Raw genomic sequence first — 72,089 nt, forward strand, 5'->3', positions numbered from 1 at the left:
GAACTAAACAAAGCTTGAGATGGGTATAGCCAGAATAGAACAAGAACTCCATGATTTTTAAACACCCCCCAAGCTTGAAAAAAAGCATTTGAACTAAGGAACAAGGACCCCAGGAAAGTCATTATCAAACAACCAGGATTGTCAGCTAATAAAGAAATCTTAGTTAATCCTATACACTGTCTACTTAGAAACAAGCCCTGCTGAATTCAATGGGTCTTACTTCCAGGTAATTATGTTTAGGATTGCAGCTTTAGGCTGCAATCCAATGCACATTTACCTAGGAGTAGGTCGCACTGAACCCAATGGAGCTGACTTCTGTCTAGACATGTATTGGATTACAGCCTTAGTTGTTTAACTATGTGATCAATCTTACACTTGCTAAATCTTCATGAATTTGTATGTGCAAAAAGCAATGGTTGTAAAGCAGGACTTGCTAACCCTTCTGGCTGTTGGCCAACCCTCTGAGAGGCCACATACCAGTGGTGGGTATGGCCAACCACCTCTCTCTCTCTCTCTCTCTCTCTCTCTCTCACACACACACACACTCTCTCTCTCTCTCTCTCACTCACTCACTCTCTCAAGCACAAGAAGAACCCTGCTGGATCAGATCAAAGGCTTATCTAGTCCAGCATCCTGTTTCCCATAGTCAATCAGATGCCCAGAGGAAGCCCACAAAGAGAGGGTGAGTGCAATACTCCTCTCACTGCTGTTCTGCAGTGGTTAATATTGTTGCGCGCCTCCCCCAATCTCCGAGCGGTGAGATTTCAGGGGGTCCCTGCGCCCATCCAGGGTTTGGTTTCCTTTGGGAAGAAGGCCAGCGGAGACTGCGGTGTCTTTATGAAATATGGTTTATTTATGTACACACATTCCAACCTGAGCTTAGGATGGAGGGGTTCAAGGCATCAGCAGTCTAATATCCAGCTTTTCCATCTAAGTGCAGGGGCATCCTATCGCCACGATGCAGGGAGCCAGCCTCTGCACATGCCTGCAGCCCTAGTTCTCTAGAACACACACTGCCAACTCCAAACACACTTCTCCCTGCCCAGGAGTGGGGGGGAGACTCTGCTCCAGTAGAGTTTAAAATGACAAAAGGATCTTCCCAGCCCCTTTCACCAGTTGCCGGGGCAATTAACAGGCCCATTAACTACCTGGCCACTCTATTTGATTAACAAAGGAGATTCATCTGGCTAGCAGAGCCAGCCTCCCAGGCATAGGATTCCAAATCAGAGGCTGGAAAGGTGACCCACAGAAATCATCCATTCCAGCCCCCCCATGCTCATAACACTACACCTTTCTCTGAAAGAGGTCTGTCCCAGACCTGCAAAAAAAACACAGAATAACAACTTTTCCTACAAAGAAATAACAGATGACGGTTAGCAAGACATTGCAATATACGTCATTAAAAGCATAGTCATATTACAGTCTCATTTCCATACAAGTACAAAAACAGTCCATTCCCTTACAGCACCCTTTCCCATTAATTGCTCTCTCTTTGGGCTTCCTCTTCTTTCTTGGAGCTCCCTGTCACAGTTCTACATCCAACAGCTTACCCAGTCCTCATAACTGGGCAGTTGCCTGAGTTCCTGACATGTTTAAGGATGCCCTCAACCACATGTACATTTACTCCTTGCTCTCCCAAACAGTTGTACATACACCCACAATCCAAGTCACAGAATAACAAATCCTAAACATTAAAATCTTATTACACACAAAAAAAACCTATCAGCATGATTCCTAAAAAACCCCATTAAACAGCTCATATCCCCACCAGCATACAGAAAGGCACAAATCAACAGCATTACACAGTCCCATAAGCACAACCCCCACCCCGAAGCCATGCGGTTGCCAACATGGCCCTTTGTCTTGGGGCTTCATGGCATTCCCAGTCCAAGCTGATCCCTGCTGCTGCCTGCAGGGGGTTGGGACTCCTTTCCAGGAACAGATTTGTTTCCTCCCCAGCACATGCCAGGCTGTAGCCATGTTCTTGCCACTCTCTGCTCTGGGAAAAGTCTTCAAGCCAGTCCACTTGGTCTCCTGCCCCAAACGCCAAATCAAAGTTCTGCCACAAGTCTTTATCCGGGGGGATCTTCTTAAAGATTAGCTGGCCTAGTCCACCTAGGCTGGCAGAAAGAAATCTTCTCTGTCCTCCCTCACAATCTCCAGTATGAAACATGGGCCCAAACAGAGGCAGGAAACCCTCCCAGTGTCTCTTACCCTCCAAACTCACTGGGTACTGGGTGCCTCTCACTGCTGGAATTCGCCCAATGACTGCACCCATCATAGGAGCTGCATCCCACCCCACAAGACCATTATGGGGCACCCAAGGGACAAAGTCACTTGGGGATTTTATCTCACCCATCTCTCCAGGCGCTGGGAGCTTCTCTTGGACTTGAACTCCCTTCTCAGGTTTCTCCTGCTGCACCTTTTCTTGCACAGCCATTTCTCCAGGCGCTGGCAGCTCCTCTCCAGCCTCTAGTTCACCTTTGTTTGAAGCTTTTTCTTCCTCCTGCACTTTCTCTTCCACAGCTGGCACACAGGGAGCAGAGAAATCTATCAGCAGCATCTCTTCTCCAGCCTGTATTTTACTTTCTTCAAAGGCATCTTCCTCTTCTTTTTCCAGCCTGTCCTCCTTCAAATCTTGGGGCTTCACTTCCAGCTCTCTGCTGTTTCCCCCCCTGGCAGGCTCCTGGACAATCAAAACTTCTTCCTCCACTACTGACTGCAACTCCTTACAGCCCACTCCCTCCAGCTGCCCATCCACTTTCTGGATCTCTTTAGCCACCTCCATCTGGGTGCTCTGCAGCTGGACTCCTGGGTCACCCTCGACCCCTTGTAGTGGCTGATCAGGCAGGGCTCTTACCTCCTCACATAGGATCTCCTTTTTCTCTCCAAAGATGCTTTCATATATCTCTCCCATTCGTTTCCAATGCTCCTGCCGCTCCTGTTGCCTTTGCTGCTGGTCCTCCTGGCGTTCTTTCTGCCTTTGCTGCTGGTCCAGCTGGAACATCAATTTCATCTGTTCCAGGAGAAATGCTGTTCTCCCCTCCATCTTGACTCAGGCACACCTTGCTCCCAAGGCTTCTTCTAGGAAACTCAATCCCACTTCTAACACCAGTGTTGCGCGCCTCCCCCAATTTCCAAGCGGTGAGATTTCAGGGGGTCCCTGCGCCCATCCAGGGTTTGGTTTCCTTTGGGAAGAAGGCCAGCGGAGACTGCGGTGTCTTTATGAAATATGGTTTATTTATGTACACACATTCCAACCTGAGCTTAGGATGGAGGGGTTCAAGGCATCAGCAGTCTAATATCCAGCTTTTCCATCTAGGTGCAGGGGCATCCTATCGCCACGATGCAGGGAGCCAGCCTCTGCGCATGCCTGCAGCCCTAGTTCTCTAGAACACACACTGCCAACTCCAAACACACTTCTCCCTGCCCAGGAGTGGGGGGGAGACTCTCCTCCAGTAGAGTTTAAAATGACAAAAGGATCTTCCCAGCCCCTTTCACCAGTTGCCGGGGCAATTAACAGGCCCATTAACTACCTGGCCACTCTATTTGATTAACAAAGGAGATTCATCTGGCTAGCAGAGCCAGCCTCCCAGGCATAGGATTCCAAATCAGAGGCTGGAAAGGTGACCCACAGAAATCATCCATTCCAGCCCCCCCCATGCTCATAACAGTATTAAGAGACATCATGACTATTGCAGATATTTGAGAGGCAACCAAAATTATTAAATGTAAGTTTTCCAGTGTGAAGTGATGCACATTGGCTCAATTCCCCTCTCCCTCCAATTTCACATGTACTCTTACGGGGTTCTGAACTGGTGGTGACTGACCAGGGAAGAGATCTTGGAGCAAAAATTAGCTTGATGAAAATGCCAACCTAGTGTGTGACAGCTGTGAAAAAGGCAAATTCTGTGTTAGAAATAATTAAGAAAGAGATTAAAAATAAAACTGACATTATCATAATGCCATCATATAAATCTATGGTGCGCTTGCGCTTGGAATACTGTGTAGCATTCTGGTCGCCACACTTCAAAAAAGGTATTGTCCATCTGGAAAAGGTTCAGAAAAGGGCAACCAAAATTATCATGGGGCTGGAACAACTCCCTGATGAGGAAAGGTGACAAACTTTGGGGCATTTCAGTGTATAAAACTGAAGTGTATAAAATTATGCATAGCGTGGGAAAAGTGGATAGAAAGCTTTTCTCCCTTTCCTAATGCTTGAACCCAGGCTCATCCAATGAAGGTGAGTGATGGAAGATGAAGGGCAGACTAAAGGAGGCACCTCTCTATGTAGCACATAGTCGAATAGTGCAATTCACTACTACAAAATGCAGTGATGGCCACCAAAGTGGATGTCTCAATGGTGGTTGTATTTTTAAAGTGAGCTGACGTGTTTTCTCCCTTTTTCCTGTTTTCCTTCCCCCCCCTTCTTTTCTTTTGTTAATCTAGTGATAAAAATCAATCTAAAAAAGGGTGATTAGATAAATTCACAAAGGATAAGGCTATTAATGGCCTACTAGTCATGATGGCTGGTATATAATTATATACGACTTTCATATCAGAAGTGGCCTATCTCTGAAGACCAGTTGCTGGGGAGCACAAGTGGGGAGAGTGCTGTTGGTCTCGTGTTCTGCTTGTGGGCTTCCCAGAGGCATTTGGTTGGCCACTGTGAGATGCTGGACTACATGGGCCTCAGTCTGATCCAGCAGAGCTCTTCTTATGTACTGATAAAGAAAGAATAACTTATAAAAAGCAAACCCTGACAGATAAATAATGTCATTTAAAATACTTTCCTAATAAAATCATTATCCTGGAGATGATTGGCCTGATATTTTGATCACGTATCCTTGGGTGTGTGACTTTCCTGACCTTCCACACCATAAATACTGCATCAGCATAAAGCACGTAGTGTGTTGCTAACTATAGTCATTTCTTTGTAAAGCTCTCTTGCACCCTATCTCTCACCTGTGCATTTTTGACTCAAAATTCTCAAGAGCTGTGACCAGCAAATCAATACTGAAAGATTAATCTTTCCTTATTTTAATAGCTGAAACTTCAATAGCAGTGCAATAACTCCTGTTTTCTGTTTAGGAACTCACAGAACTGAAATACCTTATCATTGCAATCCAGTGCATGGCTTTGCAGAAGCCACTCCCACTGAGTTTGGGAGAGCTTATTCATCCGGAAGTACGCATAGGAAGCTTGTTGGATGGGAAGCAGCAGCTGGAACCACTCAGCTGGGCAGGAGAGCTGTTTACCCAGCCCTCCCTCATTGCCTGATAACATCTGTCTTTACACCAAGGGGGAGAAAATATACGCCCGCTGCTTTTAATACTGGGAGATCCAATCACAGTGCAATCTTCCTATGTTTAATTTGCCCCCTAATAAGGCTACTTCCAGGTGTCAGTCTTCCTAGGCGAAATGAAGGACAAGAAGTAGTAGTCAGAGTGGCTGCTGCTCCCTGCTGACAGACATAAGATACATCAATCCTTAGGATGTGAATATACTCTTTTGTTACATGGGACTGCATTGTCTCTGCACCTGTATTCAGTGCCCTCTATGAACATTTTTTCTTCACTATAAACTTGTACTTGCTTTGATGTCTGTTTTCTTTTCTTTCTGTTGCTTGTGTCAAACTTGGTAAGACATTTTATGTCCTCGTATGTCACACCCAGGAACTGACAGCTTATCATCATGTTATCAAGAGAGCTCCCAAGTGGGCTGTAGGGGTTTGGAGGTGTTATTAGCTTTTTGCAGTGTATGCGTGCTCAATGCATGTGCACTTGTGTGCAAATGCACTTCTACTGTGCACTGTGTTCCCTCCTTCCCTCTGCTTATGACATGCTCTAGTTTAGAGAGTGTATAAATATGTTTTCTTATTTGGTTTGTAATGGCTGTTAGTCAAATACAATAAAATGATGACTGAGATGAGATGAGATACCTTATCCCAGTCTGCATCTGTAGTGGAATTGTTTTAAATATGTTTTTAAGATGTTTTAAAGTTGTTTTTAGTTCTCTGTCATCTGTTTGCCTCCCTAGGCTCACTTTGGGAGGAAGGGCAGGATATACGTCATCATCATCTTCATTTTATTCTCAAAATAACCGCATAACGTTGGTTAATCTGAGAGTGACTTGCCCAAACGCGAACTTCACACCTGTGTGGATATTTAAATGTAGGCTTCCCCCACCTCTGTCTCCAAAATCTCTAGACCATGACCACACAACATAAAGCCCAGTGGCCAGTTGCAACCTTCTAATTTGATTCTGCCAAGGTTAAAAATGTGACAAAAATGTTTTCCTGCAATAAAAAAATAAATCCAGCTCCCCCCTATTCATTTTTATTCTGTGTGTGTGTGTGTGTGTGTGTGTGTGTGTGTGTGTGAGAGAGAGAGAGAGAGAGAGAGAGAGAGAGAGAGAGAGAGAGAGAGAGACCTCATAGAAATAGTGTCTGGATCTTGTTTTGGCCCAGCCCCAGGCAGCTCTTGCATGAGCCTATCCCTTGAATTTCACTTTGTGGGAAAATCCTTTCAACTCCCTTATATCCAGCACATCAAGGATTCCCACTGTCTTGGCAAAACAACTTCATCAAGGTCCATAATTTATAACTGTCTCATGTGGTGAGATTTGTAACTGGCTCCCCCTACTGGTACCAGTGAGGGTCTAATCTGCCAGCCAGTGGGAGCAATATTCTCCTGGGTATCCTTACAAGGAGGTAGATGAGAGTAGCAATTTTGACTTCATATTCAATAGAAATAAACTGTCTGCTTCTAATTTGTTGTCCCTCCATAGTGGATAAACAATCCTATAGGAGTGTCTTGGTCACTTCTGACATGGCTCTATTTATTCAAAACACCTGTCCATCTCTCTATGAATGAATCTATAATTGTGAATAGAACTCTGGAATCCTAGTTACAGCCACCAACCCTACCCATAAAATCCCACTCTTTACCTAGTCAGGAATAGAAGTTATAGGATGCAAAGCAAATAAGCTTTTTACATGTGCATAAGACAACCCATACATGCTCCTGGAATTTTATTGGCACCTGCCACAGCTGACAAAGTAACTTGCCTTGTCAGTGGTAGCCCCATGGCATCAGGTTTCCCTTGTCAATGGTAGGACTTCTAGTAGTGAGAACAAAGGAAACTCATTTATCACATTGTTGTTAGGATGAGACCCAAACCAAATGTTCCAAAACTATTTCAATAATTCCAGATCAGTGACTCTGTGTTTGGGAAGTTTAGGGAACTTACTACATTTGACCCCCTTTAGGATGCACACCTTAATGTGGTGAGGGGGGTTGAGAGTGCTGAAGAAGCTGAGAGCAATGCCGTCAGGGGTCTAGACCAAGAGGCTAGACTCCTAGCAGGGGCACCCAAGGCGGAATGGTCAAAGCTGAGACACCAGACTAAGATGCATCCAAACTCAGAGGAAGGCAATGGTAAACCACCTCTGAATATCTCTTACCACGAAAACCCTATGAACAGAGTATCCAAAATGCAACACGAGATAGTGCTGGAAGATGAGACCCCCAGGTCAGAAGATACTCACCGAGCTACTGGGGAAGAACAAAGGACAAGTACGAGTAGCGCTGTGACTAATGACGCAGCTGGGTCAAAGTCGAAAGGAGGCCCAGAGGCTGATGCGCACAGATGCGAAAGGAGAGTCCGGAGTTGTACGACGCGCACAATAGGAACATGGAATGTGAGAAGCATGAACCAGGGAAAGTTAGAAATTAACAAGCAAGAAATGGAATGTAACAACATTACAATACTTGGGGTGATTGAATTAAAATGGATGGAGATGGGACATTTTCAATCAGGCAACTACAAAATATTTTATGCAGGAAATGAGAAATCAAGAAGAATAGTGAGAAGTGATGTAGCAAAAGCAATTAGGAGCTACAACGCAAGGTCTGAGCGAGCGATATCAATGAGATTAAACGGGAAACCTATCAACATAATCATCATCCAAGTCTATGCTCCAACGGTAAATGCAGAAGAAGAGGAATTGGAGTGGTTTTATGCAGAAGTACAGGAAGAAATTGATCACACACCAAAACAAGATGTGCTGATAATCATGGGGGACTGGAATGCAAAAGTAGGGAACAGAGAAGAACTAGGAATTGTGGGGAAATGGGGCCTAGGAGACAGAAACGAAGCAGGAGAAAGACTTATTGGATTCTGTGAAGCCAATAATTTGTTTCTTGTGAACACATTTTTTGAGCAACCTAAAAGATGACTGTACATGTGGACATCACTAGATGGTCAATATAGGAATCAAATTGATTATATAATTGGTAAGAGAAGATGGAGAAGTTCCATATTTTCTGCAAAAACAACACCAGGAGCAGACTGAGGTACAGATCATGAACTGGTCGTATCAAAAATCAGAGTAAAGCTAAAGAAGACCAACAAAGCAATCATAATGCCAAAATAAAATTTAAATAACATCCCAGAAGCATATAAAGATCAAATAAGGAACAGATTTGAGGCTTTAAACTTAGTTGACAGAGAACCAGAAGAACTATATGGAGTGATGTCAGAGACATGATCAGGGAAGAATGCAGAAAGACAATACCTCTAGTTAAAAAGAGAGAAAGACCTCAATGGATGACTGAAGAAACTCTTAAAATGGTTAAAGAGAGAAGGAAAGCAAAAGCAAAAGGAGACAGAAACACAGTCAGAACCCTAAATGCAACAACACAGCGACTAGTACGCAGGGACAAAGAGAACTATAGTTATTGTATAGAAACAGAAGAGCACAACAAATAAGGAAGAACAAGAGCCCTATTCCAAAAGATTAGAGAAATGAAAGGGAGATTTAAACCATGAGTAGGGATGATGAATAATCAACAGGGGAACACACTGACTGACTGAGATGAAATAAAAGGAATAAATAATAATAATAATAAAATTTTATTTGTGAGTCGCCTATCTGGCCGACTGAATGGCCACTCTAGGCGACGTACATTGCCAGAATAAAATACAATATAAAACCCAAAATACAATAAATTAAAATTAAACAACATTAAACTAAACAACATTAAAAACTGACCCACCCCCGGAGACCCCATAGGCCTGCCTGAATAGCCAGGTCTTCAAGGCCCGGCAGAAACCTGTCAGGGAGGGGGTATGGTGAAGGTCGAAAGGAAGGGAATTCCAGAGGGTGGGGGCCACAATAGAAAATGCCCTCTCTCTGGTCCGCACCAGCCTAGCTGTTTTAGCTGATGGGACCGAGAGAAGGTCTTGTGTGGCTGATCTTGTCAGGCGGCATAATTGGTGATGCTGGAGGTGCTCCTTCAGATAAACTGGGCCGGAACTGTAAAGGGCTTTAAACACCAACACCTTGAATTGGGCCCGGTAGACAACTGGTAACCAGTGTAGATCTACTAACACCGGGGTGATATGATCACGGCGACGGCTGTTCTTAATCAAGCGCGCCGCCGCATTTTGTATCAGCTGTAATTTCCGGACCGTCTTCAAGGGTAACCCCATGTAGAGCGCATTACAGTAGTCTAAGCGAGAGGAGACCAGGGCATGTATCACCCGTGGGAGCAGATGAACAGGAAGGTAGGGTTGCAGCCTCCGTATCAGATGTAATTGATACCAAGCCGCCCGGCTCACTGCCGAGACCTGAGCCTCCATGGACAGCTGGGAGTCAAGAATGACCCCAAGGCTGCGGACCTGGTTTTTCAGGGGTAATCTTACCCCATTAAACACCAGGTCTATGTCTCCCAACCTTCTCTTATCTCCCACGAGCAACACCTTGGTCTTGTCGGGGTTCAGTTTCAGCCTATTCCTTTCCATCCATTCACTTACGGAATCCAGGCACTTGGACATGGTATCCACAGCCAACTCTGGTGAGGACTTGAACGAGAGATAGAGCTGAGTGTCATCCGCATATTGGTGACACTGCAGCCCAAATCTCCTGATGATGGCTCCCAGTGGCTTTACATAGATGTTGAATAGCATGGGGGAGAGGATAGATCCCTGTGGCACTCCACAATTGAGAGGCCAAGGGTCTGAAACCTCGTCCCCCAATGCCACCCGTTGATGTCTGTCTGAGAGACAGGAACGGAGCCATCGTAAAACAGTGCCCCCAATTCCCAATCCCCCCAGACGATCTAAAAGGATACCGGAAGCAATACACTGAAGAACTCTATAAAAGAGATGCCAGGATGACAGATACATTCACGGAGGAACCATATGATGAAGAACCAGAAATTTTAGAATATGAGGTAAAAGCTGCTCTTAAAATACTTGGATGAAACAAATCACCAGGAACAGATGGCATACCAATAGAGTTGCTACAAGCTACTGAGACTGAATCTGTCCAAATTTTGTCAAAAATCTGTCAAGAAATATGGAAAACTAAACAATGGCCCACAGACTGGAAGCGTTCAATATACATCCCAATTCCAAAGAAAGGGGATCCCAGGGAATGCAGTAATTATCGAACTATTGCCTTAATAACCCATACAAGTAAAGTAATGCTCAAGATTCTACAACAAAGGCTCTTGCCATATATGGAGCGAGAAATGCCAGACGTCCAAGCTGGATTTAGAAAGGGAAGAGGCATCACAGATCATATTGCAAATATACACTGGATAATGGAACGGGGAAGGAATTTCAGAAAAACATCACCCTGTTCTTTATAGATTACACCAAAGCCTTTGACTGTATAGATCATGAAAAACTATGGAATGCTTTAAAAGAAATGGGGGTGCCACAGCATCTGATTGTCCTGATGCGCAACCTATACTCTGGACAAGAGGCTACTGTAAGGACAGAATATGGAGAAACCAATTGGTTCCCAATAGGAAAGGGTGTGAGACAGGGGTATATTTTATCACCCTGTTTGTTTACTCTGTACGCAGAACATATCATACGGAAAGCGGGACTGGACCAAGATGAAGGAGGTGTGAAAACTGGAGGGAGAAATATCAATACTTTTAAGATATGCTGACGATACCATACTACTAGCAGAAACCAGTAATGATTTGAAACAAATGCTGATGAAAGTTACAGAGGAAAGCACAAAAGCAGGTGAACGTCAAAAAGACTAAAGTAATGTCAACAGAGGACTTATGTAACTTTAAAGTGTGGTGTAGTGGTTAAGGTGTTAGACTATGACCTGGGAGACCAGGGTTTGAATCCCCACACAGCCATGAAGCTCACTGGGTGACCTTGGGCCAGTCACTGCCTCATAGCCTCAGAGGGAGGAAATGGTAAACCCCCTCTGAATACCGCTTACCATGAAAACCCATGACAATGAGGACATTGAACTTGTCAAGGATTATCAATACCTCCGCACAGTCATTAACCAAAATGGAGACAATAGTCAAGAAATCAGAAGAAGGCTAGGACTGGGGAGGGCAGCTGTGAGAGAACTAGAAAAGGTCCTCAGATGCAAAGATGAATCACTGAACACTAAAGTCAGGATTATTCAGACCATGGTATTCCCGATCTCTATGTATGGATGTGAAAGCTGGACAGTGAAAAAAGTGGATAAGAAAAAAATCAACTCATCTGAAATGTGCTGTTGGAGGAGAGCTTCGCGCATACCATGGACTGCAAAAAAGACAAATAATTGGGTGTTAAAACAAATTAAACCAGAACTGTCACTAGAAGCTAAGGTTATCATATCTTGGACACATAATGAGAAGACATGATTCACTAGAAAAGACAATAATGCTGTGAAAAACAGAAGGGAGTAGAAAAAGAGGAAGGCCAAACAAGAGATGGATTGATTCCATAAAGGAAGCTATAGACCTGAACGTACAAGATCTGAACAGGGTGGCTCATGACAGATGCTCTTGGAGGTTGCGGATTCATAGGGTCGCCATATGTCGTAATAGATTTGAAGGCACATAACAACAACAACACTACATTTGAGGTTCTTCTACATCATATGACTAGCAGAGGATTAGTAGGAAAATGTCTAAGATACCATCTAAGATGGTAGGGATGCCAACAGAAGAGTGGAAATGGATTTGGACCAATGTACCCAAAATACTAATTTAAATTAATCTGAAGGATTATCAGTGGTTTCTTACAGTTCGGTGCAAGACTTTTTTTCTCTGGCATTTCTTTAGACTGCAGCTCTGATCCCCATAAGGCCTTGTCTAATCACTGAACGTTACTATCTTCTGATGCAGTAGGTGGTTGAGTATTTTGGAAGAAAGGGCTGATTGTTCCAGAAAGATTTATAGTGGAGTAAATGTCCTATTGATTAGCCAATCGAGGTTAAGGTTTGTTCCTCAAGTGGTGTATTCAACTGTTCAAAATCTCACTAAGATGTCAAGGTTAAGGTGTATGAAACAGATAAAAGACTGTCATCTTGTGAAAAATCAGAACCTCTGAAATGGTTTTCAAGAATTATTGAACTGCTTGTGGGGTGGGTGGGTGTGGATTATATAAAATAGATCCAGAATAATGCTTGCTAACACCCTGATGTAGTCTTGTGAGGATTAACAAAACTGCAGTGGGGTGCACCATGATTTTTAGATACCTTTGGACACTTTGCTATCTTTGATAACGTGTTTGTTTTGTGTTGAAAAAAAGAATTATACAGTGGTTATTCCTCTATTAAATGAATTAACCAGCTATTTGTTTTAGGGCGGGGGCAGTTTCAGAAGTTAAGACATGAGATTTCCTTTTGTCCTCTGTTGCTTTTATATTAAGAGGGTCTGAATCAGCCTGCCTAATTAATGTAATGAGATCAGGTTGTATCTGGCAGCCCCAGCTGGCATGGTATGGTCCTTGTGCCATGAAAAATGAATGTCACATAACAACAGCCATTGGACTGGCAGAAGCAACACCCAAGGTGGCTGTTTCCCTTGCAGGACGCTTTCAGGGGGTGAGCTGCTATGGAGCTATTATGTATTTGCAATTAGGTGAGGCAAAGCTTTTATTAATTAGGCCTTCTCTTTCCCAAGACTCATTTAATTATCATCCCGACCATCACAGATGCTCCCCTCGGCTTGGGGCTGAGAACTGGATTTGTACATGACTCACAATGTCCCAGTTACCACATGTGTGTTCAAGTGACACTGTAGGCTGAAGTACTCATTGTAACAGAGATGATAACAAAGCAATGGAACAGATGTGTGAAGAAGACTTCAGTGGCAAAAAATGGGAGGGGGGGAGAGAGAGTAGTAAACAGGCGGCTAGGGAGTTCAAAGGTGGCTGCGGTGATGTATATGGCATGAAACTTCCAACATATCTTATTGTTTCATATTTATGTGGTTATGTGAGAAAGGGGTGCATTATGACTGCAATAGTTCAAAAGCTATGGCTAAATTATAAACAAATGATTTTTTTAAAGTCACATGGCTTTCAAGCCCATCGTGTGACTGGGAGGAACTGTCTTGACAGGTGATTTTTAAAGAGATGTTTGCTTGGTGCTCCAACCTGTCAATAAATATGACAGGTTATGGACATCCTATGCTGTGCTGTATTCGTTTATTGCATTACAGCCATAGGCCATTGCAATGGCATGCAGATAAAAAGTAAGACTTAAAACTAAACATAAAAGAGTACATAGTACACAAAATTTAGGGAGATACATGATGCACAAAATTTGGTATATTACACAAGAGGCCGCAAGGCAAGCAGAAAGACTCTTTCCTGCTTTATCTCGGAACAGTTTTTGCGTATGCGGCTCTCAGTTTCTTAGCCGCAAAGGCAAAGTTAGCTACGGCCAGTGTAATGTAGCTAGTTGTGTCACCCAGAAGGATGTTAACTAATTCCCCGGGGTGCCCGCCCCCGTGAGAGTTTATAATTGAAGCTAAGAATTTTCTTCTGGGGTCATCATATAAAGGGCAGTGCAGCATATAATGAATGATGTCCTCAACTGCCCCACAGCCTAAAATACAAAGCCGCTGAGAGTGGGGTATCTTCTGGTATCGCCCTTCCAGGAAAGCTGAGGGCATTGTTTGGAACCGAAGTTCCGTAAAAGCTTTCCGGAGGGGGGCGCGCGTGATTGTCTCAAAATATTGACAGAGAACATAGTTTGGCTTAAAGTCTGGGTACCATGGAAAGAAGGGGGAGGTAGCGATCGTGGCCCTGTCTTGGTTTGCATCCAGATCAAAACCTCGATTCCGGAGTGCAATGGGAGAGTTAGTAAATCCTCCCCGTTGAGTTCATATGCGGCCAAAAGGGCTTAGCGTTGGCTCTCCAGTTTGAGCTGCTCCTGCCAGCAGAGCCTGGCTATGGTGGCATCATCCCTTAAAAGGGTTTTGGGCCAGAATCTCAATGTGGCCAAATCGGCTCTGGCCGACAAGGAGGGGAGGCCTAGCTCGGCTCTCACGTGGGCTGAGGGCACTCCAGGCGGAAGCCCGGTGATCTGCTTCGCTACAGAGTTTTGGAGAACCTCGAGATTAGCGCACAACAGAAGTGGGAACAGTATAATTTGAGTCTTGTGCCTTGCTGTCTTCTGGTGGTCACATCTAGTATATTCTTCCTTTTAATTATATTAGCAGACTGATGCCCCACAGACCCTCAGGATCCTTCTCTTCAAGTACACATTGTAGCCATATATTGACAATTGCTGCCCAAGGAGAATGTACACAGGATACACAAAACCAGCCATCTTCATCCTGGTGACCTCCAAATCTTTTGGACTCCAACTCCAATCAGACACAGCATGCATGGCCCATGATCAGGGATGATTGGAGTTGTAATCCAAAACATTCGGGGGGCACCAGGTTGGGGAAAGGCTAGCCATGATAGAGGGATGCTTCAGTCAGTTCTGAAGCAGGAGAATCACCTATGGTTAATTTCCTTCTTAATGTCAACATTCCAATGTGGCTTGAGAAAGGGCCTCCATATAGTAAGTTAGTTTATCATCATGTCCTGAAAACTGCATGGTAATATGATTTAACTACATGGGGTTGCACAGCTTTTAGATGCCAATTTGTGAATGATTCCTCAAAAACAGTCTTGTGAATCAGCTCAGAAAAAAAATGTGGGTGGGGATGGTGAAACAGTCAGGGGGGCTAGCTCATGCACAGACCTCTCCTTACCTGGAAAAATAAGTTTGCTTGAGATAGCATGTGGTTGCTTCTCTGTTCCAAACATTCTTGGATGAAACTGGTTTTCTGGATCCATTCCATTTGGGATTCAGCCATGTTTGCAGACCAGTTGATGGCCCAGGAGGAACATCAGAGATGGAAGCTGTTAGTATAATTCTATGTTTTTCTAGACCTCTCAGCAGCTTTCAACATAACTGACTATTAAACGTTATTGAATCATCAAATATTGCCTCAATTTTCTATCCAACTGGCTCCAGGGGGTCGTTTTGGGTGCCTCCCTTCCCTTTCCATCAGTTGCTTGGGAGATGTTCTATATCAGGGTAGCCAAACTTTTTTTCTCTTGAGAGTTGTATGCTTTAGGTGTAATCTCTTGAGGGCTGCATACTGGCAACGGGGTTGGCCAGAGCAAAAAGTTGGCAAGGGTAGAACCCAAATTTCATGGGACCTGAGTCAAAGGTGAGTGGGCTAACCCCTTTCCTCTCTCTTTCTACCACTCCTTTGTCTTTCTCTCTGTTCCTGCCACCCTCTTTTCTTTTTCTTTCTTATTGGCAAGAGGAGAGAAGGAAAGCTAGAGCTAGACTGGCATCTTCTGTCCCTGCATATGTGTTTAAATAAATAAATTTGCATCCATGAATTACAATGGCTCTCCTTCCATTCAGATATTTAACTTCTAAAGACCCAGGGGAGGGAGGAAAAGCCCTCCAGTGAACATATGTGTATGCTAACATTTTTGTTTAGAATGTTATACCAGCAACTCAGTGTTTTATCAGGACAGGTATCTGAAAACAGAAACACTTGGAGCATGAAGGGTGGGTATGTAAAAGACTCATTAGGATGGGTTTTATTCATTAAGATGGGTTTCATTGTTGACAAGTGTGACAGTCTTATCAGTGTGTGACTGAGTGACATGTTCATGACAGTGAAAGTGTGAGTGGGTAGCTCTGAGACAGAGAGAAAAAATTAATCTGTGTGCATGTGTATAAGTGACACACAGCAAGAAACAGCGAGGGAGTAGTATGTTTAGTATTGAGATCAACAATGGATGTGTCTGTTGAGGCATTTCCAAACACTTTAATTATCATTCAACAATCTTTCCCAACATCTGTTGATATTATCAGCACTATTGATAAGTTATGCTTTTCCAGCTTCAAATGTCATCACACCGCCCTCTAGCTAGCTGTGCAGAAGACTCGCCCACTTGCCTGCTCAATTCTGGCCTACGGTACATTGCAAATAGACTCTGATCATGATGTGGTTGGTGATAGTCTGAGAGTGTTGTCATCCCTCTTTCTGTGTTACCTGCTTGCTTCCCCACCATTTCCTTCCTCACTACGCCCACCCCATTTGGTCTCAGGCTCCAAGGATAGGGCTTGTCAATTTCACTGTCTTCTCAGTATTTCTTAACAACTAAAGTATTACCATGCCCACCAACCTGGATGTGCATTCATGCCTTTTTGAAAAGAGAAGGGATTAAAAGACTGATGAAACTGAAAATGCTTTCTCCTGTCCTTTACAATGACTGTTTTAAGGGTGCAGGGAATTGTAGCTCTGTGAGGGGTAAACTACAGTTCCCAGGATCATTTTAGGAGGATGTGAATGTGCTTTAAAGGTATGGTGTATATGCAAAGGGTACTTCCAGAATCCAGACAAACCTGTTGATTGAGCATCCATCCTGATTTGGTTGCAGGGAGGTTAGATGATGTTGCATCATTGCAAGCTTTCCAGTGCATTTTCCTTGCACTTTCCTTAATGCAAAAAATAAAAAATAAAAATCCAGTCTTTTGGGAAGTGAGTTTGTTGCACAAGACCTCCCAATCAGCTATAATTGAGCAACCTGAACTTGCTGGTATGTGATTGAATTCCACCAGAAAATAGCAACAGTCTAAGTTCCCTAAGTATAGGTGAGGGAAATGGTCCTGCCACAGGTGAAGGTCATGGAAAAGGAGGAGGACCCAAGTGAAGGAGCTGCTCTGTGCCTGTAATAGTGATCAGTCAGAGAGACACTTCTGCGGTATGTGAAAAAGTTGCTCCCAAATGTACATAAGAGCATTACTGGATCAGACCTATGGGAAGCCCACAAGCAGGCCAAGAGACCAAGAGCACTGTCCTGGTTGTGTCCCCCAGCGACTGGTATTCAGAAACATACTGCACTGGAGGTAATATAATCATCACGATTAGTAGCCAATGATAGCCTTACACCTGTGCCTAATCCCCCTTTAAAGGTGTCCAAACTGGTGGCCAGCATTACATCTGTGTGAAGGCACGCTTCCTTTTGTGTATTTTGTAAATGTTGAATCATCCAACCGAATGACCCCGGAATCCTAGTATTACGGAAGAGCGACAAAAACATATCTATCCACTTTATGTACCACGCATCATTCCATCATTTCCATCATCCATCTCCATCATCCCTGTCACCTCCTTACTCGCCTTCCCCTCCTCCCAAATTTACAAAGCCCCCAAAGTTGTAATCTTTCCTCACAGGGGAATTGCTCCAGCCCTCTTGATCATATTGGTTGCCCTTACAACATCCTTTTTGAGATGTGTTGTGAAGCAAAGTTTCCTCACACGCTAGGGTTAGTGGCGTCTTTCGTTTTCGGCGTGTGCGTCTGCCGAGTCTTTTCCGTGACAGTGTTTGAAGGGGGGGGCAGAAGTCTGTATAGACGGGGCGTCGGCGTGCGTTAGAGCAGTGGGCGACGTCCCTAGATCCCTCCTCCATCCCCATTGGCGCTCTCCAATCCCCTGCAGCCAGCCTCTTATTAAAGTGGCGGGAACGGGCGGCCAGGGACTCTTTCATTGCGTTCCCCTGAGTTCAGGTACGCTTGTTTCTGCTCAAGAGAACAGCGACTGCCGCGCACGGGGGAGCCCGAAAAGGCGCTCAAAGAGCGGCGGCAACCACCAGCAGCCCGTTCTTCACTGCCCTCCGCAGCCGAGGCAGCGCTCGCCATCCGCACGGGAGCCAGCTGAGGCTGCTGCGCGGAGACTTCCCGCCCAATTCCCTTCTTCTTCACCAGGTGGGTGACTCTCACCGCCCCGCGGGGCTTGGGCGGGAGAGGGAGATGGCAAATGAAAAAGTGCTGGGAATAGGTTGGGAATGTGAAGCGCGGAGCAGGAAGTTTCAAAGCAGCTTCATTTTACTACATCCTCACCATCGTTAAACAGGGAGACCTGATCTGCTCTTTTCCTCCTCCTGACAAGGTTTTCGGAGCCTTCAAACACTATAGCATAAGACATTTTCTCGATCACTGAGTTTCTCTGGTGAGGCAGCTCCATCTGTTGAATTTCTGCCTGCAGTTAATTTGCTTAAGGCAGAGGGTGATACTCTCACCGTTTATTAGAGTCTGGGGTGTGTGTGTGTGTGTGTGTGTGTGTGGCAGAGTTTGCCAATATGACTTTAGGATCTCCCAATCATACTTGCCAATAAAACATGTATTTGAGAATACATAGAGGTATGTTTGATGTCTAAGTACAGAGTATAAATATATAGGGAATATAAGTATAAAGTGAGTAACACAGATGAGTTAAATGGAATAATACAGCATAGTTACTTCCTTAATCTGTTAACCATCTCCTTGTATTATCCATCAATGGTGGATTAATAAATGCTTAAAAGGGTGGGGTGGAGTGGGGAAAGGTGGATTCTAATCTGCCATGTTGTGTGGTTCTGAGTATGGAACCAATGGGTGGGAAGTGGCCATTTTGAAACAATTGCCGCAGGGTACAAAGATGTGATATGTCTGTGTGTCAGGAGCAGGACATGCCCAGGCAGAGGTGTTCTCATGTACCCGGAGAAGAGAAGCTGAAGGAGAGACATGATAACTGTCTTCAAATATTTGAAGAGCTGTCATATAGAAGATGGAGCTGGCTTTTTCTCTGTTGCTCTAGGGTAGGACTAGAACCAGTGGGTGGAAAGTGCAAGGAAATAGATTTCAGCTAAACATTAGAAGAAACTTTCTAATTGCAAAAGCGTTTTGTGAAACAGACTGCCATGGGAGGTGGTGGGCTCTCCATTGCCGGTATGTAAGTAAAGGGATGCTGTAGTTGCATTATAGGTCTTGCATTAAGTAGGGTGTTAAGACAGATTATTTATTTATTTATTTCATTTTTAAACCGCCCATAGCTAATAGCTCTCTGGGCGGTGAACAAAACAAGATTAAAATACAATATTACAATAAAATTACAATAAAATCAGCAACAAGTTAAATGAAAAAAAAAATTAAATGAAACACATTGAACATTAAAATGCCTGGGAGTATAGCCAGGTCTTAACCTGGCGCCTAAAAGAAAGTACCGAAGGCGCCAGGCGTATCTCCACAGGTAGGCTGTTCCACAGTTCGGGGGCCACTACAGAAAAGGCCCTAGATCTAATAACAATCCTCCGGGCATCCTGATGAGTTGGTACCCGGAGGAGGGCCTTGGATATTGAACGAAGTGAACGGGTAGGTTCATAGCGGGAGAGGCGTTCCACAAGGTATTGTGGTCCCACACCATGTAAGGCTTTATAGGTCAAAACCAGCACCAGATTACTTCCAATGCCTCTTCCAATTTTTACATGTTATGAATTACATGTTTTGTCTCATACTCCGGGCGATATTAAAGTTGGTGGCATGGCCCTAGGACAGGGTTGGCTAACCTGTGGCTCTCTAGATGTTGTTGGACCCCACCTAGTCTGCATGGCCAATAGTCAGGAATGATGGGAGCTGAAGTCCAGCAACATCTGGAGGGCCACAGGTTCCCCATCCCATCCCCCATGGTATAGGAGAGCACCTCTGCTTTGCATAAGAGACATGAATGCTACTCAGATTTCAGGTCAGTGTTAGTACTAGTCTCCTTCTGGCCATGTGGCAGGAATCACCTGGGAACAGGCAATACCCAGAGTCTACATGGAGAGCCATGCACAGATATTAAAGACAGATACTGTACTGCTGCTGAGCATATATTCAACAAGGAGTTGCAGCCAGTTCTGTTTCCCTGACAAGTGAACCCGTATGATATATGTGTTTGTAAAACACCTCTTTGTTGCATTCACAGTAGACATTTTTAGGTACATGTTTCAAACTTAAATGTACATCCAGAAAATGTGATGTGATAAAAAAAAATCCAGTGGGGTGAAGAGCTGTGCAAGGTACAAAACAGTCAGTTTTTAGTACTTTGCAGGTACAGACCATCATGTTTCTAAGCTTTTCAGAGCAACCATAAGGTTTAGAGAATTTCTTTTCAAAAAGGAAAAAAGTTGATAGCGTAGGGCCTCTGGGCAGTTGCTCCCATCTCCTTCACTGCTAACCTGGCCCTGGTGCCAAAGTGCACTTTCTGATAAGGAGGAACTGTTTGTTTGGTAGACAGGATCAAGTGCTGCTTCACTATGCTCTGTTCACTAACTTGTATTTCTGTCAGGGTAGCTGCTGAAACTGTGGAAAATTAAACATATCAGTAAACCTTGTTTGTTGAAAGACTGGCTGCATTTCAGAGGGGCAGCTTGTCTTTTGGTAGAGACTGCAGTGTGATGTGTGCAGCTGCTTTTTCAAGGATATAGCAATTGTGCTGTGTGGGGTGGTGAACTGGTGGTTTACCAAATGGTTTCTTTTTAATAAAGTGTATGGCATCAGACCAAGCAAATAAGTTTTGAATATGGTCTTTCACCAGGTATCTTTTGGGGTCATCCTCTACCGATGGCTGTATCAAATTTAAAACATAGCTCATCTCTCTGTCAGGTAGAACGTCAGTGACTACTGTCTATGTTTATATACCCAGTTGATCACTGATATACCCAGTCGATCACTGCGCTCTGAAGGCAGGGCTGTGGAGTCGGTACACCAAACCTTCGACTCTGACTCCTCTATTTTTCTACTGTCCGACTCCGACTCCACCCAAAATTGCTTCTTGTCAATCAAAATTTATTTGGAAGTCGGAGTCAGTACATTTCTACCGACTCCGACAGCTCCCAAAATTGCTCCCGACGCCACCCAAAATTGCTTCCGTCTCCACGACTCCGACTCCACAGCCCTGTCTGAAGGTGAGGGCCTCCTGCAGATACCATCTTATCAGGAGGTCCATTCTGCACAACATAGGAAACAGATCTTTAGTGTGGTGGTACCTAACCTGTGGAATTCCCTCCCCTTAAATATTAGACAGGCACCATCTCTGTTACCTTTTCGGGGCCTTTTGAAGACCTTCCTCTTTCAACAAGCCTTTTAAGTTGAGACCTATCCCAGTCTGCATCTGTGTTGGAATTGCTTTTGAATATGTTCTTAAACCTCCTTTTTAAAATGTTTTTAATCTTAGATGTTTTGAAAGCTTTTTTTAAGTAACATTTTTGAAGATGTTTTGTTTTAATGCGTTTTAAAGTTTTTTTTATGATGGTTTAATGTTTTTAGTGCTTTTCTTTGGCGCCTGGGAATTGCTTTTTAATATGTTTTTAAACCTTTTTTTTTAATTGTTTTTAACTTTTTTTTAAAGATGTCTTGGAAACTTTTAAAAAAAATCTTTTTAAAGATGTTTTGTTTTAATGTATTTTTATGATGTATTAAAGTGTTTTTAGTGCTTTTGTTTGCCGCTCTGGGCTCCTGCTGGGAGGAAGGGTGGGATAGAAATCAAATAATAAATAAATAAAAATAAATGTTTAAGCAAATGCGTGAATGGCATTGGATGGCTGGGTAAGTCTGAGTGAGCCTGAGTGTGAACAGCAGTGCTGCGGAATGTAAGTATGGACAAGCAGGAGCATGGATGCAGGAAAGAGTGTGTGTGTGTGTTTGAGAGCAAGCGAGAGAGAGAGCAATGTGTTTGTTTAGTATGACAACACAATGCTTATAATAAGCAAACATGTATGTATGCACATATATGTGAACATACCTATAAGCATGAATTAACATGGAAGAGTATCTGCATAAATAAGTGGATTTGGGGCTGTCCCCTTTATTCCTGCTCAACCAGGGATATGCCAGCCTAACACCCTCAACCTGGGTTATGCTGGCTGACCCTGTGGAACTTAAGCAAAAAGGGGGGGATTCCAGTGGCAGGATAGGACAAGGAGAGACTTCCACCGCCCTTTTTGCCCTGGGTTGGCAGGTCACATGATTAAGCTGAAAAGGTTTGCAACAGGTGTAAAGTCAAACTATTTTAAGGGTTTGTTTTTCCTTTGCCTGGCTCAGGCTGGCTCAGCCGGCAGTACCTCCACTCCTAAATGGAATTTGGAATAGAGCTAATTTATGCTGATTAATTTAAGGCAGCATAAATTCTGCTGACTTTTACACTTAGGATTGCTTTATTATGCTGATTAAATCCCTTTGAACAGTATTGCAGCCAAAGCCAGCAGCCCTTGCATGCAGTTTATTCTCCAAAGATCCCATGAATTGTAACTATTTAGAATGGAGGTTGCATTTTTTATGAATTGTTAAGAAGCAATTTTTATGTATGGGCCATCTTTGAACCATCTTTCCTCAGACAAGAGCCATATGGAATCAAGAACAGGAGTCATGACCGTAACTGGGACTTTTGCACAAGACTAGTGCCAGTAGGCAGCCAAATTGGGCACTGGCCAAGGTCCCACAGGCTCAGAAGGGCTACCATCAGCCCTGCCCTGCGCTGGCACTCACCAATGTCCCTACTGAGCACCCAGAGCTGTTTCAGTGCTGTGCACGCAGTGTTGCCAACTTGGCTCCCATCTGCAGTCTGTCATGTTTAATTACCCCAAATGCACTCCCCTGATCTATAGATCTATAAAATTTAGTGCTGAAATGGCTCCAGGAGCCTGGCTGGGAAGGTGGTGACTGGTAACCTGGGGTGAGGGGAAGTAGTGGTGTTGCTGCCCCCACACATGGTGGCATGCAGGGCAAATGTTGTGCCCTGGTTGGGATGTGTGTTTCGAGAGGGGGGTATCCAGCCAATTGGATAAAATAATTGAGGCACTATGTTATTAGCTAATGAGTGAAGCCAGAGTGATTGATAAATGACTTATTTGGACAATAGGATGGCAGACTAGGTTGTGATTTAGGGTTGGCATTGGGGGAAAAACAGGGTTCTTGTGCTTTTAACAGTTGTATGACAGGCAGAAATTCAATAGCTCAAGCATTTTCTAATATTGATATACAATTAGCAGAAAAGCTTCACCATGACTGCTCCCTAATTTTGTATTATGCCATGCCCCCGACAGCCATTTTGTGACTGGTGCCCACAGCATTCTCTCAAAATTTGAAATGTGCCCCCTGTTCTAAAAAATTGGCGACCCCTGGCTTAGTGTCGAGTCCAAACCTGGGATCATGTGGGGTTTTTTGTTTTGTTTTTTGCTTCAAACAAATTTCAATCAGGAAGCCGAGAACAAACATTGCCATGCTTAGTTTGGAGTGAAACAAATCACAGTCCCCCAATTGGATGTAATACTAAGCCGAAAAATTGGTTTTGCTCCTGCTTGCTAGCAAAGAGGTGCGCAGCAGGAGTGATATGTCCATTCATGGTAAACCATAAACTGTGGACATGTGAACAGGGCCTTTATGTGTACAAAGATACCATGCATTCTACCACTGAGTTATGGACCTTCTCAAACAAACAAACAAAAATTGAGACGTGCCGGGGCTATTTCACTCACAGCACTGATCAAATGAAGTCCTGGATCCAGTTCCATGAACATACAGAGCAGCAGAGTCCTGGCATAGCTACATAACAGGATACGTGTTATAGAACAGAGCACCAACAGAGTGTTCCAGTTCCCGCCATTCGGTTCAAATTGTTTCAGTGGGTGGCTGGTGCCCATTGGGACTGGTAGGGCGGAAGGCAGGGAGGTCAACAGTAGGTAGAGGTAGTGCCAATATCGGGCAGAGAGCCAACTAATTCTACTTCTGTCCTTGCCCTCATCGGTTCTGCAAGGGCACCACTGGGACTGAGGAGAAAGGGGATGGCCAGGGCCACCTTTGACTGGTTTTAAGTTGGAAGGCAGGTTGGGGGGAGGGAGATGGAGAATGGTGGGTTAGGACCCCGTTTGCCTTAATGGACTGGCCTCCAATGCATAGTTTATTCTTTTAGGAGAATCCCTTGGAAAGAGAACTCATGTCATGATCTTCTTGGTTAATAATTAACACACCATTGTAGTCCTTTTATGAATCGGTTATATTGTTGAGTACATTAGTGTGTTTGAAATATCAATGGTGTATGTAAAGAAATCTTTTGTTCTTTTAAAAAGTCTTATTTTCATCAGAAGTCTTCAGAATTGTAAAGGAACAACTATCAAATGTTCCTTGGTTAGCTCCCTAAATTATTCAGGATTTTATATATTGGTCAACTTTTGTTATCCCTCTTTTAAAAAAATCTGAACAGCCCATTATCTTTTCCACGTCATCTGATATAGAAAGCATTCTGTAGCTGGTCATTTGTGTTTCCCTTTCATATTTTTCCTGTACCTTTTCTGAAGTGGTGTGACCACAACTATATGCAGTATGCCAGATGCCATTTTTTTGAGCTTGCAGTGTATATTGATAACTTTCTGTATTTTAAAAGTTATTCTTCTATACACTTTGCCCCTCTAACGGTGATAACATATACACCTTTTTATGGGCATCTATGCCCATAATGATGTAGTGTTTAAATTAGAACACAAAAAGTATAAGTAAAGTTGGCATGTGTGCTTTAAAGGATTGTGTGCAGGTGTGTTTGTACGTGCAAATATGTTGTAGTTATTTTCTGAAATTTGATGAATGACAGAATCCTCATGTGAATTTTGATAATCCTACACGAATATTGTGCATTTCAGTATGTTCTAGTCATATTCCCACTGGGTCAAACATAAGAACATAAGAAGAGCCTGCTGGATCAGGCCAGTGGCCCATCTAGTCCAGCATCCTGTTCTCACAGCGGCCAACTAGGTACCTGGAGGAAGCCCTCAAGCAGGACATACACCAGATCATCCCTGACCATTGGCCATCCGAGCTGGAGGACACCATGTTGGCTACCCCTGCACTGGAGAATCCTGACAATCTCATTCGGGTTACTATCAACAATCACCACTGTTGATAGTTTTTATAAACCATTTAGAGGTTCTATTTACAATCAAGTGGTATATAAATTCTGTTAAACAACTGAATAAGGATATGGCACCTTTTGTCTCCTATAACCCCACACACTAATTTTCAAGTTACTCTTTCTGTGTAAACACACAATACAATTTGTAATCCTGGTTTATATGAGCTTAGAAAAGCTTTGCAAGTAAAAATGTGACTGGGAAAGTAAAAGAGATTTTTAAAAAATCATACAGAAAATATTAAAACATTCATTTAAAGCATTTTTAGCGTTATTCTCTTGTCTGCTGTCTCCAAAATTGCATTTAGTTAAAAATAATAAAAGTACCAAAACTACATGAAACATAACAGGAAAACAACAATCAGCCAGATTAAAAACACACCATCTAAACATCAGTTTTAAAATGGCAGGTTCCAGATTAGCTTTCTTTACAAGCCACATTTTTGCTTGTTTCTGGAAGGTTGGGAAGCAATACTTTAAGTGGGGTAAGGTATCATCATGTGGACGTCTTCAAGGAGACATGCCCTTACTGGCCTCCCCTGTGTAAAAAAAACTGGATGTAGAGCAATGCCCTCTCTGCAGATGTGAGGGAATAGATAGATGTGCACAGGAGGAGGTGCTTTGTCAGATATGCAGGTCCCAGATTGTAAAGGCCTTTAAAGGTTAAATATCAGCACTTTTGAATTGGCTCCAGGAGCAAATAGGCAGCCATAATGCATGTCCAGTGATGTTAGACTGCTGCATTTTGTACCAGCTGCAACTTCTAAACTGATTGCAGGCAGAGTGCATTGCAGTCATCCAAATACTTTTCAGTCATCCATCTGTGCCTTAGAAAAGGGCAAAGTGACCCATTTGTAAATATTTCCCTTCTTGGATTTCTACACCTTTAATTATATGTGGATGAGTTTCTTTTTGCCATGCATATTCTTTTGTCACCTGTCCAGGAATTCAACTGGTGAGGATTGGTGTATCCAAGCTGGCGTCATAAATAGCACTCCTGGCTATAGTCCAATTCGATGTTGCATATTGGCCTCCCATCAGCGACATCCTCTCAGCTCGGAAAATGACATCAATTTCACCAGCTCATCTGCATTTGCAAGCTACCGCTGGCTTATCAAGTCCTTTATTTTGAAGTAAAATTATGAACATAATCTTGAAAACCATCAGGGAAGAAAACCAACTCAGTATATTTCTCATAAGGAACATACAAGCCTCCAGAATATACTCTTGTAATGTGGTCTTTATAGGGCCACTCATGACTGTTTGGAAACTTCAAGGGCTGCAGAATGCCGTTGCCTGACTTGTAACAGATGTGAGTTGGCAAAGCCACAGTATACCTGTGTTGAAGCGTTTGAGCTGGTACTTGCTTGTTTCCAATCCATTATTCAAGGTGCTGGTTTTGATTTATAACACCTAAGCACTCTGGATCCTAGTTATCTTATGGAGGGCTTCCTCCCAAAAGTTTAAGGTCAGCCATGAGGCTTCTAAGTTCCAACTTTTGGAAGTAAGATGAGTTTCCACAGTAAGCAAAGCCTTTTTGTTGGTAGCTTTGGAGTTCTGGAATGCCCTTCTGCTGTCTGTCTATGTCTCTTTAATGTCTGCTCATAAACAAGTGAAGATAATTTTGTTTTGCTGTCCCTTTGGAAGGTTCCCCTTTACTGGATTAACTATTTTCTGCTGTTGATATTTGTATATTGATGTTTGGTTTGCTAAAATTATTTTATTGATATTTAAATTTTTTTATATTTTTACTGTATCTATACTTTACTTTAGGTCATAAGCTGATAGGAAGCACATGCATCTTTTAAATAATACCCAAGCAACTGTGGCCAGTATACAAAAAACTACCTGCCTTTTTCTTTTGTCTGTCAGTAGCCAATGAGTTCTGGCCAGGTGGTACTGTACCTTCTCCATTAAATATTAGTGTAGAAGCCTTTCTTGATCTATGGGGGTTTTAAGCAGTCATGCTCACAACTGAGCTAGGTTTGATAAACCAGTGATGGGTTCTACTTTCAGACACGTGAGCTGATTAGCTGGGGAAATAGATAGATGCCTTTGTCTTTAGTAGAGAAGATGTGCCTGGCTGATGATGGCTAATACAATATCATATTGACTTGTGTCAAGAGCTGTAATTTGTGATTTTGATTGCGTGCCACTATGTGGATAATTTCAGTCTGATTCATTCTGTTCCGGAATAGGAGACAAGAAGCAATGTCTTGCTTGTGTTCAATCAGAGCAGCAGCAATGGAATTAAAGCCTAAGAATTCTAAGGAAGACAACTAAGAATGTATTGCTTTATCATCTTCTAGGGCTGTGCACAGAAACTATTTCTGTGGAGCAACAGCACTAGCTTCACATCACTACAGTGACACTAGCTGGATCCTGTTTCGGTAGCTTAATAAATAGAAGCCAATAAACATAAAAAAAGTAATGAAGGAGAATGGGAATCTTGCTGTACGTGGGATTGTCTGATAAATGTACATAGGTATTTAAAAGACATGCACATACTTGATGCATACTGTCCACATTTCATGTTTCTTGCTATTCAGTAAACATTTTTTTGCCCAGTAAAGCATGGGGATGCTCTGTTTCTAGCTTTAGAGAGGATTCAGGATCATCTTTTTTTGAATAAAGTACCAGCTTCTCCAGAAATTAATTGGCCAGTCATTATGTAGTAGTTATAGGGGAACAGCAGGAGGTAGACTCTTGTTTCTCTCACAAATTGGAAGTGTGAAAATGGCACTGTGCTAATTAAAGTTTCACATAATATGCCTGTTATTATTTGCTTTTTTGAAAACAACAACCATGAAGGATATGTATGTTGATACTTCTGTGCTCTTTCCAGACCAGGTAGTCTTCCTTTTCCACACTTACATTTTTCCTATCTTTTTTCTCTCTCTCTCTCTTTCTTTCCCAGCCCCCTTTATTTTAAATTTTCTCTTCCCAAGCTGTCCCTTGCTCAGGAAAAGAAAATGAAGAGTCCGCTTGTGCTGACAGTTCTGCTATCCTTACTAGTGGCAAAACTATGTCATGCTTACTGTGTTGAGTCTCAGGAGCAGCAGATGCCCAGTGGAATCCAAACAAAGGTGAGGATGACTAGAATTATTGAAGGGGAAGGATAAGAGATTACTGGTGAATGGAATGGCTTCTGTGCTGTGTGAGGATCTGCTTTAAATTTGCACAGGCCATTGTACTGATGTGTTTTTTTGGGGTCTTGAATTGCAGGAGATGAATCTGAACTTGATTTATTCTGTACTTCAGAAAACTTGATAAGCAATGAGGACTTAAAATACCAAAGTTAATGCAGAATTACCAAATAGAAGCTAATCAAACAAAAACTTTCCCCAAACTCTTCCCCATTGTGTAATGTGCAACAACAAATCCTTTAAGGCTTGGTAATTTTATTCTGTTTCTTCATATTTTGAGGGTTGCTTTCTAAATTAGGTTTTCTTCAATTTTTTTTTTTTTTTTGCAAATGGTGTCTTTTGAGTTTTGGCACAGAATATAAGATTGGAAAATCTATCCTGAATTTCATTATTTTTACCTGACTTCCTACAGCATAAAATTGGACCAAACCAATGAATAATAGAAAATGTTACCATGAATAGTCACTATCTCAAGGCTCGGAGACCTGGATCAATTAAAAACAAATGTGTTAATATTATTTCTCTAATCCTTAATTGTCATCTGCAGTTGCTACAGTTTGAAGGTTAAGTATTTATTGGAGTATAAAGAGAATCCTATTTATTCTCATAAGATATATTCATTTGGGTTTTTCCCCTTGTGCATCACATACGTCCATCCTTCCGCTAAGGGTTCAGAGCAATATACTTGAGACTTTTTCTTTTATCCACGCAACAACTTTATGATGTAGGTTAGGCCGTGAAACAGCAACTGGCCCAAGGTTATCTAATGAGGCTTATGGCTCAGTATGGATTTGAATTCATGTCTTTCCAGTGTTGAGCCCAAATGTCTAAAATGTATAAACTGCTCTCCAGCACTAGTGAGTTTCACAGGACGGAAAGTTCCTTTATATAAGGGCCACAGCAGATAACCTGAGCAGCTGCTGACTTCATGTTCTGTAGTGATAAAATGCTGTGCAGGGCCTCTTCTACAGATCTTAATAAAACGAAAACAAAATTAATTTTCCTTACTACTCCGTGTTCTGATGAAGAGCCCTTTGGAACAGGGATTCATTCTCTTGGCCCTCCTGAGAGTGCCTAGAAGCATCTGGCTGGCCACGACTGGCTACAGAATGCTGGACAAGATGGACTGTCAGTCTGATCCAGCAGGGTTCTTTTGTTTCTGGCACAACTAGAACTTTGGGTCTGTTTCTAGTTCATTCAGCTCATGAATCTGCCTTTATTGATTACCCAAGAACAACAGGATTTAAAGGCTGTGGGAGATGTTCTCAGATTCCTCACTAATGAGGCCAGCTTCACATGCAGTGATTTGCATCTTTTGTTATATATATCTTTGCTTTCTGCAGTGGTGAGACTCAAAACAGTGTACAGGGGTCTCCCAGGTGATCTCCCATCAAGACATACAGCAGACCCAGACCTGCTTAGCTTTGCAAGGTGGCTACATCATGTACTTAAGGCAACCTTTTGCTACACATGCACTCTGTGTAATGGCAAAAACTTGATAAATTGCATTTTTTTTTTTTGCATATACCCAGCCATAGGTAAATGTGTTCATGTCATTTTCTAGCATGGATATGGTGTCTGCACATGTCACACATGAAGTAGCTGCTTTAAAAAGAGGCATCTGTGGTGCTACCTGTGGTGGAACAATGGGACTCAAGTCTAAATGTCTGCCTGCTGAATTAGAGCAGCTAAAATACAGAGGGGGGGGGAATCAAATTGTTCAATGAACAGAAGAGAATGGCGAAGTAGTAATTAAGGAGTAAATGTGAAGCTGGTGGCCTACTTTGTAACAAACAAACATGGCTGTGCAGGTGATTATATCAAGGTTTTTTTGGACACCAACAATATAAAGAGAGATAACATCTCCTGCTACGCACACCTGGTGTGCTACCACCCAGAATGAAGGTTTAATTTCTCCTGTGTGCAATCTTCTCCATTATAGGCAAGGCTTCTCATATTTGACAGCTGGGTAAATAAAAAAACAAAACTCCTCATCTGGGGGCCCCTTTGCCTATTTTGCATAAAATGGCTATTCAGTCATTGATATTGATGGTTATAGTGCTTCATTTTGAATTTTGGGGAGAAGGAGTACTGTAGTGTGACAGGAAGGGAGGCAACATGGGGCATATGGACGAAGGAATGTGACTGGAGGCCAATTATGAGGGTGGCTCGTTTCTTGTCGTTTCAAGTACCTAAAAGCCTGTGGATCCTGCAGAGAACAAAATGTTAGCTATACCTTAGGCAGGAGCATTTCTCTCACTTCAGTTTGAAATGAGAGCTTCCATGAGCAAGTGGTAGCTGGATAGCAAAATGGGAGCTTGATAGCAAAGCACTTCACTGAGTCCGGCCTTGTGCAAAAAGGTTGATTTCTACATATAAGACAAATGGTGTAAAAGTGCTGTATCATGAAAGGAAGCAGGTATAAAGCCATCTAAGGCTCCTACTTGTGGCTTTGTATGCTTTTTTGTTACCCAATTGTTTAGTTGAAAAATTTACCCCACAGCTTTCCTCATCTTATAAAGGTATCAGAGGACTAAATCATTTGTCCAACTCCAAGACCATGGGGGTTCCCTGTAGTGGGACTTTGATGTTTCAGTTTCTTAAGATGCCTTAAATAACTACTATCTGGAATAAAGTTAGATGTCTAGGGAAGGGGCTGAGAAACCTATGGCCCTCCAAATGTTATTGGATTATATTTTCTTTGATCTCTGACCATTGGTTTGGCCATGGCTGATGGGAGTTTAGTACAAAACATCTGGAGGCACAAGGCTGGCAAAGGCAGATGTGCTCTAACAATCTGTATTCAACATCTCATGGTTCTGCATCCATAGACCAGGCCCCATGGCCCTCCCTGCATTTATTGGAAGGACCACTCATCGTAGAACACCTTGGATTCTTGGTAGCCAAAACTGTAATAATCTTTCTGTATTCCAAGTCTGCTGAAGAGGCTGTCAGTGTGTAGATGGGTCTCAAATCTGATGTAAAAAAGACATTCTTTCATAGGTATGAAAAGGGGAAGTTCAATAGATGAGGGAACAACTCCCCCCCCCAAATCTCTGTTAACAAGAGCTTTATGCAGTTCAAATTGCTTTTGTGGACAAGACCCATCTGGAGTCTTAAGTGGCTCCTTTTGTCAAATCCCTTCTGAATTAGATCTGCTGAGGATAAAAAAGCTTTGAGAAATCCAATTCTACCCTCTCCCACCACTGTCTTTTCCTGTCACATCCTTACTGTAAAAAAAAGGCTCAAATTGCCACTGCTTTAAGGCTCTTACAAAGCAATTCCTCATTTTTTGGATGCACCTGATCTTTGGACCCATTCTGCTTTTTTCTTTCCTGAAATTACTTCACTTTTAGCAGCAGTTTTAACTGGATTAAATCAGAGGACTCCCCCCCCCTTTCCTTCTTCTTCAAGGCAGATTTAAACACTGTAAGGAGATGTAATTGGCAAAGTTTTTCATTTGAAAATATGCTCTGATTATCGAAAATTATCGGATGGAACTTTGTTATCGGAAGGAAGAACAAATTCTATCAAAAACTGCAGACATTCCAGCACTGCCTTCCCGAGCACTGCTCTTCCGCTAGCAAGGTGGCAAGAGGGATAGGAGAACAAGTGAGGGCCTTGTGCCTAGGTAGTGGTTTCTCCACATCAGAACCTTTTCAGTTTGCAGCTGAAAAGTAATTTGATGGGATTTGCTTAATTTAGTCCAAAAATTTGGTTTTCACATAATCTGGATTTTGCGGGTGAGGTGGGAAGTCTGGGATGACAAAAGATAAGATGCAGGAGAAGGACAGGGAAATCATTTTCCATAGGGAGCAATATAAGGCATTATACCTCTTCCCTCTGAACACTGGATGCCTTTCAAGTCTCTGCATTTTTCTAGAACTGTGAGGACTATAATAAATTTGCTGTTGAAATTCTTAGGCTGCCAAGTCCTGCACTCAGGCAGTGAATACCATATAGCACTGTACATGCCTTTTCCTGGTACAATTATTACTCACCATCTCAAGTAAAGTGTCTGCCAGGTCACAATGTCAGAAATAAATGTCACTTCGATGTAGTACCATCTATTCTGCAGAGTGCTGAGCATTTGGAAGAAAGACTGAAGGGAACATGGAAAATTAGCTACAGTTGTGAATATTGGCTTTACGAAACTGGCAAAAACAATGGAAGCCAAGTGCAGTTATTATACATGAAGTTTAGACAGCGTTGCACATAAGCTGATTTTCATATTAGGTTCTTCCTGGGTGTTCACAAGCTTTCCGAGCCAATGCTGTCTTGTGGGATGTGATTCCCGTTGGACCTGGATCTCATTATGGCTTCTCTTTCTGTTGCTGGTTGAGATAGGCAATTTCTCTCCACAGTGCAAGCAACTCAGCAGTGCAAGCAGTTGACTCTGTCAACTGAGACAGATCAATAGGTTCTTCCCTGCAGGGGTCTACTGCAAGTGATGGTAGCTAGGTATCATAAAGGGGATCCTGCAGCAATCTGGCTTCTGAAAAAGCATGTGCTCTTCTCCAGGAATAGATTTCTAGGATCAACAGGAACTAACAAGTCTTTTTATCCATTGCCCAAGACATTTCTTGTGCTGAATTATGAAAAATAAAATACTACCTGTAACCTGTTTTCACTTTTTCAAATAAAAGTTTCCTTTACATTGTAGTGGGACAGAAGGGATATGGACCACTTAAATCACTCAGTCTTTTATTTTCTCCATAGACACAAAAACTCAACAAACAAGGTCTGAAAATCCACACAGCAGTAAAAAACACCAGTAATAATGCACAAGACTAGAGTAGGTGTCAGCAACTGGAAGCCCTTGGGACAAACCCAGTTTGCCTAGAGACAGAAAAGAACGTGTGTCTGTGTCCATTTTAGGGAGTGGAACTTGCGGCACTGCTCTGTCAGGCTTCACTTGCTTTTCAAAATGGTCCTCTAGGAAATCTAGTTGCTGATTGGGTGTGGTCTGTAGTCCCCTTCCATTGTGCGAGGCAGACCAGCCTTTCATAGGCATGCACCAACTCCTTCCAGTGCAGCTCCAGGTTGTCTGACTTATGTACAAAACACATAAACAGACAAAGGACACAAACAACTTTACTATTTACAGATATTTAGCAGGGACATGATTGCCTCAGAAAACAGCTGCACTTATACTCTGTTAATATTTCTGATTTTGGAAATACCCCTTCTCCTGTTTGGATCTTTTGGAAAATGAGAATAAAAAAACTCTTCCTGTAGATTTAAATTCCATGGTATTCAAAAATCTCCTGTGAGACTTTGGAGGAAAATTCTACACAAAGGAACTAGAAAATCCAAAATCCCACATAGTTACATTTACTAAAATTGGACTGGGGGGTATGCATGTGAAACTTTGCAAAAATCTACTAAAATTTCTCCCTTGGGGATTGGCGAGGAATTTACTTTATTAGCGCTAAACATTCTGGTGTTTCACATTTCACATCTGACTTGCCATTTATAGGTACAGATTAGCCCCCTCTCTGTATTTGTATGGGAAGGCTGCAATTGCTCTCTCACCCATCTGCAAGGCAGCATTTCACCATGGCCTCATGCATTAGACATTCTCATGTTTTGCACCAGACAGAGCATGTGAATCCTCCATCTCCCCCTGTGCGAATAGCTTGGAGGTTGCAAGTTTACCTGGCACTAAGCTCCAATGAACACAGGTAAATGGTGTGCATATAAGAAAGACTAACAGGTGAGGTTTTTTTGCAGGCAGTGTGGTATAGTGGTTAAGGTGCTGGACTATGACCTGGGAGACCAGGGTTCGAATCCCCACACAGCTCACTGGGTGACCTTGGGCCAGTCACTGCCTCTCAGCCTCAGAGGAAGGCAATGGTAAAACCACCTCTGAATACTGCTTACCATGAAAACCCTATTCATAGGGTAGCTATAAGTCGGAATCGACTTGAAGGCAGTCCATTTCCATTTTTCTTTCATTTCTGACTGATTTGCTGCTGCCCAGCAGGCTGGGTAAACTTTGGCCTTTCTGTGTGAATTTGATTGCCTGGTCTGGGGCCTCTGCAGTACGGAAGCATCCTCTGGACTGCGATGGTTGTGACCAGTGGCAGCAGCAGGAATGGACATATTGAAGAACACAGGCATCACTTGATGTGTTAGAGGGAAACATGGAGGAGGATGTTTGCTCTTCAAAACTGCCATTTTTCTGCTCACTGAAACCCAGCGTCAGGGAGAAAATGGGCCTGGAGAAAACCATACCACCTCACTAGCAGCTCCCTGCCCGTTATAGCCTTCACGATCCATGGGCTCATAATGTGCCTCTGTCAAAATGAATAGGTTCGCTGGGTTTTTCCAACAGTAAAATATCCAGGGACATAAACTGTTTCTTAAAACTCCGCAATCTGAGGGTAAAAACCTGTAACCAGAAAACCAAGCTTTGGCATCTTACATGATGTGGAACAGCTTTGAATGTACTTTTTTTTTTGCACTGTTGAATGCCATGCACTTTTTATCACACACCTTGGGGGAAACTTTTAAAATACCAATAAGCAATACTTGGGGTTTGAGAGCATTCTGGACAAAAAAGGGCAACAGAGGACTAGAAACTTGTTTATTTTGGAGTGGAGACTTATTCTGCATTGATATCTTTCTCCATATTAAGTTGTACGGTTAGCCCTGCTGATAGCCCTTAATCTTTTAACTGAATTCTACTGTTTGCTGCTAACTCTTACTTTATTTATGTTAAAAATGTATACCCTGCTTTCACAATCTGGGTCCCAAAGTGGTTTGCAAAATAAAAACATTCCCAGAATAATAAACAAAGCAAAGAGGTGACATTGGCTGTCACTGAACCAATTATTTTGCTGCATATGTTATACAGATTGGGGGAAATAATATTGTAAAAATTGCTTCCTCATTGAAACTCAATATGCCTGTATAAGGATTATTGATGATAGAAATGGCAATTATTTGTTTGGGGAAGATTTTAAGCTTGTTCTGTTAGATGTTGCCACATCAACTTTGGTATTTCTTTCTTATGCCGAGTTGTCTTCTATCTTTCCAACAGAAGAGCTCAGACCCTTATAAGATGTCTCCATCCTTGCTCCGGCGATTGTATGATGGCCAAGGGATTTCCTATGAGGCACTGCTCAGGCTGTCAGGCAAAGAGGAAGTCAGTAAGTCCTGTCCCCTGCTCCCAAATAGATAAGGCAGTTTCACAAGGGATAGAAAAATAAATTTGACTTTTAAGCAATTCAAGGCACCTTGCTTACTTGAGAAGCCTGAAAAATGAGATGCTTTTATGGGTCTCATTCAAATCACATGCCATAAAGTCTGTCTTACAATAACAACCAGAATTCCACTAGAGAGCACAAAGGCAAGCTACACATGGAATAGAATGGAGGGGGGGAGGTTTGCCTTCATAACCCATTTTAAAAGGAGCTCAAGGTGGCATATGTAGTTCTCCCCCTCCCATTTTATCCTCACAACAATCCTGCAAGGTACATTATGTTGAGAGGCTGTGACTGGCCCAAGATCAACCAATGAGCTTTATGGCTGAATAGGGATTTGAACCCCGGTCTCCTTGGTCCTGGTGCGACACTGTAACCACTACACCAGACTTGGATGAAGGGAAGATTTGCAATAGCAGGCAAGACTGTAAGTCTAAACATAAAACAAGTGACACATGCAACAAAATGGACATTGTGAAGGAGTTTAATCATCCTTGCATCTGCAATGGGAGAACTTCCAGGAGTCAGGAATATTTCTATTCATGCAAAACGCAACCTGTATTTCCTTGTAGTAATAACAACAACTACTTAAGATGTAGTCAACAAGTTGCAGTCAATCCATTTATTTCAGAATATTCTTGCCAACGTGATTAGACATCAGCAGTTTAACTAGGCTATGGACTGCAATCCTAACAAAAACATGAAGAAGATATCAGTGTGAAATAAAAAACTTAAGAGGCATAGAACACCAACCCTTACACATCTGCATAATAATCTCTAAAGGCATCCAGATTTAGGATTCAAGAGCCTTGTCAAGTAAACTTCCTCCTATTAGAAAGCACACTACACCTTTTTTAAATTCTCATGGAGATAAAAGAAATAAAAGCAATCAGAAAAGTAACATATGTCCATAGATTTCAGTGAATCTACTCTGAGTATGACTTAGATGGCTATCACCCAATATTTAAGATCATAATACAGATCTAAACTCACTACTTAAATTCTTGTTTGCATTTATTCCCCCTTACAAACTAAGCACGCCCTGGAGATGTGTGCAGTAGTGGATCCATGTCTTGGTAGCTCAGATATCCTGTTCTTTCTTTTCCAGATCCCCAGGCACTTGCCTCTTCCCAGAAACGTAAGTCAATTCTTCCTTCACTTGCTTTGCACATCAGTTTTTCTCTGGGATCTGTTTTGTTCCCTCTGAAAATATCTTCCCTTAGAGATTGTTTGAAGTGGCCATGCCACTGAGGGATGAGGCTAAGAGCTAGTCGCTTGCCTGCAGCCACCTAGTGAATTTATGGTGGAGGAATGAGAGAGTCATACTTTAATATGGTTTTTAAATCATGCACTAAAAAAAGAGCTGAAATTGGGGCTCTGTGCCTCTAACTCCAGCCACCCATGTCTTTCATTCTAGGGGTTTTCTGTTCTTTCTCTTCTATAGTACAGTACTTGGCATTTACAGCATGGCCAGTTGAGACTAGTAGTTTCACTGAGGCCAGGATTCCCAGTCGTACTGCAGTAAGAGTGATGGAACTAGATCCTAGGATGACAGGCATACGAATTAGGAAGAAGGGTGCACAGGTGAGACTGAGGACAGCAAGTAAGGATGATCCAATGAGAATGGAAGAAGAACAGAGAGCTATTGTCTGCTCTTGATAAAAGGTGATGACTGTGGAAATTAAGACTGCAACCCAAGTCCAAAAATATTTATTGTACTAGCCAAAGGCCATGACAAATACCTTAAAATACATTAAAATGTAAAAACGTGAAATATAAAACATACAGAGATATATAAAATATACAAAGAACAGGTTGTTGCGACCTATATTATAAAAATTTCAGACTTATGGTTGGCTAGCACAGTTTAAAGATCAGAATCTCCTCGGCAGTTTATTGCTATTTTATCTAGTTCTTTCTTTCTAATCTTTTTTGCAGCAAGAGCAAAAAGAGCCACTTTGTGAGTCACATGGCTGTTAGTATCACTCAGGAGGTATTGTACTAATTCTACTAAGGTACTCCTGCTTCCCTGAGACAACAGAGGTTTCAGGAATCTCTCTCTTGAGTGTCCATAAAGTGGGCACATTAGGATGTAATGAACAATGTCCTCCACCTGAGCTTGGTCACAGATACACAGTCTATTTTCAAATGGCACCTTTTGGTAGTGTCTGTCCAATACTGCAGTTGGCATAACTTGGAAACGTAGTTCCATAAAAGCATTTCCTAGGGAGACTGGTATTACTTTTGTCAAGTAACTGGCTCTAAAGTGTTCTGTCTTCACAGAAGCGACCCATGGAGAGAATCTGGAGGTCTTAATTAATTGCAAATCCCTTCTGGCATCAATCCAGAAGAGCCTATACACACTTACCCAGGAGTAAGTCCCATTGAACTCGATCGGGTTTCTGAATATACCCTCAATAAGGAGTAATCTCCAGTGAACTCTTTTGGCTTACTTCTAAGTAAACATGCACAGGATTGCACTCTAAAACAAAGAACCACAGGCATCTCTCCTCTGCTTAAAAGGGGGTGAAGCAATGTTCATAGAAAGCAGCATCCATAGGGGGAAAATTCTGTTACCTTTGGAAGTGCTTGTTCCTAGATGGTCACATCATTTGTAAGATGTCTCAATATGGAGGCTATGATAGGACAAAGTTCAAAAGTCTGACAAGGGAGATGGTGCTGTAGGAAAATTCTGGGCCACTGAGTCATGTAGAAATGCTAGGATGGGTCAGCAACACTTGTGGGCCAGTGGCCACACTTGACATTTTGAGAAGGTGCCATGGGCACCAGTCATAAAAATAGCTACTGTAAGGGTGTGGAATGACATGAAATGGCTGCCACATCCAAAAGAGCAGGGAAAAAAAGGCAGGGCCACAAAATGGTGTGGTAATGCCCCTCCATATGCCACTCTTTCAGTGGGGGAAAAAAAGACACATCAGCCACTGCTGCATTCACTCAAGAGAGAATTCCTCCTCCTCCTTTGTTTTTTTAACAAAAAATAACCCAGAGTAACTTATAAAAAAAATACAAAAAACCCAAACAAATTGAAAACCTCAAACGCCTAACTAAAGCTTTTATGAGTTTCTGTCATGATAACAAACTATCTATAAACTTTTCCAAAACTAAGATCTTAGCTTTTGCCAAGCACTCTCCTGCTCACGCATGGACAATTAATACCCATAAAATAGAACAGGTTTCTCATTTCAAATACCTTGGTATACTTTTTCATTCCTCTCTGTCCTGGAATCCCCATATCCGAGGGGCTATTTCTACTGCTCGCAACTCAGCCAGTGGTATTCGAAGGTTCTTCTTCACTAAAGGAGGACAATACATTCCGGCAGCCCTAAAGGTTTTTAGATCCAAAACTATTTCTCAACTTCTCTACGGGGTACCTTTATGGATTGGCGCCTTCAACTCTTCTGCGGAGGCAGTTCTCTCCTTGTTTCTCAGACAAATTTTTGGCGTTCCCAGGTGCGTTCCTGCGGCGGTCCTTAGGTTAGAATCTGGCCTAGTCTCACTTGAGTCTCAAGCGTGGTTGGCCGCCCTAAATTTCTGGTTTAAAATGTCTTATGAAAAATCTACTGGCTATCTCCCTTTACTCTGGGAAGACTCTTTTACCTCGAAATGGGCCCGTACGTTTACAAATTACCTTGCAAGTATTGGCCTCTCAATTGAACATCTGATGTCCCTCGCTCCAGAGACAGTTAAACATTCTATCCGGACTCGTATCAACGATATGGACTTCCAACGCTCCATAACTGCAGCCACCTCGACCTGCTCTCCTATTCACTTTGGTCTGAGCTTTGTGCCTATGCTCAGTGCCCCTTATCTGGAAACTCTTACGATCCCCAAATATCGTCTAGCCTTTACAAAGGCTAGATTTAACTGTCTTATCTCTGCCTTACTTGAAGGGAGATTTAAACGTATCCCGTATGCAAACCGATTATGCCTTTGTGGTGTCAGCGCCATAGAAACTCTCTCTCATGTCATCTTTGAGTGCACCCTATATGACGATATTCGCTCCAAATTCATAACCCCCATCATAAATAAATACGCCTACAAACCGCTTAACTGTTTACTTTTACATCTTTTGTCAGCAGCTAATAAGGATACTATCCTGTCAGTTGCTAAATTTATTTTTGCGGCTCAATCAATTCGGAAGGCATCTATCCTTTCAGAAGCTTCCGCCACCCAACTGTAACTGTTTTCCTTGTTGTTTTATTGTTTTACTGTTTTAACATGACTGCAACTTTGTAACCTTTTATTATAAACGTATGTAGTTTTATTTATAAATGTCTTTTGGTCTATGACCGTATCAATAAAGATTGATTGATTGAAAACCTAAAAACACACCCATACATATAAAAGGCAAGTCTAACACAAATAACTAAAACTCTCCAAATTTAAGGACCGAAAACCTGGATAAAAAGACATGTCCTTTTGCACCTCTCTTGTGTTCAGACTGGATGGGAGGGTGGGTGTCCAATCCTCGATTCCAATGAACTGTGGGTGCGTTTAAGGGGTGTGTTCAATGTAGGAGAGGCTGAGCAAGTGCAAACAGGAACTGAGCAGGAAGAGCAAACAGCTTTGTGTGCATTGTGGCAAGCACACTGGTGTGACCTCTGTACTAAGAAATCCCACACTGGCCCAGGTTGTATATAGCATTTTCTATCAGAGCAGCATGGATTCAATTTGGGGTACTCACATATGCTGGGTGGACTGTCTGTAGAAAGATACAACCTTACTGGAGAAGGGTGGCAGGTACTGACAAGTATGGATTGAAAGAAATGGCAGTAAGTTCCATGGATAAACAATTGGGAGGAACAAAAAGAAGGGTATGGAATGGGCAATAGAGGGAGGTATGGAGACACACTGAGAGAAAATGGTGGTGGGAATCTCCTGAAGATGAATGGATGCAGATGACCAATAGGAAGATGAAGGGGAGCACAAATGAGAGATGAATACCAGTGGACAGCCAAAGAGGGACTTACGGGTTCTTCCTGTATTTTGATATATACACATGTATACACACACATGCACCCTTGTACAGACTGAGGGATATACAGTGGAATACTAGATATGCCCCAGAGATAAGGCAGGATCCTTACCTAAAGACTTTTTAGAGCTGAAAGATGTATAGAAATATCTTATAAATGAAAAATGTGTTCAGGATGATGCTGATATTGGGCACTGATAATTCAGCCATGAAAATCACTTCCTCAACTTAAAATCAGCAGTACCTCCCTTTCTGAGAAGCTTATTTAAATGGTGGTAGTGGTGAGTGTGTGTTCCTTACAGAAATGTATTTGTGACCACTATACATCACAGCTGATAGGAGCTGTCTCTGGCTATCAGAATGGAAGTATCTAATCAGATCCTACAATCAGGGCCTGTAATCACCACCACGGCAGATTTAGACACCGTTCGTTACAGCAACACTGCTATTTCTTGCTTTCTAAAATCTGAAATCCATTCTATTCTAATTTTACCTGTGCCTATTCTAATTTTACCTGTCTAATGCTCTTGTTTTATTCTGTAGGAGACATGCATGATTTCTTTGTTGGACTCATGGGGAAAAGGACCACAGAGCCCGGTAGGTGTGTGGATCAGCACTGTGGCTATACGGGCAGAGATTTCTCTCTCTCTCACACACACACGGTTCTGTAATGGTTTCAGTACATTCCTTAATAGATTTCTTAGAGCTGGAAAGTACAGTATGGGTTTTGCCTTCCATCTCTTCCATTCGTAGGCAGTTCTCTGGGAGCAAATGTGCTTAGTTTAGAATGTCACTTCATGAGAATCTCAGTTTTCATTTTAGAAAGCAATTACCTGCTGGGCTTGATGGTTGAGGGCCAATATTCAGGGCTTAATCTGAGGTGGACCTGTTTGTCAGAGTGCATGAAAGTGGATTACACAGCGGTCGAGAAGGTGAATCATGGTAAGCAGTTATGGCTAAAAGCAAAGCCCAGGACAAGGGTTAGAGAGGAAGAAGGAGAAATAGTCATATTTGTAGTGGTGTGAAAAGGGCAATTCCTATTTCTTGCTTGTGCCGCTCTGCCCCTGGACAAATGGAAATACAGAAATAGAATCTGGCTGTAGCTTGTTTCTTCCGTTCCCACCTTTAATATTATTTTTTCTAGGCTAAACATACCAGTTCCTTCAGCTTTCCTCATGGAACTTTTCACCTTGATGATCACCATTTGAGGTGAAACAACAGGACTGAGAAGTCTTGCATACCTAACACATGTCCTTTTGGGTTCCTTCCTATATAGGGAAAGCCATAATGATTATATGCCAGGTTCAGGGGCAGTATGTATGTCTCTGTTTCATTTGCTGGCAAACAACAGAGGGAGATAGCTATTTCACTTAGATGTTGCTTGTGGGCTTCTGGTTGGCCACTGTGGGAACAGAAAGCTGGACTAGATGGGCCTTATGCAAAATCAAGATACTCTCAGAAGAAACTCCATGTGCCCGTAGTGGTTATTTATGACTGTCAGAAATGGAAATATTATTGACTCATAACTCAAGGTTAGAGGAAGAAATAAATTCTGCCATGTTAAATGCTTGTAGAGGTTGGGGAACCAGGCAACGAGCCCTTTTGTATCATCATACTTGAGCTGCAAGGAAGCTGGTGGGAAGATGTGGTATCCACAAAAGAGATTCAACAGAAATTAGAAACTGTCAGAAACTGTCTCTGTTCTCTAATTTTAGATAATCCCACGGAAATCAATAAGGGAACACTCACTGGTTTTGGCGACCCAAAGTACTCACCAAATGCAGAATAAGCAGAATAAGGTAAGGAAGAAGGGGCCAGAACTTGACTCTGTTAAAAAATAAGAGTGGAGAGGGATTCTTTGATATGCTTCTCCCATGCACATAGTCACTAACACATGCTTTTATACACACAGGCGCATTCAGATGTAAACAAATACAAGCACAAGTACATTCACACCTGCTCAAACATATCTTTTGTGGATTAAGCTGAAGTGGAGATACCGGCTCCTCATCATAGGAGGTCCTGCTCTCCCGGCATTTTCAGTGCAAGTCAAATGCACATTGCAGATGCTGCAAATCTGGCACTAATCTAAAATGAACGAACAAAGTCTGGATGTTATGTATTCTCCACAGTAGGAGCACAAAAATATATTTAAATAGAAATTATTATAAAATGAGCAAAGCTACTTTTGGAGGTGGCTGTATGTAGACCTAGAGACAGCAAGAAGGTGAATTTTGATGCGTTCAGAGGGTAGCTTTTTAGAGCAATTTATATGCCTGTACAGTACAAGTGGAAAAGTTACACTAGCGTAGGTTAGCCCAGTTACTTTTCTGGAAGAAATCCACAAGCAAGAACTGGCAAAGGTCATGGAATTGGTTTCAGAGATCTTATGAAATAAGGCTTTTTGTCTTGAATTTTTAAAATGACCTTACCCGCTCTTAACCATTTCGTTTCATTTCATGAACTGGGTGAAACCAATCAAGGGACTGGGAAGGCTTTTAGGAGGAGCTCTTTCCAGCTTAGTTAATAAAAGGAAAGAGAAAATTACATGTCCTTATAGCAGCATAAAACTACCACTCTCCTTCTGTTACATGGGACTATGCATTACATGACAAATCTGCTTTTTCAGCCCTCTGGGAAGGCATTAGATATCTACATCAGGTTGTTAACAGCCAACTGTAATTCCTCTCAGGTGCATGACTTTTTCCCATTAATACAGTGAACGGACACCTGACCTGCTTTGTTAAATCTGAGTTCCAGACACAAAAATAACTTGGTGAATACACAGTACTTATTCTGTTATTATGAATCTGTGATGTAGTAATTTCAATCCTGCTGATGACAAGGCAATGACACTTAGACCTTTAGAACAACACTTTTCCTCAGAGCCGCACTTTTCTAAAGGTAATTGCTTCACATTTTCGGGAAACAGAAAAATCAAGCTTTTGGGGGGGTCGTCATGCAGATGAATCAATATTACGCCCACTGCTTTTCACTAGTTGGCTCTGCATTCATGCTGTTGTGTGTGTGCCTGCAAGATTTTTATATATTTGGCAGAACACTGTTAGCATGTGGGTGTATGTTGTTGGTGTAATGTTGCATACATAAGATCTAAGACACTAATGCTTATCACTTGATGATTATGACATCAAGTGATGCTGCATGTGTGAAATGGCTACATCATTGCTTGGTACTTCAGACTGCTTCCTCATCGTCCTCGAATTCAGTTATGAGACATTTGGTGATGAGATAATGAGTATTATGGCTCCCCTAGCCTCATGTAATTTGTCAAAATGTCTTATATTCTGCAATACAAGTACTATATTATAATTTTTATATTTTATTTTAATAATTTGTGTCATGCCAGCTTGCCAGCCTTACCCTGGCCTGCAGTTAAAATGGCTAACTCCCAAAGCCTTATGGGGAATTCTTCCCCTTGACATCTTCCTTGTTAGCTTGCTAGCAAGCAGTTAAATCTTTGATGTTCTTTCATCACTGTGACTTGGTAATTTTTATAACACAGCTGTACCCGCTTACAGTAATTTTGCACCTTCTTATCAGTGGAAGGGGCCTGGTTCCGTCAAGGCCGTAAAACTCCTTGCTTTGTTATGGGAAACCAAGAGGAGGCGCCAGGTGCTGTGGGAACATCGTTTTTTCATCCCTTTGATGAAAATGTTAATTGGTTAATTGTCTCCGGCTGGGAGGTAATTTTCCTCCATAAGAGGAGGCTCAGAACTCTGGGTTTGTGTCCCACTTCGGAGCACCACCTTGCCTATGGTGATGTTCTGTTGTGGCTCCATTTACATCTTGACTTGCAACTCCCTGAAGGGAAGAAGGCTATCCACTGAGAGATCCTATGCTCTTGTAAGTATAGGTAAGGCAGATAGCTTTGTTATTTTGATTTGTGCCAAGAAACTTTCTTTTATCTTTTTTACTAAATACCTTACCCGTTTGGGTGTATGGTTTTAGGATTCAATTTGCTGCTACAAATTATTTGTGTGTACCTTTTTGCTTTTTGTAACCTTTTTTATGCTTTTCTTATTTTCTTTTTAATACACTTTAGTTACTTTAAACCAACGTGTGTTTATTCCAGAGGAAGGGGTCAGTTCCTAAATTCAGTCCTTGCCATTTGACCACAACTACCGTGTAACAGAGAAACGTTTTTACCTAAGACTTCAGAAGGGGCCAGGAGTGTATCTAGACTCTGGTCCTGAGAGGCTCAGGTGTTTAAGTGGGCTCTGGGGTTCTGTTTGCCCCAGAGTAGCTAACCAGTTGAAGGGTGGTGGCAGTACTACCTTGCAGGGTTGGTGTTGATGTGCACAACCTTGGCAAACCAGGATTTGCTGGGATCAATTGCCCAAGGCTGGGGATTGACTCCTAGACAGTGAGAGCAGACGGGGAAGGGCTCCCCGCTTTCACTATAATTTGTATCTAGTTTTCTCTTTCTAAGGTTGAGCTCAAATTAGGTTGCAATCAAAAAATCAAATAAGTCAATAAACCACAGTATTAAACATCTACTGAAATCTGATCTATAAACTTTCATTGCCATTCAGAGCTAGAAACAAACATTCAACATATCTAACGATGCATCCAGATGGTGGTTTTTTTATGTTCCATCCTGCCAGTATTGCAGACAGCAGTGGCCAGGGAAGTAACAAGGGAGTAAAAAGTTTCTATACTTCTTTAAATTAAGAAAAAATTTACAGAACAGGCAACAACCGGGGTGTTTTTTTTGCACATTTCAAATTATAAATAATATTTTTTTAAAAATGCAAAATCAGCAAAGATTAGAATTCCAGAGTTGTGTGCTTGATTTTCCCTTCTTCACCCTTTCCCACCCTGCTTTACATTACATAATAAGTACTGAATTCAGGTGCAGTGGTCATCTGTGCATTGTTTTTGCTGATTATGTATGTGTGATAAATGTAAACAATTCCAGAAAGCTGTCCACAAAGAAGGGATTCCATGCCCCTTTAATTTGGGTGGAAATCTGCATTTTTAGCATGCCCACTTGCCTGGTATTCCTTGCTTCTATTTTTGATACAAGTGTTGAACCAATGCTTCAATAGCTGTCATTGGTAGTAGATAAAGCAGAAACATGTGGTGAAGGAATATCTTACACCAACAGCTCTCCATTGGGTGTGATAGTTTTGCTTGCCAAGTTGACCACACAGTCACACATACTCAAGGGATAAGGCAAGGCTGAGGAAGGCTGTAGGATACAGATTAGGTGTGCACGTGATCCTCCAAAAGTAGCCGTGTGCATTCCCACTTGGACAGAGGTACAAAACCACATAATCTTGAACAACTGTCGCTGAAATTCTTGGGAGAGGTCCAGCATTAAGTAGAAACTACCTTACAATCTGTGACTGTGATTCTACAAACCATTAAGTGGCTGCTTAAATCCCATTGAAATAATGACATTGAAGTAGTCTGATATGCAGGATTGCTGTCTATGAGATCCAGATTTTGATAACTGTTGTTGGTCCAGTTGAGGGAGTGGAGTAATAGTTTTGGTTCATCATACAAAATGCTGGAAGTATAACATTCTGAATGAAATGCAAAAGCTTGTTTGCACTTTCATGTATTCTAAACATTCATGGTAAGCTGTTCCATGAGACTGAGAGGGCTTTACAGTATACAGATGCGGGTGGGTTGTTAATTGAAGATTGATGTTAAAATTGTACTTTTATATGATGTATCTTAAATTTTAATTATGTACGCCGCCTAGAGTGGCCGATTATTCGGCCAGATAGGCGGCCTAAAAATAAAATCTTATTATTATTATTATTTATACATGTTATTCTTTAACACATTTAATACATGACAGCTACGTTTTATTTCCCAAGCAGTTTGTGATGCGAGGTGTGCCTGGCGCCAACACTGTTTTCTTTTCGGTGCCAGGTCAAGACTTTCCTCTTCTCCCAGGCATTTTAGCATGTGTTTTTAAATTTTTTCAAATTGTGTTTTTAAATTGTTTGTTGTGTTTTAAAATTTGTATATTTGTTTTTAATGTTTTAATTGCTGTAAACCGCCCAGAGAGCTTCGGCTATGGGGCGGTATATAAATGTAACAAATAAATAAATAAATAAATATTTAGGTTTCACAATTAATACTGCAGGGCTTGTGGTAATACCGCTGGGCTTGTACAAATCCCTAGAGTGAAGCTAAGCAGCTATTTAGATTCCATGTCTAGACATGATTCCAGCATAGACAACTATGCGGTATATTGGGCTCAATTTTCCCCTCCTCTTTGTCTCTCATACAGGTATCCGTGCAAGAATGTGGACAACCACAATGTCTGCAGGACCTCAAGAAACCAACACAAAGCCAATTTCATCCACCAAAGCCCAGCATTCTTTCAACCAAACCAGAACCCTTTGATGTGCCATGGAGACCTCATCTTGTCCTGTGCCTCCTGTTGCCATGTTCTTTTCCTTGATCCTGCCCTTTATTCCAGCCTGTCCCTCACTGTAACTCTCTAGTGTTCACTGTTTGGAAATTTTGCAAGTAACCCTCCCTCATGGTGCTTTGCCCTTCTGTGTATATATTTAACTGATTTGCAGATAACTCTCATATGCCACAAGCAAAATCACCTTCATCGCCCACCCTTTTGTGGCACAGATTAAGAACACCTCAAAATCTTCTACAATTACAGGGTTTTTACTTATGACCTGCCACTGTGTGTCTCTCATTCTTTCTTTGATATTTCATATGATTGTGGAGGGGATGCTGCTTTCATAAAGTAAACCAACACATCTTAAAATGATATCACTTACTGGCATACAGTGAAAATAAAGTCTGCATTTTGAGATACTGGGCATAGCTCAAAAACACACGATCTGTGTGCATAAAGTCCCAGGTTTGATTCCCAGTATCTCCAGTTGAAAACCATCTCAGGTAGGAGGACTAGGAAAGACCTGTGCCTGAGGCATTGGAGAGCCAGTGCCAGTCAAGAGCAGGCAATGCTAGATAGACGAATGGTTCGTTTATTTTGTTACTCATTTTAAGGTGACTTCATGTATCCCTTAAAAACAGCATATGAACTGAGCATTGTTGGTCTAAGGGATGGATGGGGAACTGGTGGCCCTCCAGATGTTCACTGATTTTCCTCCATATATAGCCTTCCAACCATCTTGGAATCCAGTGTGGCACATGTGGTTCCCATCCAGGCACTGACCAGACCAAGACCTGCTCAGTTTCAGCAAAGTGGTAGCCAACATCTGATCCCAGGGCATGGGCCAAAGATTCAAATTCCCATCAGCCCCAGATAGCATAGCCAATGGTCAGGGATGATGGGAGTTGTAGTGCAACAACAACAGGAATGTCATAGGTTTCCCATCTCCATTATGAGGTTTGTGCTATGGGGAAATGAAGTCTGTCTGTGCTAGGCTGTTTTTAGGGCTATGATTTCACTTCTTGCCCAATTGAAAAGATATTGTTAAATCTTATTTTGAACTTTGGAGTAGGTATTTCCTTCAGAGAGTATGCTCCCAAATAGACTATGCTTGCTATCCATGCTTGTCTGGAGACCTAATGTATACTTATAAGAGTTCATCAGGTATTTCTTGCCTTTTATGAAAGCTGCAAGCTATGCCAGTCACAGCTGCCTGGTTTTAATACATGCACTCCTTCAAAACATATGCCCTCTAATACAGGTCCTCTTCTTCCTCCTCCTAACTCACCCCAAGGGTCCCTTATCCATTGTGCTCAATATGCTATGTAGGTGAGAGGCCCAACCAAGTGTTGGTGATAGCAGTGAAAGCTTCTGCAACACAAACGTAGCCACGGATGAGGAGCGTGCTAATCCATGTTCTGAGATCTTTGAAAATCCCTCACCTCCATCTCTTCCATCTAAGATCAAGAGCAGCAATGGTTGCATTTCTAGTTGTGGGAAGGTTTGAAAAACAATACTGGTGTCCAACACAGCACAAGTATCAAAAGGGTGTGTATTGGTTATCCAATAGGATGGATAGCTGTATTCCTGTGTCTCGCAACTGAGGCCTGTAATTTGGGGAGTGGGATTGTTGAAGTTAACTCTTGGAAATTACACAAGGTTCTGAAATTATATTAGAATCTAGGAGGCAGGATGGAGTATTCCTTGGTCTCATAGCATCGGCTAGAAATTTGTCTCCTGAGCTTTTCATTTACACTCCCCAGCCATAAGTTCCCTAGCCCCCTCAACACCATTGTGTCTTGACTAACTCTTCCTGTCAATAGCACAGTACCTCTGTTACCCAGTTAATTATTTGTTTCAAACTTGCCTGGATATTGCACCATATCTTGGAAATCCCAGATAGGTGTGACTTATTGTGGTTGTTCAGTATTAAGGAAAAAGTGTCTACTCATGTTGGAATACAGCCTCAGTTAATTCACACAGTCCAGTGCTAGGCAATAACACTGAAAACAGGCTCCTGTTAAAAGTTCAGTTCAAGTTAAGCTTTCTGTCTCTAGACCTTGTGAGGGGTCTTTCCTTTTAGCCCAGGGATGGGGAACCTGCAGCTCTCTAGATGTCATTGGACTCCAACACCCATCAGTCCCTGCCAGCATGACCAGTAGTCAGATAATGGGTGGTGTGGTCCAACAACATTTGAGGGACACAGATTCCCCATACCTGCTTTAGCCAGGCATAATATCAGAACCCAAAAGCCTTGATGGATCAAACTAAGGTTCCATCTAGCCCAGCCTTCTGTTTCTAACACAGGCCAGACAGATCAGGCTTCAAAACTTCTCTCAAAAGAATTGCATGCAGGCCTGACCAGTGTACGTGTTAGGTTGCCACATGGAATCCATTTTAAATTATTCTAGACTTTTCAGCTGTTTGTGAAGAAAATTGTCTTGTACTGAAGGGCAGTAGCTCAGTGGCAGAGCTTCTGCCTTGTAGTAAGAAGGCTGCAGGTTCAATCCCTGGTATTTGTATTTATTTCTGGCTGAGACCTTAGGGAACTGTTGCTACCAGTCAGAATTATAAAATAGTGAACTAGATGGACTATTAGTCTGACTCAACATAAGATGGCTTTATACATTTGTATTACAAAATACAGTGCCCAAGAGTAATTTAAAGCCACTTTCACATGTTGACTATAATGTGCAAAACTGTCCTCAATTTCAACATTCTATGATTGTCCATTATATAAAATCAACAAACTTAGTAAAGTCTGCATGTCTGGTAGCTTATGTTATTTTGCTGTGTGATTTTATTACCCCATATCCTCATTTTGTTCATCTATTTATTTTGTTTGGCATTTTATATCAGGTAATGCAATGATTCATTAATTACTATTTCATTACTGTTCTTTCTTTAATGCGTATCAGTATATCACATAATCTGTTTCTGATTTGCCCACTTCGGTCGTGAGGCATGTCATGCTATTGGATGAATCTTTTATCTTAATTATTTCTAGAGGAGGAGTCGTGTTAGTCTGTTAACAGAAATGCAACAGACTAACATATGTCGCATAGCATAAGCTTTTGTGGAAGTGGACTCTAGTCCATGTCAGCTTGTGCCATAATGCATTTGTTGGTCTTTAAGGTGCCACAAGACTAAGAATGATATTCCATGCTAGTCCTAGTCAGAGTAGAACCATTTAAATTAACATGCATGACTAACTTAGGGCCATTAATTTCAGTGGGTTTGTTCCAAGTAAGACTAACATTGGAAACTGTCATGAACCTGTCCTAAACGGGACCCGGTTCATCCCAGGACTCAATCCCCACCCAGGGCAATTGATCCTGGCAAGGCACAAAGCAGTACTTCCCTTACCAGGGCTGAGTAAACCAACAACCTTGCAAAGTAGGTAGACTACCACCACCCCTTAAACTGGTCAACCACTCTGGGTCAAGGGGAAACCCAGAGCACCAGAAATAAACATGCCAAGGATTCCAAAAGACGAGCCAAAAGAGCACTCCTTGCCTTGAAGCCTTAGGCAAATAATCAAATACATGGTAGTCTGTGGTCAGTAGCCAAGGTACCAGATTCAGAGCCAAACTGCTTCTGAAATGAACACACACTGGTAAATAAGTAGCTTTATTAAATATAAGTGCACAATTAATAACAGCAAAATGGTTCCTTAAAACCCACACCCAAAGGGGCAAGATAAAATACAGAGAGTTCAATCACAAAACAAAACAAGAAAACTAACCTGTTCCTAGTGCTAAGTGCTACGTCAATGCCACGACTCCCCCACAGTGGGGCATTTTGGAGTCTTTTAAGACTATTCGGTCAGTAACCCGGAAATTCTGGTGGCCCAAGGTGAAGAAAGACGTGGAGAGCTATGTTCGATCCTGTCCCATTTGCATGAGAGCCAACCATGCCACTGGACGGCCGCCAGGGCTCCTGGAACCCCTCCCCACGTCACAGGGACCTTGGCAGATGGTCACCATGGACTTTATTACAAATCTCCCTTCCTCTCAATGGAAGACCACAATTCTAGTAGTAGTGGATACCTTCACGAAAATGGCTCACTTCATTCCATGTTCCGGACTCCCAAATGCCCAGGACACCGCCTACCTGTACGTGCAACACATATACTGTTTGCATGGACTGCCAGACAGCTTGGTCTCGGACCGGGGAACCCCATGTACTGCCCGTTTTTGGCAAGCCTTGTGGCACTTACCGCAGAGTGAATTAAGACTGTCGTCCGCACATCACCCCCAAACAGATGGTCAGACCGAGAGGGTGAATGCAGTTTTGGAGCAATATTTACATTGTTATGTGGGGTACCAGCAGGACAATTGGATGTCCTATTGGCCTCTAGCTGAATTCGCCTATAACAATGCAGTGCATTCGCACACGCAACAGACTCCTTTCTTTGCCAACTTGGGATATCATCCTAGAGCTTTCCCAACCCCTCAAAACCGTTTCTCTGTCCCAGCAGCTGAGGAGTTCATGCGGGAACTTCAAGCCATGCAGCAGTTGCTAAAGGAACAGTTGGACCGGGCCAAGGCAGATTATAAGCGAGCAGCTGACCAACATCAACAAGAGGGTCCCACCATCCAAGTGGGAGACAGGGTGTGGTTGTCTACGCGCTATTTGCCCATGACTGGACACTATCGGAAGTTACAAGACCGGAGGGTGGGACCGTTCAAGGTGGAAGCGCAGATCAACCCCGTGGCTTACAGGCTCAAGTTACCCCCACTTTCAAGATGCATCCAGTGTTCCGACTTCCGGGAAGGGTAACTTCGCTTGTGCCTGCTTTTGGGACGGGCTCCCGCCTCAAAAGAAGCTTATTCAGATATAAATCAGTCAGAACATTTTTTTTTTGACTGATGAAATTTCTCCCGGGCAGGGAGAAACGTAGAGATCAACCTCAAAAGCCTGTTTTTGTTGGGAGGACTGGATTTCATTAATTTATGAGATAAGGTCCAGCCAACAATGCCGGACGGACTTCCGAACAAGCTCTATCTGTTTAAGCGATACGTTTATCTTTTCTTTAAAGAGAGAACGGACTAACAGGCAAGCACCCTTCTTTCTATTATTTTTTTTACTTGGTTTAAATTGTTGCAGCAAAAGGAGATTTGTCAGATTGATCGGCTTTGGACAACTTCTGGGTGAGCTATAACTCTTCTCTGTTATTCACGAAATTAACAGCTTATCTCTGTTTCTGTCGCAAAAAGCTGTCCTGGAAGTGCATTCTAAAGATATAAACAGAAGAGGGATTTCTATTCCTGATTTTTATTCCGAGGAATATTATATTGTCTGGGACTATTCTCTTTTTGGTCTATTTTATTTTGACGAATCTGCTTCTTCACGACGCCACTAACTGTTTTGATGCTGGGAACTAAATTTGTTTTGCATTCTTGAACATAGAGAGATAAGGCAGGCTGCTCTGTTTATACTGTGATGTCATCAAGCCTGGAATATTAACCCAATTGTTGCTGAAATAAGAAGAGGTTCTTCTTTATTTTTGTTTTGCTTTGTTTTCGTGGTTTTAAAAATGGCAATCAAGAAAGTGGCTGAGAATCTGGAAGTAACTATGTTTCAGAAAATAATGGATGAGATTGAGATAACGAAACAAACCCTGCGACAGGGTAGTAAGGAGCTGAAAATTGAACTGAGCAAAATGACGCAGGAGCTTAAAGAAATAGGGGATCCTGTGAGAGAGGAGAATGAGATCAGAGATGAGAAAAGAAAAAATAAAGGGAAGATACAAGCCCTGGAGATTGGAACAAATGTGGAATTGGAAAAAGATCTGGAGTTTATGGACTTTAGAAATAAAATCTACTGTTTGGAATTTAACGTTATCTCTGAAGAAATTAATGAAGATATTAGAGATAAAGTTATCAATGGCTTGGATAATCTTTTGGACTGGAATGACGTGATGGAGTTTGATATAGAGAAAATCTATGGAATTAACTGCAGCCATGTGACAATGGAAAAACTCTCAAGAGATGAGCCAGTTCATTTTGTAAAAAAGAAGAACAGAGATATGACTTTACAACAGTATTTCAGCAACTTATTCAGAATGGATGGCAAGAAAATATTTGGGATAGAGGAAATTCCCATCAGACTCTTATTATATGACTATGGCTATGACAGCAAGATTATTATGGAATACTGATAATGGAAGATTGGACACTGAAATTACTGGACTTAACAGGACTATTGAAGATGGAAGATGGAACTAATAGGGATAATGGAATAATGGCTATTGAAATTATTGAACCTAACAGATTTTGATGAGATGGATTAATCGAAATGTTTATTTGGACTATGGTTATGACAATAAGATTATTATAATTATTAACGAGATGGATTAATCGACATGTTTATTTGGAGAAAAATTGATAGATATATTTCTTAAAGAATTGAAACCTCTCTTTGACTTTTTGTGGAAAGAATAAAGTAATGTTTATGAGATTTGATGATTAATTAAGATAACTACTGGAGGAAAGTGATTTTATAATATGATTTAAGAGACAGGATTGTTATATATTGTAGACCTATAACTGATTTGATCTGTGACAAATGGGAAGTCAATATTTTATTTTATTTTTGTTTAATTATTTTTGTTTTGTTTTGTTTTTTGTCTTTGAATGTTTTATGATTTTGTTTTGTATGTTTTATAAAAATTTGAATAAAAATTATTGTAAAAAAAAAAAAGATGCATCCAGTGTTCCACCGGGCGCTGCTAACGCCGGAAGCTTCCCCCGATCCGCATCGGTCACAGACCGAGCCGGCCCCTCCGCTCTTAGTAAATAGAGAGGAGGAATACGAAGTGGAACAGATACTGGACTCGTGGAAGCGCCGGGGGCACCTCCAATACCTGGTTCATTGGAAAGGGTATGATCAGACTGAATGTTCCTGGGAGTCAGTGGAGGACGTGCATGCACCGGAGTTGGTGAGAGACTTCCATGACGCCTATCTGAAGAAGCCCCGACTGAGGGGTTGGGGGGAGGGCATACCTGGAGGGGGGAATGATGTTGAGCCCAGGGATGTTGAGCCCAGCCTCCCTCCTGAGGATCAAGGAGGAGGAAGGCATGAGTTGCAGGCACCTCAGCTGTCAGCGGGCATGGACGATCCAGCTGTTGTTGAGTCTAGCCCAGACTTTGAGAAAGAGAGCGAGCTAGCCGCCCCGCCAGTTCCCACAGATGGCCCTGCCCCTCAATGGGCCAGTGCTCAGCCATCGAGCACCCCCACGGAGCCGTTAGGGGAGGATTCCAAAAGAGCAGTAACTCCTCCTGTGCCAAGCAGTATCCTAGAGACGCCTGATGCTTCCCAGCCCTCTGCTTCCCCGCCTGCAGATGAGAACCCTGTTTTGTCAGATGAGCCCATGGAGACTCGCCCCCCTTCACCGCGCTCACGATGTAGGGAGAAGCGGACAGGGCAGAGGACGTGTGTGCGAAGGAGTGAGAGGTTACGCTCCAAGAGCTCTCCTGTTTAAGACTGCCACGCTGTGAATGGGGTGCTGAGTCAACTTTCATCACATGTTGCAGAGCATGTCTAGAGGGTAGTTAGGGACTTGTAGTGAGTTAGCATAGGGTCTTTTCTATGAGGTGCTCAGCCTTTGATGTATCCATTACGTTAATAAAGCAAGAGTTCCTTGCACCCTCGTCTCCGACTCGTGGTTCCCGCTCTGAACTGGACACTGAGTTGTTGATATTGTATCAGAATGTATGACATGAGTAGCCCTATTCAGGCATTCAAACCCCTCATGTGAAAACAAACATACAAAGAAGAGTGCACTGCCAACCTCCTCCCCATCTGGCATCTGCCCTGATTGTGGAGGGAACCTCCACAAGAAGAGGAGGCTCCTTCTGTCATAGCTTCATGCTAAACCTGTGGTGGCGCAAGACAGGGAGTGGCTGTTGGCAGCATGCACCCACCCCAACTCCCCCTCGTGTGTTTGTTTACATGTGAGGAGTTTGAATACCAAATATGGCTATTGTGCATGTAAAATGTAGTACAGTTATCTTGACATCCAATGTGTTCCATCTTTTTATGTCATTCCTCCATCCTGTAAACCAGGAGTGGGTTGACTTCAGTCTTGTCTTGCATCACACCCCAACAGGACTAGAATCCTGAGGTTCACCAGCTTACTTATATTACTTAGATTTTTTTAATTCAAGTACCTTGCTTTATATTATAAATGTAACTCAAAAGATGCTAAAACATGAAAAACAAAAACAGCAAGGCCCTACATATGTCTGCATAGAAGTCTTACTAAGTTCAGTGGGGCTTACTCACAAGTAGGTGTGCTTAAGATTGTGCCCTAATACAACAAGGGATCAAAATACACAGTACTGAACTAACACAGTGGTAACAGGAGAGGGAAAAAAACCCTAAAACCTAACCAGCAGGAGTTTAAAAGCCACCAACAGAACATCAAAACAGCACCCAGCAAATAAGATGCCGACACATACACAAGCCAAGTCAATTGAACCCAAAGGCTGACTTAAAAGCTGAGTTTTGGCCTGGTATCTGAAGGTATATGGTGTTGGAAGTGGGCAGGCCTTCCTGGGAAGGGCCTTACAGAAAGCTGGCATCATCACAGAAGAGGCCCTGGTCCTAGTCGACATTTGCTAAACTTAATTTGGTGGAGGCACGGAAAGCAGGACCTTTGATGTTCAAGGGAACATATCAGAGTGAAGTACATGAGAAGACAATCCTTGAGGAACCCTGGTCCAAGCCACTGAAGGCATTAAAGATCAAGAGTTGTGTCCTGAACTGAGCCTGGAAACAAACAAGTAACCAGTGCAGATAATTCCAGCCAGTAACCTGGTGGCAGCATTTTGCACTAGTTGTTGGATATTTTTCAAGGGCAGTCCCACATAGAGCTCATTACAGTAGCCAAGCCCAATATGTTTTAAATGTACAAAGCAGGAGTGTTAATTAAGGCACAAATACTCTTTTATACACTCATGCTTAAAAACTTAAATGCCTTTCTGATGCAGATCAAGGTCCATTTAGTCCAGCATTCTTTGCAAGAATCCCAGCAACCAGGAGACATTAGGACCTGGGATTTTTGCTGATGATTGGGTGGTCACCGGGCATTGGATGGCAATGGTTCATAAGTGCTTGCAGCCTACTTTCTTTCCATTCCTGCTGTAATGTGCCTAGAGTAACAATTTCATGAACTGCACTTAGTTCTGCCATAGATACAGATCCACATACTTTCATCCTATGTATATCTAATCAGAAGTGGCACAGATTTTAGCAAGATTTTCCCCAAGTAAGTTTGCATACACTTGCAGCTGAAATGCCAAAACTGGAATAACCCAGCTAAGCAAGGGGGTGTCCATTTTTTTTGCTTGGCACAATGATATGCCCACATCACTCCAACTCCGATGTTCAACAGAACAGCTTCAGTTGCTTTTGTGCACCAGTTATGTAATCTATGCAGAAGTGTGCAACAGGCACAGGCATCCTCTTATATCCCATTATTAATCAAATATTGATGGGAACTGGTGTAGTCCAAAGGAAGCCACACAAAACCAGGGAGATGCAGGAGTATAGTGACAATTTTCAATGGGTGGGTAGAGACAAAAATTTGGGGGGGGCAGAAGGGTTGGGACATTGGTCACTACAAAAGAGGTTTGTGAGGTGGAAATGTTTTCTTAGGTAATAACAAAAATAAACCCCAATTTTAATTAGGAACTATGATTTGTGAAGTTTACAAAAAAAGAAAATCAAATTAAAATACAATATTTCCATATGCAAAATAGTTATGTAAACTAAGCAACAGTGAACTAGGAAGTAAATGCATATTGTGCAAGTCATCCTACAATAATGATCTGAACTGTTAATAAAGTCTAATGTGCTGTGATTTCTCTGCAAACTTGCACTGCACTTGAAATTTACTTTCAAAAGCCAAGATTACTTGCTACCTGAAGACAGCAGAAGAAGCCAATGTGGCTTCACAAAAAGCTTATAGATTACCTGAAAACAAAAAAGGACACATATAGGCAGTAGAAGAAAGGCCAGGGCGCAAAGGAAGAGTACAGACAGGTAGTACAGAATTATTACTACTACTACTACTACTACTACTACTACTACTACTTGATTTTTATCCTGCCCTTCCTCCCAGCAGGAGCCCAACAGGAGAATTGCAGGGATAGCGTCAGGAAGGCTAAAGCTGAGAATGAGCTGAGGTTAGCAAGAGATGCCAAAAGCAACAAAAAAGCTTTCTTCAGGTATGTCCATAAAAGACATGGGAAGCTGCCTTATACTGAGTCAAACCATCAGTCCATCTGGTTAAGTACTGTTTGTGTTGACTGGCAGTGGCTCTCCAGGTTTTGAGGCAGTGATCTCTTCCAGCTTTACCTGGAGATGTTGGGACTGAACCTGGGACCTTCTGCGTGCAAAACAGATGCTCTGCCACTGAGCTATGACCCTTCCCCAAAGACAAGCAAGTTACCGAGGCATGTAGTCTATGGAAAGGGTTCCCCATGCTATATATCTGATTCCATAGCACTGAGGTCTCTGAAAAGAATCCACCAAAGCTGGCCAGCAGCTCGTTGACACCCCACCCACCCCAAACAGCCCTGGCAATAAATTTGCACAATAATTCAAAGGGGGAATAAATACAAACTCAGCATGCACAAGACATCAACATTTTACATTTTTCACTTGGTTCTAGAGGCCACCCATTTAGACAGCCCTGTAGCCAGCCTTCCACATTAGGTGGGGCAGCTACATTTCTAGGTGGGGCATTGGCAGGAGAAGAAGTGCATAGCCAACCCCCCCGCCAACTTGTGGAGAGGATGTGAGGTCCAGGCCAGGGGGAAGGGAAAGGCAGTGACCTTCCCTGTTATTCCTTCTCCATCCAAAGAGTGTGTGGTTAACTTACATGAATGAAGTTTAATCTGTGGAACTGTCTCACTCTTTTTTGAGAGATCCCCAGGAATACCAGACTCAAACGCTTGACTTTGCCTATAGCTACAGTCCCCTTTCACCTATGGTCTGTAATTGTGCTCTGATCCTTCATGAATTAAACTACTCTGGTAAAGAGTGAGCTCCTGAGTTTGGCTTTGATGCTACATTAGGTATCTCCGTTGTAGAATCCACCTGAAAAACAAACTTGCCCACACTACAAGTTTAGTGAAGGACAAAGAGAAAACAAATACTATAAGGTGTGTTTGTTAACACCTCCATGAGAGTCCCTCCTTCTAAATTTTGTTCCTGGCCTTTAGGATTTTCCTTCCTGTTGGACAATCAAGGGAAAACTTTTTAACTTGCTGCTATAAAAAGGATAAACTAATTGTGGAAAGCAATTGGGATTTTTTTTTACTGGCTGCTGCGTTAATTTTTCTGTCCAGAAATCCTGAAAAGGCCTCATGCTGAGCTGCATATATTGGGAAAATCAGAAATCAAGCCTGAGTTACAACTTAGGTGTCCAGCCATCCAGCGAGCTACCTGTAGCATACACAGCAATATTTCTATTTCTCTTCAGCTGTTTTCATCCTTTGCCATCAGTTAATAAAGAAAAAGAAGGGGAAAAAGCCCCAATATTTGTGAGTACAATGAGTGCTTTAAAAGAGTAAAGGGTAGCCATTTTTCAAATCACTTTAAGTTATCTCTTTATTTCACCCTTTAGCAATAAGCACCCAATTCTGCTCTATGCATTATAATAACTGCAGAAAAATCAAACTCTTACTTCTTACTGCAGGCAAACAAACGTGCTTCTTTTTTTGCTGGCTGGGTAGACAGCGGACTGCCTTCAAGTCGATCCCAACTTATGGCTGCCCTACGAATAGGGTTTTCATGGTAAGCGGTATTCAGAGGGGGTTTACCATTGCCTCCCTCTGAGGCTACTCCTCCCCAGCTGGCTAGGGCCTGCTCAGCTTGCCACAACTGCACAAGCCAGCCCCTTCCTTGTCTGCAACTGCCAGTTGGGGGGCAACTGGGTTCCTTGGGACTATGCAGCTTGCCCATGGCTGCACAGGTGGCACGGCACGTAACCAGGGCTGGCTCCAGGCATGACAGGGCCCTTGGGCTCCAGCCTGCCCCGGGCCTTGACACATGCTACCACGGTTCACACCGCCCACCGGTTCCCTCGCTCCACCTATCTTTCTATCCTGTGTTTTGCAGCTGCGCACGCAGCGCTGCCCTTAACCAAGATGGTGGCCAAGGTTTCCATAAGGGGATGAAGCCTCCAATGCCATTTTGGTTGATGGCACACATGTGTGCTATGCACATGCAGGGCTGCCATAAACCAAAATGGCGGCGGATGCATCAGCCTCTTAGAGAAACCTCAGCCGCCATCTTGGCTAAGGGCAGCACTGCGCGCGCAGCCACAAAATACAGGAAAGGTAGGTGGAGCAAGGGAACGGGCGGGTGGTGCTATCTGTGCCAGCAATTCTGCCGCGGATCACGGAAGGGGAGCACTACTCCCTCATCCTAAAGAGGGGCCCTCGGGCCCTCGGCCAGGACCCAACCTTGCCGCCCTTTAGAGCCGGCCCTGCATGTAACCCCTGGGCCACTCACTGGAGGTGATCTTTAGCTGGCCCTTTACACCCAGGAGACACAAGTGGGGATTTGAACTCACAGACTCTGGACTCCCAGCCAGGCTCTCTTCCCCACTGTGCTATACCAGCTGTGCACAAATGAAAATGAAAATGAAAATCAGACCAAAGGAAAGTCCAAGGGCGGAGTCTAACTCTAGCCCATAATACAAAGTCCCAATATTTGACCCTTCAAGGGTCATCAAGTGCTACATTCTCCTGAATGAAGCATAGAGTGTTCGAGGATTAGAATATTCACAGGGAGATCAAAATGTTTATTTATAAAGCCATGGTACTACCAGCCTTACTGTACACCTGTGAAACATGGACCATTTATAAACGCCACTCCCAACTTCTTGAAAGATTCCACCAATGCTGCCTCCGGAAAATTCTGCAAATTACTTGGGAAGACAGACGGACTAATGTTAGCGATTTGGAAGAAGCAAAGACTATCAGTGTTGAAATAATGATCCTTCAACATTAACTTCGCTGGACTGGTCATATTGTTCAGATGCCTGATCACCGTCTTCCAAAGCAGCTACTTTACTCCCAAATTAAGGATGGAAAATGGAATACCGGTGGACAGCAAAAGAGGTTTAAAGATGTTCTTAAAGCGAATCTAAAAAAATGTAACATGCATTGAGAACTGGGAAGTCTTGGCCCATGAACGTCTCAAATGTTGGTCGGCTATTATCAGAGGTGCTATGGACTTCGAAGAAGCACAAATACAGGGCGAACGGGACAAACGAGCTAAGCGGAAGGCATGTCAAACAGATCCTCATTGTGACCATCTTCCATCTGGAAACCTATGTCCTCACTGTGGGAGGCTGTGTAGATCCAGACTTGGTCTTCACAGTCACTTATGGACCCACTGTTAAAGACCTTATCTTGGAGGACAATCTTACTCAGCCTTGAGTGGTCGCCAATGAATGAAAAAATGACTATGCAGGCTGTTTTTTCAGGATCACTTAAGTAATGATAGAGTGATTGTGATAATGAAAAATCCACCCTCAGTCAGGGAAGGTCTTGGGTGAGCAGAGCTTTGGGGGCTCATCCAGATGAGGCTTTTGTTGTGCACTCACCGTGCCTTATTCATTGAATTTTTCAGAGGGTCCTATTCTTAAATTGCTCCTGTCCTTAAAACAAGCTATCATTCTTTAAATGGTGGTTGTCATTGTCTGTCATGTCAGAAATTAAAAAGAAGACAATCCCCCCCCCAAATCTAGGGGGAGGTAAAGCACAGCTCTAGGGGGGTGGCACTCCCATCTCCCCCGGCTACAAGCCTGCATTTAGAAGCTCCCATATTCTCAGGAGTGTGGCAATGTACCTACAGTCTGCTGTTGCCCCCACAGTTCTCTGCAGAGCTTGGAAGTAACTCGTTATTTTTAACAAGTTACTTGTAATTCGTTACGATTTTAAATAACGAGTGGGTAATTCCATTACATTTGGCAAGTAACGGAACGACTAGTAATTTCCCTACTTTTCAGCTGCAACTTTAACGTTTCCACGTTAGGTTGGAAGTTACTTGGCGGTGGGAACAAGGGGAAGTCAGCTCCTGGCTGTGATTGGTTAACACAAGACATGTGCCTCACACTGATTGGACCTCTGTGCAGACTGTCTCTTCCCTCGTGATCTGTGTTAGGAGGCACGAGGGAAGAGGTGAATAGGCAGGGCCTGCTACCGTCTGAGAGGACAAAATGGACGCCGGAGGAAAAAGCCAGGGCAAGGACAACGCAGGAGAAGGCAGCAGCAGAATTGCGAAGAGCTGTGGAGGTGAGTGATGATGATTTGTGTGTGTGTGTGTGTGTGTGTGTGCCTCCCCGTGGCCCCTTCCGCCCCCCTGTGACATTTTTGCCCCCCACCCCCCACGGCTCCTTCTGCCCCCCCACTGCCTCTCCTTGCCTCGTTGCCGCCCCCTCCATCAATCACAAGGCACTTCTGAAACTTCGGCCTAATACTTCTCTTCCTTCCCCCCCTTTTTGAACTCTCCCCCTTGTTCCCATGCATAGCTGTGTGCTGTATTTATCCAGACAGAGCACTCCTGCCTTTTAAAATGCCGGCTAGCTTTTTATTGTATATTTATTTGAACTCCATCTTTCTTTTTATTTGTATTTTTGTCCTGTTTAATCACAAGACTGAATTGTATGTGGGACAAAAACTGTCTCAGTAATAATAATAATAATAAAAAATCATTAGGCGTATAATAAATGGCTTAAGGCTGATTTTTTTGTTCTTGGCAGAGATGAGGTGAGAAGTAGGGTCCTTGCAGCTCCTCCTCTCAGTCCCCCAGCTCTCAAACTCATGTTCTGTGAGAAAGAGAGAGATTCCCAGTCCCAGAGAGAGATAGACTGTTGACAATCTCTGCTAATATCTATACAAATGTACATAACATGCATCACCTGAACTCACATGATCTAGAGTTACCTTAGATCTTGCAAGATTTGCAAATGAGAAGCAATAGGGTTTTATATTAGTTCTGATTGTCTATTGGGCTATCATAGGTTATATGTTTTTTTCATTTTCTATGGCAAAAACTCCAACTTCAGTGGAATTTATGTGATGTGTTCTAATCATTTGAATTTGGCTAATGAATGCTTTATTCTTTCATCAGAACTTTAGCAGTAGTACTAAAATATTAATAAAAAAGAAAAGGGAAAGAAAAAAATACTTTACATACATCATTCAGCTGTATTGCTAATTATAGATATAGATATAAAAGATAAACGGCATTTTGTCAAAAGTATTTTTGTCTACATTTTATACCTCATCCTTGGTTTTCCAAGCTTGGCATGGAATGCTTCTCATACAGAATTAATTTGAAATGCTGCATATTTATTATCATAATCATCATATTCAAAATAAAAAATATATGTACCACCTTCAAGTTGATTCCAACTTATGGTGACCCTATGAATAGGGTTTTCATGAGGCTGAGAGGCAGTGACTGGCCCAAGGTCACCCAGTGAGCTTCATGGCTATGTGGGGATTTGAACCCTAGTCTCATTTTGTTCTCACAACCCTGTGAGATAGTAGGTTAGACTGGCCCAGGCAGGGTTATTCAGTGAGCAAAAATGATGCAAATAGGATCTCTTTTAATTGTGCTATCGACCTGCTTACTTCCACTCTGACTGGGGGATCTTGCAGCACGGGGAAGAGATGGGGGCACATCACAGCTGAAGTTCACCCATATAGGAGCATTATCTCTTGTTTATTACAGAGACGCCTGTTGCAGGTTTTGCTGCTGAGAGCAGCAGTCAGTTAGTGCGGCCACTTGCGTCACAGCTTGTTGATCCTGAGGAGGCAAAACTAGAAAGTGAGGTTCAGAAAGGAGGCCCTGTGCATGAGGAGGAGGAGGGCATGAAGCAGTGCCAGTTGCCCACAGCCACATCTGCAGAACAGCAAGTACCATGGTTTGGCTTTGAGAAAGCTTGTACATTTGTGAGCCAGAGTGGGAAAAATGTTGTTGTACAATGCAATTACTGCCTTCCAAGGATCAAAAATCTGAGATCAGCTGTTTCCTCCTCATCCAATGTGAAGAAACATTTTGAGGTAAGCCTTTGTCATGCTGGTCCTCAAAGAGTGTCCATTGTCTATTTATGTTTAAATTGTGAAGTTCCTCTTCCATTTTTTCTTGGATTCATGCTTTGTTCTTCTTCCTCAGAGGGCACACCCTGAGAAGCTGAGAGCAATTGAAGAAGCAATAAAGGCAAGGAGACGTGGCCTTCCTGAACCAATGCATGACACCCCTCCTCCCAAAATGCTGAAGCAGCAGCAGACAACCCTTGAGAGGTGGGGATCTGGCAGGGAGCCTGTCACCCAGAGCAATCTCGACAGGAGAATCATTGATTTCATTGTAGAGGAGACATTACCACTTCAGACTGTGGACAAACCATCATTCATTAATCTGGTTCGCATTGGACTCCCCAAAGATCTCACCATCATATGTGCCAAGACTCTGAGAGACAGAATTGAGAAGAGAGCATGCCACATGAGAGAAACTCTTGCAAACCGAATGGGTGCTGTGGCATATATAGCAACCACTGCAGATTGTTGGACCAATGGCAAGAAGAGTTACTTTGGGGTAACAGCCCACTGGATCAACCCAACTACCCTGAAACATGAGGTCGGGGCCTTGGCTTGTAAGCGTCTGAAGGGGCGCCATACATACGATGTCCTTTCAAAAGCACTGCATGATGTACGTGTGCAGTACAGGATCCACAACAAAGTTATGTGCACTACTACAGACAATGGCTCCAACTTTGTGAAAGCGTTCAGAGTTTTCATGGCCAAAGAACCAGTGGAAGCTGCAGGCACCAGTGACGATGATGGTGATAACCAGGAGGAGGAGGAGGCTGAGGTGGAGTTTGTGCCTATCTGTGAGATCCTGGACACAGGACCTGAGGCAGAGGAAGAAGCTGCAGACTCAGGAGAGGATTTTGTTTTACCACCACACCAGAGATGTGCTAGCTACACGCTCAACCTTGTGGCAACACAAGACATAGAGGCCATGCTTTCTGACTCCTCCAAAAGTAGTCTTCTTGGTCCTTTCAAGAAACAGTTTCGTTCCTTGATGGGAAAGTGCAGCAAGTTGTGGTCCAAGCAGAACCAGTCAGCCCAGATTGCTGAGTATATCCGTGCGCAATGTGGTGTGTATCTGAAGGTACCGAATAAGACCAGGTGGAATTCCACCTTTGATGCGTTGAAGCAACTACATGAGCTCCTGTCAACTGTGCCACTAAAAATGCATGCCATAATGGACCGCTGCTCCTTGTCCAGGATCACAGCTGCTGAGATTGAAGTGGTACAGGAATACACAGAGATTATGGAGCCACTAGCCCAGTCCCTAGATATCCTGCAACGGGAGAACGGCATGTTCATGGGGTATTTACTACCAACGCTCTGCAATCTGGACCGCAAGTTAGAAGGACTGGAAAACAAACCTGAGAGGTACACATACTGTTTTCAGCTGCTGAGAGGTGTGCGCGAAGCCCTAAGAAAGCGGTTTGCAGCTATCTGGGAGGACAAAAGGCTTCTTCTGGCAGCCTGCCTACACCCTCGCTTCAAACTAGATTGGCTGGAATCTTGTCAGGCCCCCACCCATACCAACAAGTAAGAACATTAGGGAAGCCCTTTGGGTGGATTACTCCAAGGGAAATGTTGTCTCAAGGGAGGCATCAGAGGGCTTAAGGTGGTAGGCAGGGGCTGGTCCTTTTCTTCCTGAGGCTCCTCATCACAACCTTGGGTTGCTGCAGGTAATCCTTAAGGGTCTGCTGTGCTGCCCCATGAGTGTGGTGACTTGGTCACCTTCCTACCTTCCATGTCATCATCCACAGGCTCAGGCTGGACCCTGAACCAGGGGACATGACAAGCATCAGGAAATGAAGAGCAGATGATGGTTTCCTAACATATATGTGTTAACATAGCCTCTCTCTTTCTTAGATACACAATGGAAGCCTTGCTGAAAGCTGAAATAAAGATCGGTGTACTTAATGAGGACAGTGATCAGTCTTCAGATAAAGACCAGGAAGGAGATGACTTAGCAGATGACTTCTTTAACTTTCTGCCCCAGGGCAAGAAGTCAGCAGTGGACACTGTTGAGGAGGAACTGGTGAGGTACCTGAGGTCTCCCAGCAGGGAAGTGTCATCACTCCATGGCTTTCCACGTGTGCTGCAGTGTTTTTTGCAGCACAACACAGACATGCCTTCAAGTGCCGCAGTAGAATGCCTGTTCAGTACTGGTGGCAACGTAATGACTGTAAAAAGACATTCCTTGTCTGACATGCTCTTTGAGCATCTTGTTCTTTTGAGACATAACAGAAACATATTATAAAAGCATTTCAAGTGTAAAATTTGATTTCAAGAGTTGGGGCATCTTCATTGCTTGAGGGGATGTGAGATTCTGTTATGCCGTTATGTTAATCTTACGGATAATTTTTTTTATTCTACTACCCCCCTGTGTGTGTGTGTTTATTTTTAATATTGTTTTAGGCTTCTTAGATGTGCAGCAGCCAAGGCCAGCACCTTGTAGGAGTTTTTTAAAAAAAGTAACTGAAATGTAATTGTAGTGATTACTTTTGAGAAAAAGTAAAGTAATCAGTTACTTTCAGAGCAATTGTAATTGTAACGGTAATTACTACTTTTTTGGGCCAAGTAATTGTAACTGTAATTTATTACTTTTTAAAAGTAACCTTCCAAGCTCTGGTTCTCTGGTTTGGGGCAATTATTTTGCAACACGCTGGGTGAGGTAGAGCCACTATGCTAGTTTCAAGACAGGGTGAGGTGTGAGGCGAGGCGTTGGGGAGTTCAGCATAGTGCAAATGCACCAGCAGGAGCCCTGGGTTGCCTCTGCTGGTACATTTGCACCACGCTGACCCCTGTCTCTTGGCAAGTGACAGTTACCCACTTGCCAGGAAGCTAGCACAGCGGCTCTGCCCTACCCGGCAAGCCACATGACCCCCTGTATCAACGTTGGTTATTATATTGTATAGGCTCATCAATAACAAGGGAAACAAACTTATCCTGATGGTGTCATGCACATGAGAAAAGAACCTTGTGTTCGTGAAGAAGTAGCAGTGAAATTACTATATTCAGCTCTTTGCTGCGGAAATATTTTCATGGAACTGTTTTTCAATTCAGTACTCCACTCCTCTCCCATTTTAATAAATTAACAAGTGATGGATGAAAATAGGCCCAGGTTTTTCTCCTCTCAGAGTTTTCCATTCTCCGTGCACCTCTTCACATCAGCATTTATGCTGAAATGAAACTGGCGAAGAAAAGAGAATGAGTTTGTAGCTTTGAAATAAGTCAGGACAAATGATAAAATAATCACGAGCTTCATTGTACACTCTGCTTATTTACAGGATCAGACTTTTCTCTGTCTTGTAAATCAGAAGCATCAGTCCCCACAGGAAAGTCTGCATTTGTTTACAGATACCCTGCTGTAGCACAAAAGCCGTTAACTTCAGAAAGAATAAACAATATCATTTTGGATTAGCAGCAAGGGTAATTTAACGAGGGGGGGATGCCCCTAGGCTCTGCCTTTCTGCAGTCTTTGCTATCTGAAAAGCTACATTACTTCTGAAAATTCAAGAGACCTCCCTGGGAGTAAAAAAAAAATCCGTAGGATTTATGCAAGATTTCATACGAAAAGAACCTTCACAGGCTGCTGCTCTTATACCAAGAAAGTAAGAGGTTAGCTAGATATTGAGTGGAGACTGCCATCTTGCGAGTTTTACTTACATGGCAGCTGAGTAACAATCAGGGCAAAATTAACTATTGGCCAAGTCATTATACAAAATAGGGCCCTAGTCAAATGAAGGGACTAGCTGCTGCAGTATAATTATCAAAGCACTTTGGGACGGGCAGCATGGGATGGGTATCATGGTACCTAAATTGAGGACTATTTGAAGGATCTATAAATAAAACCCATTGTCTTGATTGGAGGTGGAAAGGGTGTTGAGAGAGTTTATAATTATCCCAAAACAAGCATTTCTGTTTTGAAACAGGGTTTCTCATGCGTTGACTATCTTCCTACATTGTCAGAAACAGGAAAAGTGCTTCTTTTGAATCTGTATGACAGTCTTTCTCTGGCTGCCAACTATGTCCACTTATGCAGTGCCTGGTAGGTTTCAGGTGCTTTCAGCATCACCAAATGGACAGCAACAAATGTATATTTTAGCCAATGTAGGTTTTGCATTTGAATACAGTTTCTGGATTATGGGTACAGGAAAAGCCAAAAAGCACCTTGCAAAGAGCATAGCTGGATAGGTGCCAACAAACTGCTGAATCCTGATAAGAAAGAAGTGCTGTGGGTGGATGGGTGGCTCCTGTGTCTGGGAATAAGGTGTACAACCTGTTCTGGGAGGGGTTGTATCCCCCTGAAGGAATAGGTTCATAGTCTGGGAGTAGAGTACTCCTGGAATCCAGCTTGTCACTAGAGATCCAAGTGGCTTCTGTGGCTAGGAGTGCTTATGCCCAGCTAAGACTGATTTGGCAGCTATGGCTATTCTTGGACCAGGATAGCCTGGCCTCAGTTGTCCATGGTCTGGCGACTTCCCGTCTGGCCTATTGTAATGTGCTGTATGTGGGACTGCCCTTGAAGATGGTCCAAAGGCTGCAGATACTGTAGAATGTGGCTACTAGGTTGGTAAGTGGGGCAGCCTGATGAGACCGTGTGTCACCGGTCCTGAAAGCACTGCATTGGCTGCCAGCAAGCTACTGGGCCCAATTAGGTGTTAGCAAATAAAGTCCTAAATGGTTCTGGGACCCAAGTATCTCAAAGGGTGCCTTCCTCAATATCAACCTTCTCAGACTCTACGATCAGCAGGCGAGGCCTTGTTGGTGGTGCTGCCACCGAGCATTGCCCAATTAGTGCTGACTCTTGACAGGGCCTTCTCAGTGGTGGCTCCCCATCTGTGGCATGCCCTCCCTAGTGAGGTACATCTTTCTCCATCTCTATTAATTTTCAGGAGGAATTTGAAAACATTCCTGTTTATCCAGGCATTTGATGACTGAAGAGGACTTTTCCTGGCAACCTGAAGATCACTGATGAGAGACCGTTTTTAAGCTGCGTTTTAGAATATTTTTAAATGTTTTACTGTATATTAGCTGTGTTTTAGAATATTTTAAATTGTAATTGTGTTTTTGGAATGTTTTTAACATTTTAGTATTTTTCTTCTTTTTGTTAAATTGTTTTGTTTGCTGCGCTAGGCTCCTTCAGGAGGAAGGGTGGAATATTCAATAAATAAATAAACAAGCCACTCCTAGAAACTGTAGTCCCAGGGGAATAACTCACACTCAGTGGTGCACTGTTTTCCTTCTGTGTGGGAACCCCTCTGCCCCCCTGACATACAATTGCTAATTTGCACTGAGAGTGGAGCCTACCTGTCAGCAAGGCTTGTCTGGTTTGCAGAATACTGCTTGGTTCACTTGGAAGTTGTATCTCACAGATTTTCCAGTGTTATTCAGTACTATAGATCACTTCAGACATTCAGTGGCAAACACATTTTCCACTGTGCGTACACGCGATGATGGTGAGTCACAGCCAGCTCCAGCTTCCTAGTGCACAGTTGCACCTCTCACTTCCCTAAAGCCACCTCTACGCATGTATGCTATTCTTTGTTTGATGCCAATCTCTCCCAAACACCCTGCTTGTGTCTCACCTGCATATGCCAGGCCAGGCCTCCCTATCCCAAATGTTGCATCTTTGTACCCGTTATACTTGCATTTGCTTCAGGGCCACCTTTCAGTTATTAATCTTCTGTCTGTCTTCAACAGAGCTCAAGGCAGTGTAGATTGGGTTCCCAGGCAGTCTCTTATCCAGGCACTGATCATGCTGGACCTGCTTATTTACATCATGTGTCTTTAGATCAGGGCAGGGAATCTGTGGCCCTCCAGATGTTCCTGGACTCCAGTTCCCATCAGCCTCACCAACATGGCCAATGGCAGAGATGGTGGGAGGTCATAGTCCAACATCTGGAGGGCTACAGGTTCCCCATCCCTGTTTAGATTAAAATCCTGGGCATAAGGCAGGGTCAGGGCACATGTTTTTAGTCAGCAGATAATTATTTTATTTGTACCACCATAGGAAGGTACCACATGGACTTTTGTTCTAATGCCACATGCACAAAATGTTTTGGGCCACCCCTAATTTGTTATGCGCACATGACATTGTCAAGAATTATCAATACCTTGGCACAGTCATTAACCAAAACGGAGACAATAGTCAAGCAATTAGAAGAAGGCTAGGACTGGGGAGGGCAGCTATGAGAGAACTAGAAAAGGTCCTCAAATGCAAAGATGTATCACTGAACACTAAAGTCAGGATCATTCAGACCATGGTATTCCCGATCTCTATGTACGGATGCGAAAGTTGGACAGTGAAAAAAGCAGGTAAGAGAAAAATCAACTCATTTGAATTGTGGTGTTGGAGGAGAGCTTTGTGGATATCATGGACTGTGAAAAAGACCAATAATTGGGTGTTAGAACAAATTAAACCAGAACTATCACTAGAAGCTAAAATGATGAAACTGAAGTTATCATACTTTGGACACATCATGAGAAGACATGATTCACTAGAAAAGACAATAATGCTGGGCAAAACAGAAGGAAGTAGAAAAAGAGGAAGGGCAAACAAGAGATGGACTGATTCCATAAAGGAAGCCACAGACCTGAACTTACAAGATCTGAACAGGGTGGTTTATAGCAGATGCTATTGGAGGTTGCTGATTCATAGGGTCGGCATAAGTTGAAATCGACTTGAAGGCATATAACAACATGATATATTTTTAGGCGCACCCATAAAATGTTTTGAATGGCCTACACCTCAGAAACATAAGGAAACAACAAAGCAGCCTGTAATATTTGGGAAATTAGATGTGTGTGTATGTGTGCTTCATCCCAAATGTGCATTTTTATTAAACATCACTTTCTACTGGATGGGCATAGTGGGGTAGCATTTGCATCCTGCCAAATGTGCATTTTGATGAACTGAGGATTTCAAACATTCCTGTCCTGTTGGGCTGGACACCAGACTTCCTCATCTTTGCTCCGAATGAAGTGGCTTGTTTCCTATAACACAGTTGCCCTCTTGTTTCCTGGCAGAATCAAACAAGCAAACAAAAAACCCTTTGCCTCTCCAACAACCACATGTCTGCTCCCTTGTGTTCCTGGACAGAAGAAAGGTGGGATATAAATGTAAGGAAATAAATAAAACAAATAAAGCTTTTAAACATCGATCTTAATAACCTGGGTCCAACATCTGTGCTAGGGCTTCTGTAGCATGGCTGTTTTCCATGCGAGGACTCAACCTGGAAATAGGAATAGACAGAAGTGCTCCTGAGCAGGTGCAGAGGGCATCCTCCGGTTCACACACATCAGGAATCAAAAGGGAGAGCTCCTAAAGGAGACGGCCCAAGGTTCCAAAGAGACTTGAGCTACAGACAGCTTCTTTCCTCCATCACCACCACCACCACCACTTCTTCTCCCCATATATTGCTTGTCCCATATCGAGAGTCGGGGTCGTGAGTGGCCAGGTCTTCTTTTCCCCTCAGCGCCCGAGCCCTCCCTCCGTCCGTCCCTCCTTCTCCCAGGCTTCCCCCTTCCCCTCGCCAGCAGCCCTTTTCCCTCCTCGCTCCCTCCCCAGCCAGGCGGCTCCCTTTCTCCCCCCGTCAGCCTCAGCCGCCCCCTCCCCAACTCCCCGCTCCCCGCGCGAATCCCCCAAAGCCGGGGCTGCTGCAGTGCCCCCTCCGGGGCTGGGGGCGGCGCTGGGCCCGGCGGTCTCGGGGCCGGATGGAGCCTCTTGGCCGGGGCCGGAGCAGCACCTCCTCGGCGAGGCTGGGCTGGCTGGCGGGTGGGTAGGGAGGCCGGGCCGGGGGAGCCGGAGCCCTTTGTGTGTGCGAGAGCAGCGGGGATGGTGCCTGCCGCCTCCCGGGTAAGGGGCCATCCTCCCCTCCCCTGGAAGGAAAGCAGCCCCTTCCCTGTCCGCAAAGGTCTGAGGCTTCATCCCTCCCGGCGCAAGGGATTCCCTCCCCTCCCAGTCCCGCCTTCCCCCCATTTCTCGTAATTCCTTCCAGCCCCATTCTCTCCCCCCTCCTCCACCCCAGTCCCATCAGGCCGGGGGCGCTCGCTCTCCCCCTTTCATGTTTCGGGGAAGCCCACGCACCACTTTCCTTAGCCCCCCGAGATCTGCTTCCTCCCGCCCTTTGTACCCCACTTCTGTATAGAGAAGCCCATTCATTCCGCTGTCCCTTCTCTCCGCTTCCTACAGGACTTGATCCCGTTTCTACACCCCCCCCCCCCGCAATCCCACATCATCTTGTCAGCGACGTCTCCAACATCCCATAATTGCCTGCACTTTTAGACTCCCTCCTTTCCTCACCCGATTTTCTTTGGAGTCGAAACTCCCCCTCCCCCACACCATTTCTTTTGGCCACTCTACTTCTCCCTGTCACCCCACTGTTTACTTTGGATCGCACTGGCCCATCCTAATCCCATTTTGCCCTCATGCCAGATGAGAGTCTCCCTCTACCAATATCCCCATTCATATCCAATGGTGACATTATTTCTACATCTCTTTGCCTTACAAAAAAAAACAACCATGTTCAAGACCCTGATAATTTTTTTTGTTTCTCTAACCTATGTGCCATCATCCCATTTGTGCTTGCATCTGCATCCCTGCCTGCTTGCCTTAGGAACCGTAGGAAAGCACACCAGGGAGTTTTAACATGAGCTCTGTACTTCACATATTTATTTCATTGTGTTGGTCAGTTGGGTTAAATGTTAAAACCTGCCTAGAGGCTCATAAACAAAGAGATAGCAGGTTGCATTCGAAGAAAATGTGCAGAGGGGATTTTAGAATTCTAGCCTTTTGGCCAGCTACCAACTAAGTTTTCAGATTTTCACCCCATTTTGTTAAAAGGGATAGGTAGAACTTACTTTCACAGAGAATGTGTATCTGTAAAGGGGTGGTTTTCTGCAAGTGTGATAAGAAGCTGAAAGGAAAAATAAAAGTATATGGCAGTAATCGTTGTAAAGAACCTGGAATGGTATGAATTGGCAATCCCAGTTTTCTCCATCAGGAGAATTAACTCTTTATCTCTAATGTAGTGATAGCTGATGAGCTGGTTCCAGAATTGTGAAAAATGGTCTGAAAGCGTGTAATAATATTACAGTATGCAGAGTGTTTAAAACATGGGAGGATGCTTCTTGCTGGCTTTCTGATTTGTAGTGTGTTCTCACATTACTTACTGGACTGCCT

General features: G+C 43.1%; 2 protein-coding genes across 3 annotated transcripts in view; both read left to right on the forward strand.

The window, feature by feature from the left end:
* The first annotated feature begins 17,958 nt into the window (after positions 1 to 17,958).
* On the forward strand, positions 17,959 to 47,070 carry TAC3 (tachykinin precursor 3). 2 transcript variants are annotated; one of them, XM_061614890.1, is made up of 8 exons: positions 17,963 to 18,049; positions 25,985 to 26,352; positions 27,958 to 28,126; positions 35,232 to 35,340; positions 36,503 to 36,532; positions 40,934 to 40,987; positions 42,106 to 42,189; positions 46,659 to 47,070. In XM_061614890.1, exons 3-7 carry the CDS (start codon positions 28,013 to 28,015, stop codon positions 42,177 to 42,179), a joined length of 381 nt encoding a protein of 126 aa, XP_061470874.1. In that variant the 5' UTR covers positions 17,963 to 18,049; positions 25,985 to 26,352; positions 27,958 to 28,012; the 3' UTR covers positions 42,180 to 42,189; positions 46,659 to 47,070. The 2 variants fall into 2 exon arrangements, with proteins under 2 accessions (XP_061470875.1, XP_061470874.1); XM_061614891.1 differs by lacking the exon at positions 25,985 to 26,352 and having other exon boundaries at positions 17,959 to 18,049.
* A 23,611-nt stretch (positions 47,071 to 70,681) lies between these two features.
* Positions 70,682 to 72,089, forward strand: part of ZBTB39 (zinc finger and BTB domain containing 39) — a 9,575-nt gene continuing 8,167 nt past the window's right edge. The window contains exon 1 of the mRNA XM_061614893.1: positions 70,682 to 70,763. The gene's annotated coding sequence lies outside the window, so the exon portion shown is untranslated. The remainder of the gene's footprint in view (positions 70,764 to 72,089) is intronic.

Source organism: Rhineura floridana, chromosome 3 (genome assembly GCF_030035675.1).
Source record: "Rhineura floridana isolate rRhiFlo1 chromosome 3, rRhiFlo1.hap2, whole genome shotgun sequence".
NCBI classification, from domain to species: domain Eukaryota; kingdom Metazoa; phylum Chordata; class Lepidosauria; order Squamata; family Rhineuridae; genus Rhineura; species Rhineura floridana.

Bases quoted from the DNA above. Each gene is read 5' to 3' on its own strand.
- TAC3 (XM_061614891.1), top strand. From the start codon at position 28,013: ATGAAGAGTCCGCTTGTGCTGACAGTTCTGCTATCCTTACTAGTGGCA. The intron at 36,533-40,933 runs GTAAGTCAATTC...TTTATTCTGTAG, and splicing joins ACTTGCCTCTTCCCAGAAAC to GAGACATGCATGATTTCTTT. The intron at 40,988-42,105 runs GTAGGTGTGTGG...CTCTAATTTTAG, and splicing joins GAAAAGGACCACAGAGCCCG to ATAATCCCACGGAAATCAAT.